The 50,774-nt window shown below is 48.0% G+C and overlaps 1 protein-coding gene, 1 long non-coding RNA gene and 2 pseudogenes across 2 annotated transcripts; 2 read left to right on the top strand and 2 right to left on the bottom strand.

Moving 5' to 3' along the window:
• The first annotated feature begins 3,477 nt into the window (after positions 1-3,477).
• LOC117056686 lies at positions 3,478-4,544 on the top strand. The gene is made up of 2 exons (XR_004427751.1): positions 3,478-3,951; positions 3,989-4,544. It is a non-coding gene; the product is annotated as an uncharacterized LOC117056686 (long non-coding RNA).
• A 491-nt stretch (positions 4,545-5,035) lies between these two features.
• On the bottom strand, positions 5,036-7,634 carry LOC117056298 (annotated as a pseudogene).
• A 10,915-nt stretch (positions 7,635-18,549) lies between these two features.
• LFNG (LFNG O-fucosylpeptide 3-beta-N-acetylglucosaminyltransferase) lies at positions 18,550-50,420 on the bottom strand. Its single transcript, XM_033167030.1, has 8 exons — positions 49,808-50,420; positions 26,678-26,726; positions 25,405-25,504; positions 23,313-23,466; positions 22,609-22,694; positions 21,126-21,291; positions 20,063-20,148; positions 18,550-19,145 (listed from the first exon to the last, which is right to left on the bottom strand). Exons 1-8 carry the CDS (start codon positions 50,234-50,236, stop codon positions 19,079-19,081), a joined length of 1,137 nt encoding a protein of 378 aa, XP_033022921.1. The 5' UTR covers positions 50,237-50,420; the 3' UTR covers positions 18,550-19,078.
• On the top strand, positions 35,239-35,807 carry LOC117056556 (annotated as a pseudogene).
• Positions 50,421-50,774: the final 354 nt, after the last annotated feature.

Genomic DNA, 50,774 nt, shown 5'->3' with positions numbered 1-50,774 from the left:
GCTTGGTTTTTAATTGAACCTCTTTTTTAAAAAACAAAAAGAACAACACCGATATGGATTCCTGAGTGACACCAACAGCATGTGGGGATTTTCCAAGGCTAGTTTAAGTGGACCTACTTCTGAAAAGAAGCTTGCGTGTGGGGGCATTTGCACTGGCACGAGGAGAAATGCACACAGCGGTGACCTGCAAGTGAGGTGACTCTGTGCAGTCTCTTGTGGAACCCCAAACCATCTGTGGTTGCAGCATGTCTGTGGAATCGGCTTCTCAGGAGTTCTCTGCGTCATTTGTTCCACCCCCCCCCCACCCTCCCCCGTCCTCCAGGCCAGCTTCTAAACAGACTAATTCCAAATTGCTGACTGGCCGGTTTTATCTTTTAGCTGGCTTTGGTGCCTGTTGGGGCTCTTAAATATCTTTGGTATAGCAAGTGAAACCACAAAAAACTTTACTTTTTCTCTGTCCTAATTTGTATGAGTTTTTAAGTAATGTGATTTTTTTTTGGGGGGGGGGGAACAATCTCAAGACCATATTGCTTGGAATGTGTCCTGGCTGATTTCCTCAGCGACTCTCAAATCATTTCAGAACCATCGCCCTAACTTTGATTTAGTTTCTGAAATTCTGGAGAAGAAGGAAGACTAATGCCTAGTACTGCCTGATCAGAATCTAAATGAGACATCGGAATGGGAAACTGGAGTGGGAAAGATTCTCCTTTTGATTCTCCCCCCCCCCCCCGGTGCATTTGTGACCATCTGCTTGTCTGCTTTATTTGGTCATGTTCCTCCCCTTCTCCCCCCCCCCCCGAAAAACCCCATGGCATTTTCACAGCACTTTTTTATTAAAAAAACAAACAACAATTGTGAACCAAGAACCTTGTCAAGCACACAAACATCTCCACAATGTGAAATGTATATAGCATGTTGGACTCTCTGCGTCCAGTGTTCAAGACTGCATTGTAATCGTTTAAAAAAAAAAAAGGAAATTGAATCAAGACTTGGCTGTGAATTTATTTTTTCGTGTGTGTGCTGTCCTGGAAATAAGTGTAGTGTTTTGTATCCTGTATGTTAATGTTAGCTGACTCCATTTTGAGTTCATTTTTGCTTATTAAAAGAAAAAAGAAGGGTTCAGTGTACGAACTTGGCGTTCATCCACGTATGCCGATCTGAGGAGTTCGATTCTCCCCCGTTGTCCCCTATTCCTTGTTAAATACCACTGGAAACATATTTTGATTTAGTGCCTCGGGTGTGACCAGCTTAGCAGTGATGGAAGGAGAGGGAGGCCCAGAAGTTCCCAAGCCACAGATTGCATGTTCATGGAAAGGTGTGTGTGTGTGTGTGTGTGCGCGCTCAGGGTACAATTTCCAAGAATAATTAGAGCTTCCACATTACTGCTTAGCTCAGACACTCGGTGGCACCCAGATGCATCTGGGCCATACAGCTTGTGACGTACCAAGCCAAACAGCACTCAACAAGCCGCCTGGTTTTGTTTTTGCTGCCTGCCTGGTAGTGCAGAAATGGCAGTGTTGAAACTCCTGGCGGGCTACTTACTGTAAGCAGATGGGGAGCAAGTTTCTTCACTTGGCTTGAATTTGTGCATGCCTTGAAATTCTTGGTGCTAAACGCTATTTAGAAAGCCTGTGCCACCTCTGCTCTTTATCCCCTGTTAGGATGAGCATTGTGTGTGACCATAAAGGGGAAGAATACTACCTACATTTTGCAGTAATCAATGTCGCAGTGGCTGACCCAGCCACAAGAAAGAAGTTGAGCTGCTCCTTTTGACACAGCTTTAGCCTGCAGTTTTAAGTTCCTTCTTCAGCACGAAAGGTTGAAAGTCATAGGACCATTTCACTTAATGCTGTGTGTCAGATTGTAACAGAGATGCTGTGGGATAGTTTTGGTTGTGTGAAATGTGTCCCATGCATAAAGTTTCGTGTGGTACTCATGAATTGGAGGCAAGCGTATGTGATTCACATGCTAAAAACACTTCTTAAAAGGCCACACGGATACAAGCCAGTGTTAACTTACGCTGTTCTTGCCTGCTCTCAGCCAGTGTTTCAGGAGAGCGTACAGACACTCTGCCATCCTTAGCAAGGTGGGAGGCTTTGAATATCAGGCAAGATCTTTCTTTTCCAGGACCAGCCTCCCATGAGGATTAATAGCTAGGAGGCTTGGATTTCAACTCCTTATGCCATACAAACATTTATCTCATACATTTCCTGAATTTTCAGCTATAATTCATTGTGCTGTCTTTGAATTGCCTGCAATATTAAATCAGTTGGGTTCCCGGGTTCCCCTTTTCTTCACCTTAGATATTTCCTATTTCTGTTACTCATGTTTAATCTGTAACTTGGGTTGTTGGACTCCAACTCCCATTAGCCCCAGCCAATGGTTCTAATCGTCATGGATGATGGGAACTGTAATTCAGCAACATTTGGAGGGCTTTCCCCACCCTGTTGTAACTAATGGCTGGCCAGGACCCCAAAAAACCTTTAAGTCTAACCCAGTGTGTACCTTTGAATTTTGTGTCTTGAGGAGCAGGCCCCAAGCCACATGGGAGCTTGCTGTTTGAAAGGAGTCATGTGAGAGCCCTTGGAAACCTCTGGAGCAGGCTTCCTCAAACACTGCCCTCCAGATGTTTTTGGCCTACAACTCCCATGATCCCTAGCTAGCAGAACCAGTGGTCAGGGATTATGGGAATTGTAGTATCAAAACATCTGGAGGGCCGAGTTTGAGGAAGCCTGCTCTAGAGTAGCTTTTTGGATCTTAGCCATTTATGTGTGTGAGAGAGAGAAATTGCTATGCACAGCTAGTTGCAGGACTGCAGAGTTTGATTCCTGGAATGCTCTCTGCTAAAACAAGAAAGAATCTCAGCTGCTAATCTTTATTTTTGAGCTTGCCCAAGAGAAAGAAGATGCAGGGACACACTTTGCTTTTCCAAGGGATCCGATTAAATAATGACCCAGTAGAACTAATCTCAGCCTTGAGAAGTCCACAGTGCTGAAAAGGAAGTGGGAGAGAGCCACTCTTCCAACTTCCTGTTTCAGCTCTATGTACAGTACTTTTAATCACCCTTATTGCCTAATGATCAAGGGGGGCAGCAAGTGGGGAGGCTCAGAGGCTCTGTGGGTGCCAGGGGGAGATCTCAAGGGCACTGCATTGGCAACCCATTGCTTAAGCTCCCATAACCTCTAAAGTGTGGGGTGGTTGATTAAAGGAGTCACTGTATCAGGAATGGGAAACTTGATGGGACCATCCAAGTGAGAGCTGGGATCCCTAGACTTTTTTCATTCTTGATTGACATGCAGTTGTCAGATGAGAGTTTAGGGGTGGGGTTGGGGAAATGGCTTCACTAGATTTCAGTTTTCCTTTGTAAACTAGGCGACTCTCCTCTCGCCCAACTGGGTGAAGTTTTGCTTTGACATCCTGCATAGGGAGATGCTGAGGTGTGGGTTTTTATTTATTTACAGCAAAAAAAACCTGCCCCTTCTGGGTGCATTTGGACCAAAAAAGAAGAAAAGGCCAGTTTTTAAGCAGGCAGCTATGAGGAAAGCAAAGTGTTATTCCTTTCAATATTTAAAGAGGGGTTGCTCTACTCCCTCAGGATCATTCTAGGTGCTGAGTGTCTTCAACAACAACAACACTGTCCTCTCTATGCAATGTTGGTTTTTTTCTATTTTATGTTCCCAACCCTTAGGATTCTTATAGTCTGAATTTCTCCACCACAAGGGCTCCCATCTCCAGAGAGCATTGAAGTAATTGGCAAGAATGTTGCCACTTTATACACACACACACACACACACACACACACACTGCATCAGGTGTTTGGGTGCTGTTAAATTTGCTTCTAGGATTTGCCAACTAGGATGAGCCAGCTATGATAGCTGTGCTTTTCATTAGCAGACCAATGGCAGCCACAATTGGGAGATGACTCTGTGTGTGTCCCCATGCTGTAAAAAGGTTCTTCTGCTATCTGGGCACTGATCTGCAAGGAAAGGCACAAGAATAGGCCAGGCTGCTTTTCCTGGTCAGTTGGCAACCCTAGCTGTAACATCAGTCCTGGGAATTGCCTGCGGACTTCTCTCTTGTGGCTTCTCTCCCTCACCTTTTGACTTGCTGTCACAGAAACATACCAGTGAAGACAAAACGGACATTTTCTCTCTCTCCTAACTTGGTTTTGTTTAAAACCACAATGGCTGTACTGTATATCATGCCACTTTATACATATATAAAGATACACATGTATATGTGTGTGATTTTTTTAAAGCCTTTGAACATGACTAGTTGCTTTCAAGTGTTCTGCACTTACCCCAAATGTTTTGAAATTTTGTGGGGGTATAAACTGAGGAGTGAGCCTGTTTTTGTATCCTTCCCTTTCCTCTCATTAGTTTTATTAAATTGTACTGTAGCCATTTTTTAATTTTTTTACTGGTTTGGGTTTTCTCCCCCCCCCCCTTGTTCAGCAAATGCTAAACAAAAAGTTCTAAATGTAATTTCTGTGGTTTCTATTCAGCTTCAGTTTAATGTTTTAAAATAAACTTTGAAAACGCATAGCCCTGGAGTTACTTGTCTTTATTTTAAATCACCGCCATTGTTCCTTGCGGCTTTTGTTTTATATTTAACTAAGTTTGGGCATAGTCTGTTAGCATTGGGGACTGTGTTTTATGGATTTGTGCACACACAGAGAGAAAAATGCAATTGGTTGCTTAGATTCTGCAATTAAAGGTAAAGGACCCCTGGATGGTTAAGTCCAGTCAAAGGCGACTATGGGGTTGCGGCGCTCATCTCACTTTCAGACTGAGGGAGCCGGTGTTTGCCCACAGACAGCTTTCTGGGTCATGTTGCCAGCATGACTAAACCGCTTCTGGCACAACAGGACACTGTGACAAGCCAGAGCTGCAGCGGTATCTGTTTATCTACTTGCACTGGTGTGCATTCGAACTGCTAGGTTGGCAGGAGCTGGGACAGAGCAACAGGAGCTCACCCTGTTGTGGGGATTCGAACTGCCGACCTTCCGATCGGCAAGCTCAAGAGGCTCGGTGGTTTAGACCACAGCGCCACCCACTCCCTTACTATTCTGCAGTAAGAGAGGATGAAAGGAGGAGGCATAGCTTACCAGCACTGGTTGTAGACGTGCCCCCTTCTCCAGTCCTTGGCATCGTCCATGGCATCCTTCCCTGACCTGGTGCAATCCAGATGTTTTTGGACTACAGCTCCCATCCACTGTAGATGGCATATTCCTTGGCAAAGGCTGCCCTGCTGTAACTGAGTGTAAGGGGGGTTACTGAAGTAGCTGCCTGTTGCTTCCCTGTATATAAAATGGGTGGCTCACCTTTCTTAGCCTGTGCACTGCAGTGCTGGATGTTTTCTCCCACTCTGGAGGGTAGGACTCGAACCAATGGCTTCAAGTTACAAAAAAAGGAGATTCCAACTAAACATCAGGAAGAACTTTCTGACACAGCTGTTTGGCAGTGGAACAAACTCCCTCAGGAGGTGGTGGACTCTCCTTCAATGGAGGTTTCAAAGCCGAGGTTGGATGGCCCTCTGTTTTGGATGCTTTAGCTGAGATTCCTGCATTGCAGGGGGTTGGACTAGATGACCCTTGGTGTCACTTCCAACTCAACTATTCTATGTGGGCATGGGGAAGTGTGCCCTGATGCACAGCATGTCAAAGCTCGTGATTTCGTGGGGAGGCTTCTCCCAAGTTATAGTGCCACGAAAACCTTCCCTGATGCAATGGCTGCAAATGTTGTACCTTATAACTCTTGTTAAAAACCATTGTGGGCTCAGTTGCCACAAAGGTGTGTAACGATGACCCATCATTTGTATGGAAAGCCATATTGATCGGGTTTTGTTTACCGTATTGACAGTGAAAGTTAAATCAACCACCTTACCTGTTCAGGATGGTTAAAATTTCTCTCATCTGCATTCAAAAGATGCCTGGATCAGTTCTCTCCCCTCCCCCCATTTGTTCTCCCCCCCAAAAAAAATATTTATTGGTGCAAATGCGTGCCACACAGAATCTGAGCTTCTGGGGAGAAAAACCACTTGATCTTGCCTGTCTTTTATCTCCTCAAATTTCACTTTGGCCTTCCGCCGGGCTTTACATTTCAGCGCAGGGTCCCTGACAACAGTCTTGTCAAGGGGAATATCAGCGGAGTACGTGGTAATAATAATAATAATAATAATATTTATTATTTGTACCCCGCCCATCTGGCTGGATTTCCCCAGCCACTCTGGGCGGCTTCCAACAGAAATCAAATACAAAAATATCAAACATTAAAAACTTCCCTAAAAAGGGCTGCCTTCAGGTTTTTTCTGAATGTCAGGTAGTTGTTTATTTCCCTGACCTGTGATGGGAGGGCGTTCCACAGGGCGGGCGCCACTACCGAGAAGGCCCTCTGCCTGGTTCCCTGTAGTTTTGCTTCTCGCAGTGAGGGAACCGACAGAAGGCCCTCGGCGCTGGATCTCAGTGTCCGGGCTGAATGATGGGGGTGGAGACGCTCCTTCAGGTATACAGGACCGAGGCCGTTTAGGGCTTTAAAGGTCAGCACCAACACTTTGAATTGTGCTCGGAAACGTACTGGGAGCCAATGCAGATCTCTCAGGACCGGTGTTATGTGGTCCCGGCGGCCACTCCCAGTCACCAGTCTAGCTGCCGCATTTTGGATTAATTGCAGTTTCCGGGTCACCTTCAAAGGTAGCCCCACATAGAGCGCATTGCAGTAGTCCAAGCGGGAGATAACCAGAGCATGCACCACCTTGGTGAGACAGTCCGCGGGCAGGTAGGGTCTCAGCCTGCGTACCAGGTGGAGCTGGTAGACAGCTGCCCTGGATACAGAATTAACCTGCGCTTCCATGGACAGCTGTGAGTCCAAAATGACTCCCAGGCTGCGCACCTGGTCCTTCAGGGGCACAGTTACCCCATTCAGGACCAGGGAATCCTCCACACCTGCCCTCCTCCTGTCCCCCAAAAACAGTACTTCTGTCTTGTCAGGATTCAACCTCAATCTGTTAGCCGCCATCCATCCTCCAACCGCCTCCAGGCACTCACACAGGACCTTCACGGCCTTCACTGGTTCTGATTTGAAAGAGAGGTAGAGCTGGGTATCATCTGCATACTGATGAACACCCAGCCCAAACCCCCTGATGATCTCTCCCAGCGGCTTCATATAGATATTAAAAAGCATGGGGGAGAGGACAGAACCCTGAGGCACCCCACAAGTGAGAGCCCAGGGGTCTGAACACTCATCCCCCACCACCACTTTCTGAACACGGCCCAGGAGGAAGGAGCGGAACCACTGTATAACAGTGCCTCCAGCTCCCAACCCCTCTAGCCGGTCTAGAAGGATGTTATGGTCGATGGTGTCAAAGGTAGGCATCAAGAGCTGTAATTGTAGATCTTCACAAAGGACTTGATCTTGGAACGCCTTGGCAATCTTCTTGCCCATGCTTGCTGTCACTTTGCATGGGTAGCGATTGATGCCGGCCACCAGAGCGTGGCTTTAGGGACGGTCAGAGGTGGCATCAACAATATTCTTAACAATAACAGCTTTGTGTCTGGAATAATGCCCAGCGAGGACAAGGACAACTTTCCCTGGTTTCATAAACTTGTCCATCTTGGAGCTGCGGCAGCGATGGCACCCACACCCTATTGTGGGACCCTGACCCAGTCAAGGTGCCCAGGGTGCAGTGATGTTGTTTCTGGGTATGGAATATCCAGAATATCTGCATAGCTGTCCCAGTCTGCCCCTCGTGCTGCAGGCAGCCTTCACCAATTGTGCTTAGTTGGGGCTGATGGAGTCGGAGGACATCAGGTTAGCCAAAACTGAAATAGCCACTCTGGGACTAGAAAATAATGCAGGGTTTTTTGTAAAGACGGAAACAAGGAACAAGTGGGATAGCGAGTAGATTAACTTGTTTCTGTGAAAGGAGTCCATCTCTGCTTCTTCCAGTTGCTATTTGCATTCGGCATCAATCCTGACTTGTTTCCACAGCTTTCAGCTGCAGACCATAATGCTATCTCTGCTTACTCACATTTCAAGTGTTCGTGTCACACCGCTTCCACCAGGTGGCAGCAGCACCCTGTGTGTTCCCTGTAAAATTTTAAGCTCCTCCAGGAAAAAAAACGAGAGCGCCTTGAAGCAAAGACTAAGGAATTCATGTTACAGGTGGGTAGCCGTGTTGGTCTGCCATAGTCAAAACAAAATAAAAAGATTCTTTCCAGTAGCACCTTAGAGACCAACTAAGTTTGTTCTTGGTATGAGCTTTCGTGTCTGAAGTAGTGTGCATGCACACGAAAGCTCATACCAAGAACAAACTTAGTTGGTCTCTAAGGTGCTACTGGAAAGAATTTTTTATTTTGTTTTGACTAAGGAATTCATGATAGCAAAATATGTTCTCAGCTACAATCCACTCTGTCCGATGCATGAATTGTTATACTGAGTTGGTGTAGTAGAGAGAGACACACAGAGAGATTGCATGGGTGGGGAAGGGGTGAATTGTAAGCTGTGACATTGGAAGGGAAGGAAATGTAGAAAGGTACAGGTGTTATATTCACACACACAGCCAGTTATGTTGATGATCCAGACATCCTGCCATTTGTAAGTCAGTTAACACCTGCAGCGTGATAAAAATCCACTGCATTCAACCACTCTTTTGAGGCGATGCAAGAGTAATTCTAACTTTTGCAGCAGCAGAAAAAAAACCCTGGAAAATAACATTGCAAAAGGAAGGAGCTGTACCAGAACTTGGTTATTTCTCTTTGTAGTTGCAGGCAGGTTTATTTTCTTGATGTGAGAGAGCATTTCCCACACTACTCTGACAGGTATAGTCTACTCATTTTGCTGTGTATGTAAATGATATCTTAATTTCTACTTGGGAAGGGAGACTAAAGGAACTGCAACGCCAAATGCCCTTACTTGAGATTAAGGCCCATATCATTCACTGAAACTCACAGTCTAAGTAAGAATTTGAACCGGTGTAATACTTCTGCACTTTTATCAAGCATATTCCCCCCCCCCCCGTGATGTGCTTCCAAATATCTGGCCCACACCCTCTGCTCCCAAAATACACACACAAATTCAATTGAGTTTTCCCAGAGAACTGGACAGGGGAGCTCCTATGAAGGAGTTTTGGCACATTCTGTGTTTACGAAAGACCTGGCCAAAGGGCTCTGTCATTGGAGGGGAAGTGGCGAAAGAGTGCTTTGCATCTTAGCTCATGAATGGGAGTGAGTTGATGGGTGAAGTCAATGCTTCAAGCTTTGCTCAGCTGAAAACATTTACTCCTTGCCCACAACACACAAATTTGGTTCTGGTTAGTGGTTTTTTCTCCTACGCTCCAGCGTTCGGCCAGGGCCACAGGCTTGGTCACAGATCATTCTTCATCTTCAATGGAGATGGACACAAAACAGCTGGATGGGATGCGTGGGATGGCTTCTTCGTGCACGGTGCTCCAACTGTGGGACGGTGAATAGATTACTAGACATGATCCACCCACCAAGGAGTAGAACGTGAGAACCACAGCACTGTGACCTTTGCTGCTTCTCCATTCAGCTGCCTCTTCTACTGCCTTTCGTTTTCCTTCCAGCAAGATGGGAGGATTTCACCCATGTCACTCTGCTTCTCTCATTGCCATTTCCAGGCTCTGCTTTTACCCACTTTCGAGACAGAGGAAGCTGCCTTATATTGAGTCAGTCCATTGCTGCAACCGGCTCAGCACAGTCCGCACTGCCTGACAGTGGCTCGTCAGCGTTCCTGGTTCTTCCTGGAAATGTCGAAGATCGAACCTAGGACACAAGCTTAACATGAGTCAACAGTGTGACGCAGTAGCAAAAAAGGCTAGGCTGCATCAACAGAAGTCTAGTTTCCCAATCAAGGGAAGTAATAGTACCGCTCTATTCCAGGTGAGATCACACCTGGAATACTGTGTCCAGTTCTGGGCACTACAATTTAAGAAGGATATTGATAAGCTGGCATGGGTACAGAGGGGGAGGACCAAGATAATCAATGGTCTGGAAACCAAGTCTGTTGAGGGAACTGGGTATGTTTAGCCTGAAAAAGAGTAGACTGGATGGCCATCTGTTATGGGTACTTTAGTTGAGATTCCTACAATGGACTAGATCACCCTTGGGCTTCCTTCCAACTCTACGATTCTACGACCTCCTTGTCCCTGTAAAAGAATGCAATGGGGGGGGGACATAGTTTCTGCCCCCTGCTTGCAGAACTTGTGTGAACTATGTTTGTTGTGACATGTCTTTTCTGACAACTAAAAGCAATACTTGAAATTGGTGCTTTGTTTAGATATATATTCTGCCTTGCTTCCAACATGTGTCCAGTTCTGGGCACCACAGTTCAAGAAGGATACTGACAAGCTGGAACGTGTCCAGAGGAGGGCAACCAAAATGGTCCAAGGCCTGGAAATGATGCCTTATGAGGAACGGCTTAGGGAGCTGGGTATGTTTAGCCTGGAGAAGAGAAGGTTAAGAGGTGAGATGATAGCCATGTTCAAATATATAAAAGGATGTCATATAGAGGAGGGAGAAAGGTTGTTTTCTGCTGCTCCAGAGAAGCGGACACGGAGCAATGGATTCAAACTACAAGAAAGAAGATTCCACCTAAACATTAGGAAGAACTTCCTGACAGTGAGAGCTGTTCGGCAGTGGCATTTGCTGCCAAGGAGTGTGGTGGAGTCTCCTTCTTTGGAGGTCTTTAAGTGGAGGCTTGACAGCCATCTGTCAGGAATGCTTTGATGGTGTTTCCTGCTTGGCAGGGGGTTGGACTGGATGGCCCTAGTGGTCTCTTCCAACTCTATGATTCTATGGAACTCAGGGCAGCATACATGTGACCCCTAGGAGTGCTGCATGGTTGATGCCCAGCCTTCTTATTCCAACTTAATTTTAAGTCCCTTCTGAATGCCATACTTCCGTTGCCATGTTGCAATTCTATAGCATTGATTCATCATTCCATAAGCAGCCATGGCCACCATTTTCTTTTTCTTAATAGAACCTTTTCTGCGTCCATCTTCTACTTTGGTATCTATGTCGCATGCTCTTTTTTTTTTTTTAAAGCTTCAATTTAAAAATTAAATTAAATTAAAGGCTTTCATCTTGCAGCTCTTTTCTTGGACAGGACATCCTGTTTACTTGCAGTGGCTCCATACAGACAAAGATTTTGTTTCTACTTCATAATAAGACCCCTTTGGGCCTTTCCTTTGTAACAGAAATAAACATGCAACTTGAAGTATTGTCCAAAACATCTATAGAATTGTTTTGCAGAGATACCCATAGGGGGCAGGGTCTGCTTGTTCCACCAGTGCATGGATGGTTAAACAGGACTGGCTCCTTCTGACAGCTGGGTGTCAGGATCTCAGTAAGTAGACCAACAAAACTTTGGCTACAGCTCAGCCAAAGCTAAGCTGATTTCAATGAAATCAAGGCAAACTATATGTGCTCAGTAGGGAGAAATTTGATTTTGATTGCATTTTAAGTATAAACTACCTCTGGTCCATGGGGTCATGAAGAGTCGGACACGACTGAACGACTGAACAACAACAACAACCTAAGTTGCAAATCGCAAACCAAGCTGCAAACCAAAGTACAGCTATGCTTCGGAATTTGCACTGCTCCAAATTTTGCAGAGGGCGCCTCCACCCAAACGATATGTATGAAAATGCATCAGGAGAAATTGTTTGTAGAAAATGTGTGTTTTAGTCAATGTGTTTATTGGGGCAGATTTGCAGCAAAATGCTGGCAAATATTCTGAAGGATTTCTTTTTTTTACAATTGTAGATTTTGATGGCAATGTGGAAAACTAGTTTCAAGATGGGGGAAAAACTGGATTATAAAAGAAACCAAAATTGGTAGTCGCCCACCCTGCCTCCTACTGCATGATGGTCATGTATCGGTGCAACTTCCCTGTTTTTCTTGTAGGGGACACTAAGGCAGGGCATGGAGCACCTGTGGCCTTCTGGTTTCTACTCAGCTGCAACTCTCCTCATCCCTGATCCCTGGCCAGGCTGGCGGGAGTCTCCCCAGCAACACCTGGAGGGCCATCGGCTCCCACACACCTCATAGCTCTTTTTAGGCATTTTCAGTACCTTGCACAGCAATTTCATTTGCACTACTTTCAAGTGTAAACTGTGTTGCACCTCAACTTGATGCTGTGACTGGGGATCAAACCATAACTGCATCCTCGGGGATGTGGAAGCTTGATACATGCATTTATTTATTCCCTTCTGTTTGTTTTCTACCTTTCTTCTGGAGTGGAAACCAAGGCAGAGTCCATGAGCTTCCAAGCATTGGCCAGGCCTGGACCTGCTTAGCTTCAGCAAGATGATGGAAATCATGTGCTGCCAGACTGTACCCTTTGGGGTATAAGAGCTCTGCTGGGTCATTCCAAAGGCCCATTTATTGCAGAGGCCAACCAGATGCCCACCTTGAAGCAGGACCTAAAAGCAATACTATGCATGTCAGTCCTCAAATATAATAATAATAATAATAATAATAATAATAATAATAATAATAAAAATAATAATAAAAATAAAATTATTTATACCCCGCCCATCTGGCTAGGCCTCCCCAGCCACTCTGGGCGGCTTCCAACACAATACTAAAATACAATAATTTATCAGATATTAAAAGCTTCTCTAAACAGGGCTGCCTTAAAATGTCTTCTAAAAGTCTGGTAGTAGTTGTTGTTCTCTTTGACACCTGGTGGGAGCGTTCCTCAGGGCGGGTGCTACTACCGAGAAGGCCCTCTGTCTGGTTCCCTGAAGGTCAGCACCAACACTTTGAATTGTGCTTGGAAACGTACTGGGAGCCAATGTAGATCTTGTGGTCTCGGCGGCTGTTCCCAGTCCCCAGTCTAGCTGCCGCATTCTGGATTAATTGCAGTTTCTGGATCACCTTCAAAGATAGCCCCACGTAGAGCACATTGCAGTAGTCCAAGCGGGAGATAACCAGAGCCTGCACCACTCACCTGGAGGTTCTATATAGCCATCATGACCAATTGCCGTTGATAGAGCTGTTCTGCATAGCTGCAAGTATTAGTTTAGGGGTTAACTCATGGGTATTTGTATCATAAAGGGTTAGAGGAAGTTGGAGGTTGAGTGGCACTGGAAGGCCGCAGCACAAATCCCAATCCAGCTGCCTGGCAGGATGGCTTAAATCTCGCTCAAGCGGTTTGCTCTTTTGCTCTCTGTAGATTAATGCTTACTGCCTCTTGAATTCATTGCGAGGTCTATTTCTAACATGAGCCGAAGGTAGATTTTTCCAGGATATACTGCTGTTCTGATAACACTGCTGGCTAGCTATCAAATCTGACTCGCTATGGGACAGAAGATTTATTCCAGAGGCTGCAGCCGCTGGCCAGACGGTGATGAAAAACGGCTTCCTCCGGTGGCAAGCACCCAACCCTCACTGTTGGACCGTGGAGAGCCAGCCCAGCCGTTATCATGGCTGTTCTGGGTTGCTGAACCATTACAAAGCAAACAACAGGAGCTGGCTTTTCCCAGCCAGAGTCCATATATCACCCCCCACACGGAGACCATTCCACTGACATGCGAGAATGAAAGTTTGCTTTGCAGCATAATGCAAATAGTTCCTTATGGGTGCGATTTTTTACTTTTAAAGGCATTGCAGAGCGTCTCAAGTTTTAAGGAAACATACATTTGCTACTGCCAACCCATACACCCAGAATGGGTGTCTGAAATGAGCTCACCGTGTTTGTGGCTGTGTGGGCGTATTGTTGTTTTCTACCAGCCTTTAGCTGAGAAATGAGAGCAGAGGTGGAATGGGGGGTTGGGGGGACGGCACCAGAGTTTTGCCCCAACTCACAGAAGTTTGTAGGACACAGCATGGAGAATACAGATTTTTCTGTGTGTGTCATAATAGTAGAACTTGCAGGCATCCCATGAAGCTCAACGTTGGACGAGTCGGGATGGATAAAGCAAAACACTTCTTCACACAGGGCATATAGTTAAACTGTGGAACTCATTCCTGCAGGAACCAGTGATGGCCACCAACTAGGATGGCTTTGAAGAGGATTATATGTATTGGTGGAGAGAGCTAGCCATAGCCACTAGTTGTGATGGCTCTGCTCTGCCCCCACAATTGGAACAAAATAAAATAAAAAAATCATTCCAGTGGCACCTTAGAGACCAACTAAGTTTGTTCTTGGTATGAGCTTTCGTGTGCATGCACACTTCTTCAGATACACTGAGACGGTAGTCATCAAACCCTTAAATACAGTGAGGGAGTGGGGAGGGGTATTACTCGGAAGGGTGGTGGGAATGGGTGATCAGCCGATAGGTGTGGAAAAGCTGCAATTGGTCTTACAGGGAAAGGCAAGGGGTGAGATGGCTAAAGATAGCTTTGTCATGTATGAGATAAGAATCCAATGTCTTTGTTCAGACCAGGTTTCTCCATGGTTTTTAGTTTGGTGATTAGTTGCAATTCAGCCACTTCTCTTTCCAGTCTATTTCTGAAATTCCTTTGTATTAAGACAGCTACTTTGAGATCTTTTATAGAATGTCCTGGGAGATTGAAGTGTTCTCCTACTGGTTTCTCTGTCTTGGAATCAGCGATATTTCTGAATACCAGTTGCAGGAAATCACAGGAAGGGAGAGGGCTTTTGTACTCCCTGGCTCCCGGTACATTTCTGAGCACAATTCAGAGTGTTGGTGCTGACCTTTAAAGCCCTAAACAGCTTCGGACCAGTATACCTGAAGGAGTGTCTCCACCCCCATCGTTCTGCCCGGACACTAAGGTACAGTGCTGAGGGCCTTCTGGTGGTTCCCTCGCTACAAGAAACCAAGTTACAGGGAACCAGGCAGAGGGCCTTCTCGGTAGTGGCACCCGCCCTGTGGAACGCCCTCCCACTAGATGTCAAAGAGAAAAACTACCAGACTTTTAGAAGACATCTGAAGGCAGCTCTGTTTAGGGAAGCTTTTAATGTTCAATATATTATTGCATTTTAATATTCTGTTGGAAGCCACCCAGAGTGGCTGGGGAAACCCAGCCGTATGGGCGGGGTATAAATAAATAAAATAATAATAATAATAATAATAATAATAATAATAATAATAATAATAATAATAATAATAATGAAAATATGGTATTATCCTGAAAATGTAACCATGAAAGTAGCTGCGTGTGCACCATTTATTGGGAGGAGATGGTGGTCCGTGTGGTGTAGCAATCTCTGGCTGGGGTATCAACTGAGGATGGTTGGGCTACAAATGTGGACATATCAGTCAGGCCCATTCAGAACTAGCAGGCTGTAAGGCAATTGTGTCAGATTCTCAGTGGCACCACTAGGTCAAGATCCCTGGACGTGGTGAGGACACGTGGAGGACGAAGACAAGGAGTCCCAACTTCTTCCTGATCAGTCAAAGAAAAAGAGACCCATTCTCCACCCCTTCGTATAGGGCAGTAAACATGGAGCAGGAGCTAATGGCTCCCTTTTCCTTTCGCCCACCAGGAAAAAAGGCACTCGTTCCCTCTTACCTGCTGCCACCCCGGCTACTTCTGACCAGGTCTGTTAAGCACAGGAAGATGGTTCGCACCTTACCTGAGACCCCCTGAAACCTAGCACCACCTTTGCTTATTGCAGCTTATTTAATGTAAAGAGATAAAACGCAGGAAAGGCTCTTGCCAGGTAAATGAGTAAGTACAGGCATGTCCAACAGGTAGATTGTGATCTACTGGTAGATCGCTGGGTGTCTGCGGAGATCACTGGTAGATCATTAGCTGAACAACTGTGGCTCCCCTAAAAAAAGCCCAACATTTTACCTCCTCCCTGAAAAAACTCAACAACTTTGACCTCAACCCCCAAAAGGGGGGGGGTAGATCACTGCTGCTTTTTTTAAACTCTGAGTGGATCGCTGTCTCTTGGGAGTTGGCCACCCCTGCTAGGCTTACAATAGCGTCAGATATTTCTCCTGCAGGTGAAATATCTGCTGCAGTCCTCCAACCACTAACCCCCTCCCCTCAAATGTTCCTTCTCTCCCTCACCACTGGGTGGCTGGCTGGCTGGGAGGGACCCTGAAAGGCAGTACTGCAACACTGTGTTGCAGCTCCTGTTGTTTGGCCACTACTCCTGCTACATCTCGCAGCAAAGGATGTGTGATCTTATTCCCCGCGTGCGCCACACACAAAACACCGCAGTCAAACGACATTAACCAGCCAAAAAAAACTGCTTTATTAACAGCAAAGAAAGGATGGCTACCACAGTTTCCATGGTAACAATCAGGTTTAATTCCCTGAGAACATTTGTCCTTGTTATTTCCCCCCCCCCCTCCATTTCCCTCATTTAAAAACACGCACAACATACATACTCACACCCCAAACAAACTCCCAGATACTGGGACATATAAATTAAGGATAAGTGATAGTCACATAAGACCCCCTGGCCCTCCCCATTTCATTTTTTTAAAAACAGATTTTATAAAAGTATTTTTTTTTCTGATCCACAGGAAAAAAATTATTTAATAAAAAATCCACAATTTACAAAAGCGGCACAAAAAAGGGCACAGTAAATAACACTGTTGCAATAAGATATTTACAAACACTACCCAGTGTGGGCCAATTCTTATTCCTTCCCATTTGGAATGGAAGCTTACATTTTTCTGAATCTGCCCAAGGATCCAGGAAGCAAAACATACACGCCCTGGTTTTTGCACAAGAGGCAGGACACTTGCGTACGAGATTGTGACCTCTTGTCGAGTGCTTGGGCTAGAGCAGCAGTCTCCGCATCAACTGGAGAGACAACCAGGCAAGGTGTGTTTTTTTTAATCACCCCAGAGGAAACGACAGGTGGGAAAAAGATGTTGCACTGAAGGAAGAGAGAAGGCGAAGGCAGGTGACTGTCCTTGCTAAGCGGAAGTCACACAAAACCAGGCCGCCAAAAGGTTTTTCATCGCATGGCAGAAAAACAGTAATTCATGCCACTTCTCATTAAACCGTAAAGGAAAACCTTGCCCGCTGGGTAAACTTAAGTCACTTGTATGGGATTCACAATCCTACACCTCCCTACCTGGGACTAAGTCCCTATCAACAGCCCCAGACTTCCTTCCAAGTAAACGTGTATAAAGTTGCGCTGCTAAACATTACAGTGCTTCAATAAAGCTACCGTATTTTTCCGCTCCATAGGGCGCACCGGACCATAGGGCGCAACTTGTTTTTAGAGGAGAAAACAAGAAAAACAAATATCTTTCTGGTTTTCCTCCTCTAAAAGCCCTGTGTTTTTTTTAGGATCAGCTAAAATTTTTGCAGCTTTTTTTGCAAAGGGAAAAGCCCTGGTTTTTTGAGGATCAGCTAAAAGTTTTGCAGCTTTTTTTGCAAAGGGGGAAAAGCAAAGAGGAAAAGCCCCGTTTTTTATGGGGTTCAACTCACATTTCTGCAGCTTCTGAAGGAAAGGGAGCCATTTCTACAGTTTCCAGACAGATAATCTAATCAGCCTGTCACATGTTGCTGGGGAAACAAACAACCTCCCTCTGCAGCACATTCAACAATGGAGGGTGGGGCTGAAAGGGAGCCGGGGACTCTTATCTCTCTCCAATCTCTTGCTGATCAGCTGCTGAGCGGGGTCCTTTCAACACCCCTTTCTATCTTTGTAAAACAAAAAGGCAATATCTGCTTTTGGCCCCTGGGCAATTCGGCTCCAGGGGCTACCATTCGCTCCATAAGACGCACAGACATTTCCCCTTAATTTTTAGGTGGAAAAAGTGTGTCTTATGGAGCGAAAAATACGGTAACTCAGTGTTTCTCTAACTTGGGTCCCCAGCAGTTGTTGGACTACAACTCCCATCCCCTATTTACTTGGTCCAGCTCACAAAGGATGATGGGAGTTGTAGTCCAACAACAACTGCGGACCCAGGTTTGAGAAACACTGAATCCTACACCTATTTACTTCCAAGGAAGTCCCCGCCATGTTCAGTGGAGCATAAATCCTCGTACAATTGAGCTGCGGGCAAGGAAGTAGAGTTTGCCAAGAGGCTGAGTCCAGACTTTCTCCCTTCAGTGCAACCATAAAAGCTGGGAGTCTAACCAGCTCTAGAAGCAACATTTAAAAAAACCGAGCAGTCATTACATGTATAAAATACAGAACACACTCACTCACTCACTCACTCACTATGAAGAGGGGGGAGGAATTCCAAAAAAGGAGCATCTTTTTAAAAAATTACAAACTTTAGTTTGTAAACCTTCATCTGAAATGTTATCCGGAGCCTAATAAGCAGGGAGGAACACTTAAAGGATCGTTTAGGAATCCAGGATGGACAGGGGAAGGCAGTGAAAGGTTTGAGGCAGGTGCAGGGAACCCACGGAGCCCCAGATGTTGCTGAACTACAACTCCCATCGTCACTGGCTATGCTTGCTGACCGAGAGTTGTAGTTCAGCAACATCTTGGCGGGCTGCAGATTCCCTGCACCTGGTTTAAGGCAACGGGTGGCTAGCCTGTGGTCCTACAGATGTTGCTAGATTCAGTTCCCCAAGAAGCTGGGCTTCTTGGTTGGGAGCTCAAGCACATGAAGTCCATAGGTTTTGATTTTTTTTCCTTTAGTGCTTTAACTCTGGGCTGAATTGTACCCTGTGTTTTTGTTCATTCATTCCAACACTGCTTTTACAAATTCAGCAGCAAGGGAGCGGGGGGAGGGGGACGGGGGGACCCAGCAGTAACCCTACAAGAACACTGCAAAGCAATATTCAGAAATGCCCAGGCTAGTTGTTCAAGGTGCGGGTTTTCGGTCATTTTACACCTGTACAAACAGCCAGAACCACTCACCTAAAAAATGAGGGTTGTTAAGGGCAGTTCCTTCTGCCCAGAGTAAAACCCGCTTGCCCCATCAATAGGGGCAAATAGCAGGGGGAGCCCAAAAATATCTCAGCATCTCAGGGCCGGATGAGAGAAGAAGGGGCCGCACAGCAGCCTATAAAACACACGCACACTGTGAATTAACCACAGTAATTAAGCGCCAACAGCCTCACAGCAAAGGAAACACACACACACACAAATGCACAGGTCCCACGAGCTCTTCGGATACCGGGAAAACTCGGGACGAGGTTACGAAGGGGACACCTTGTCTCTTAGTAAACTGCATTGCGAGGGCACCAAGGAGTGTCCGGATACAGCATACAGTGGACAGTACGGAACCTGCAAGAGAGAGGAGGAGACATCCCAACATCAGCGACATCCCAAAAATTATAATTACGATCATCAGTGGCACAGTATTGATTAGGGCTGTAACGTTTAGCCAGGGGGTGGTTGAAACAGGTTTAAAACCTGCTCCCTGGTGAAAATCAGGGGCATCTTTCTAATTATAGAGCAAGTTACCTATAGCTTTTAGATCCAGTATTTCCCCTTTAAAGAGCTCGTAGTTCTTTGTCTCTCTCCCCTGCCCTGTTTTATTCCTGATGATCACCTTTTGAGGTAGGTTAGGCTAAGAGATTTGGCTGCATTCACACCCTACACCAGGCATAGGCAAACTCTGGCCCTCCAGATGTTTGGGACTACAATTCCCATCATCCCTAGCTAACAGGACCAGTGGTCAGGGATGATGGGAATTGTAGTCCCAAAAATCTGGAGGGCCGGAGTTTGCCTATGCCTGCCCTACATTTAAGGCACTATGATACCACTCCAAGCAGCCATGGCTTCCCCCCAAAGAATTCTGGGAGCTGTAGTTTGTTAAGGGTGCTGAGGGTTGTTAGGAGGCCCCAATCTCTTCCCAGAGCTGTTTAACAATAATTCCTCTCCCTAAGGAACTGTAGATCTGGGAGGGGAATAGGAGCCTCCTAGCAACTCTCAGCACCCTTGATAAACTACAACTCCCAGAATTCTTTTGGGGGAAGCCACAGTTGCTCAAAGTGATATTGTAGTGCTTTAAAAGTGGGGTGTGAATATGGCCCATCTCTCAGCCAAGTGGAGATGTGAAGCTCTTCCCTCCCTGTCCCTTTCCCTGTGTGTCGTGCATATTTTCAGATTGCAAACCTGTGGACAGGGACTGTTTCAACTGATCCACATCTCTAAACAATTAACTAGTATGCACGAGGGGAGGGACACATGCTGCTCACCTGGACGGATCCTCCTCCACTGAGAAAGCTCCCTTGATATGGATGGAGTTCCTCTTGTTTTCAAACATTCCATAGCTCAGGGTCACCTGGGCAGGGGAGAGAGAGAGCACACAAAGATTGACTTGATGAAAGGAGGAAGGGGCTCCTCAGACCACTTGGTTGAATTAAGATTGAATCAGTGTCTTTGAACAGTTGGATTAAGATCTTTCTCTCAAGACTTAAGGTTCCCGACATGTTGGGGGCAAAGAGAGGACACACCTGGAAATCTGAGGAGCTTTAAATATAAAGAGATATATATATTTAAAGCTCCTCAGATTTCCTGATGTGTCTGTCATTCATTCATTCATTCACACACACACACCCATTTCACAGAAGGAAAAACTGATAGGAAGCTCCTCCCCCAAACAGGCAAAACAGCTGCGCCAGCCACAAAATGTAACACAGACAAATAGCCCCTCCAGCCCCTGACAACCAAACAAGAGCCAAAAGAGCTTACTTTTTAAAAAGTAATGAGCAAGGGGGCTTGGGGGACATCATGGGGGAGGGGGTCTGAGGGTACAACGGTGCCCACAGTTGCCATGTTGGGGAATCCCAGTTTTTAGGCACTGGACCCGGTGCCCCTGTGATTTAAAGCAGCATCACTGAAAACTTCTGTTTGAGGATAATCCTGGCACGAGCAGTGCACAAAGATGTGTGCACATGCCATACCCACAACCTGTGCTCACAGTTCCCATGTAACAAGACAACTGGAATGGGCAGGAAGGAGCATAGATATTGTAGAGCACCGTGGCACACAGATTACCATTTTATTTTAATATGTCTCAGGCATCTTCAGGGGCAGATGTATGCCTAAGTGTTTCACGGCTGATTTTTGTTATTTTACTTTGCCATAGCTCCTCCCCCCCCCCCCCCGCCGCCCTACAGAAAACAATAGCATTATTGAAACTGCCCTCAAATTATCTTCACCTGGGAAGGGACACGCTGGCAAGACGAAAACACTCAAAAGGGGTACACAATCACGCTAAAGTTTTGGAAACGCTGGTCTATTAAGAGGTTTTTTTACCTGAACGTGAATCTCTGTCTTGGGCACCTGGTGGAGGTTCTCTAAATGGGAATGGAAGAGATTACTCCGGATCAGCTTCACCCCCAGCACAGATTCTATGATGTAGCCGATGGTGCAGTCGTCCGGGAGACGGATCTTTTCTGCGGTGCTCATGAAGTGTCCTCCGCTGTAGAGGATTGTGGAAGAAGCAAGACTTTGGTATGGTGGGGACTTATAGTAGTAATAATAATAATAATAATAATTTTATTATTTGTACCCCACCCAGGTCCCCCCAGCCACTCTGGGAGGCTTCCAACAAATATTAAAATACATTAAAATTTCACAGATTAAAAACTTCCCTAAACAGGGCTGCCTTCAGGTATTTTCTGAATGTCAAGTAGTTGCTTATCTCCTTGACCTCTGATGGGAGGGCGTTCTACAGGGTGGGCGCCACCACCGAGAAGGCCCTCTGCCTGGTTTCCTTCTCACAGTGAGGGAACCGCCAGAAGGCCCTCGGAGCTGGATCTCAGTGTCCCGGCTGAACGATGGGGGTGGAGACGCTCCTCCCTAACAATGGGCAAGGCTCCCTAACGAAGGTAGGAGGATAATTGCTTTCCCACACCCCAATTTACCAAAACCTTATTTTTTTAGATATGAAAAATAACAAAAAAGCCCTCATTATTACATACGGCTATTTTAAAAGAAACATCTACAGGCACCTCCCTGTGCACATGCATGACTGCCATTGGGCACATTGTTTTCTGGCACCACAAGGGGTTAAAGGACTTGCACGGGAACCCAGAACTGAACCCTCACATAAGCGGGGAATTCCCCTGTGCAGTCATACCTCCGATCTCAAACGCATTGGCTCCCGAATGATCAAAACCCAGAAGTGAGTGTCCCGGTTTCCGAACGGTTTTCGGAAGCCGAACTTCCAGCCAATCGGAAGCCACGCTTTGGTTTCCAAGCGTTTTGGAAGTCAAACGGACTTCCGGAACAGATTCCGTTCGACTTCCGAGGCACGACTGTGCAAGATTCATTACACGTACAGCACTTAAGAAAATATTAGGTGCTTTATGGGAGTTAATTAATAACAAAAATAATTATAACAACTGCAATAAAAAGGAAAGGGGTGGGATGCCCTCTTTCTTAGGTGGCCCCCCCCCAAAAAATATCCCCTGATCCACCAATGTGTTTTACATTTGCAAGGTGGGGAACGAGCACTCATGTTCATGACCAGCTGAGGCAGGGGTGTCCAAACTTTTTTTTCAAAGAGGGCCAGATTTGATGAAGTGAACATGCGCGAGGGCCAACCAAAGTTGTTGGGCTTTCTTAAAGGTTTTTACCCCAGGAAATGAACTGCTACACAGGATTAAACCGACCAGCAGGCCAGCTTAGGCCCCCCAGAACGGACTTTGGACATGCCTGAGCTAAGGCATAAATAGTAGTGATCCGAGAGCTCAGGACAGCAAACACAGCGCCCTCCAAATGTCCCATCACTCACCTCGCCCAAGGGCTCATCTTTAGCGCCAGTCCACGGCTGATGCAGAAACCAGCGCCGCCTGTGGCAAACCAGAAGTGGACCGGATGCTGGGGGGGGGGGGAGAGAAAAGAGTCAAGAGTCAAAACCAATCCAGAAGATTGAAAACAATACTGGTCTAGAGAAAGTGGAATGTGTTGAGTGTTGTCTTGGATTGGATGCTTTGAATCATTTTCTATACAGGTGAAACTCGAAAAATTAGAATATCGTGGAAAGGTTCATTTCTTTCAGTAATTCAACTTAAAAGGTGAAACTAATATGTGCGATAGACTCATGACATGCAAAGCGAGATATGCCAAGCCTTTATTTGTTATCATTGTGATGATTATGGCGTACAGCTGATGAGAACCCCAAATTAACAATCTCAACTTTGGGGTTTTCATCAGCTGTGCACCGTATTCATCACAATCATAACAAGCAGAGGCTTGACGTATCTCACTTTGCATGTCATGAGCCTATCTCATATATTAAACTCCAGTAGCTAATGAAAACAATTGCTTACATAAATGGACTTTTCCACGATATTCTAATTTTTCGAGTTTCACCTGTAGACACCTGACAGACGAAGAATCAACTGTATAAAAGTGGTATCATAGTGCTTTAAATGTATGGGGTAAGTGAATGTGGTCTAAGTGAAACAGCCTTTTATTTTTCTCCTGTCCGCTTACCATCTTGTTCTCGCTAATCCTCTCCGTGGCCTGGATGGGTCTATCCAGGCTTGGTTTTCCAATGTAGATGTCTTGCGTGTGGGGGTAACTGGAGAGCAGTTTGATCAGCGCTCGAACATTGACATAGTTGTCATCGTCCATGTGGCAAAACCACCTAATGCGTCAAACGACAATGAGAGGTGAGCGGGTTAGGAGGGGGCCAAACAAAATCAACTTCGGTTTTGTCTTGAGTTGCCCAGGATTCCTAGCCAAAAGGCATTTTCAAACTTTAGTGCAAAACAGGAGTGTCTTAGCTTTATTTGTTTTTATTGCTGTGATTAAATGCATTCCAAGAACGAATCATAAAAGACAAAAGAACAGAAATTACAGACATTTTATTTCAGATCTGTAAGCAAATTTGGGGACACTCCTTTATCACATGCTTAAACATCAGCCTTAAGAACCAAAATGAATTGTTTCCTTTTGCATGTTTAACACCACGAGTCTTAATGAATTCACAATCGATTCCAATTGCTATATTTTCCTGGGTTGGTATCTATGAAGCTCTCTCTAACTATTTATAGGTATTTATATATACAAACAGTTTTTATCTAAACAGGAACTGTTTGTTCTGCCTATGAAGAGGCAGCTTCATGGGGCAAAAAAAGTCTCTCACTGCTCAGCTGTGAAAGCATTCTGGCATAGCTAGAGATCCATGCTAGATTTTCCCATTTGTGGGCTAATCAACTCCTTAAAACAGGCTCCCTCAAACTTGGCCCTCCAGATGTTTTTAGCCTACAACTCCCATGATCCCTAGCTAGCAGGACCAGTGGTCAGGGATGATGGGAACTGTAGTCTCAAAACACCTGGAGGGAGAGTTTTGAGGAAGCCTGCCTTAAAAGGACCCTTTCCTCACCTGGTTAACGATGGCAGCCCTTATCTATGGTTGCATATATTTTTTTAATGCTTTTACTGGTGGTTTTAATTCTGAACATCACTTAGGACAACTAACTGGGAAAAGGAACTATCAAGGACGCAATAAAATTTTGCTACAACCGAGGCCGTGATCCACCTACCCGAAAAAGCTTACACATTACATTCAAAACAAAATCAAAAATCAAAAAATCCTTCCAGTAGCACCTTAGAGACCAACTAAGTTTGTTCTTGGTATGAGTTCATACCAAGAACAAACTTAGTTGGTCTCTAAGGCAGTGTTTTTCAACCACTGTTCCGTGGCACACTAGTGTGCCGCGAGATGTTGCCTGGTGTGCCGTGGGAAAAATTGAAAAATTACTTTATATATAGTCAATATAGGCACAGAGTTAATTTTTTTAACATTTTCTAATGGTGGTGTGCCTCGTGATTTTTTTCATGAAACAAGTGTGCCTTTGCCCCAAAAAGGTTGAAAAACACTGCTCTAAGGTGCTACTGGAAGGATTTTTTGATTTTTTAAAAAAATTTATATTTTGTTTTGACTATGGCAGACCAACACGGCTACCTACCAGTACATTCAGTTGGCCAATTTCAGAAAGAATTAGCACCTTAGGAAACTGCCTTATTCAGAGCCAGACCACTGGTCCATCTGGCTCAGGACTGTCCAGTCTTCCCAAAATCTGGTGTCCCTCCAAAGGTTCTAGCCTACAACTCCCATAATCCCATTGGGCCATGCTGGTTGGCTTGGAGCTTATGGAAGTTGAGCTCCAGAACATCTGGAGGGCAACAGGATGAGGAATAACTCCATTAGTAGAGCATGAGGCTCTTCAGTCACAAGGTCATGGGTTCAAGCCCCACACCGGGCAAAAAAAAATTACAGCATTGCAGAGGGTTGGACTAAGATGACCCTCGTGGTCCCTTCCTACTTTAAAATTCTATAATTCAAGCCGAGACGTAGGAAGCTGCCTTACACAGAGCCTGCAGAGAGGACAATTCTCATTCTCATCTGGAGATGTTGGAGTTTAAACCCGGGACCTGCTGCTCTGCCCCTGAGCTATAGACCCTTCCTGTCTAAGTTGGAGATGCCCCACCAGCCTGCAGATCACACCCTCTACATTGCCCCTCCTTACACTGGCTTAAAGTGGCGGCCTTTCCCCCACGGCCCACTCCCTGCCCTTACTTTCTCCCAGATTCGATGAACTTGTCATATTCCACGGCCATCTTGCAGGACAGGGCTTGGCGGCTGTGGGCGGCGGAGCAATTGGTGTTGATGACGTTCCCTGGAGGAGAGAGGAGGAGGAGGAGGAATGAATGGAAGGACATGGCTCTCCTGACAAGTTTGTGCCTTGCTTGGAAATATAAGCATATCAACAAAATGCATCTCAGGAACACAACCACAACCCTTCTAACATATAAAGCTGTTTTCTGCTGCTGAATCTAACCGCTGGTTCATTGCCGGCTCTGCCCTGTTACCGGACCCATTTTAACTAGGTGTGCTGGGGACTGAACCTTCTGCATGCCAAGCATTTTGCTGCTTTTTCAGGTACTGTACCAGATGCTGGGCTCATTTCATATTCCTGCATTGCAGGGGGTTGGACTAGATGACCCTCAGGGTCCCTTCCAATTCTGTGATGCAAAACATGGGCCTCCACGTGAGAAAACAAGCAGCTTTTAAAACCTTCTCCCCACATACTTCCCACCCCAGCAGGTCGTTAGAAGAACCTGCAACTCGGAACTTGAGTTTGTTTATCTCCTCCTCCCTCCGGTCCACTTTCTTTTTGTGCCATGCCTTTTATTTTTTAAAAAAAGACTGGAAGTCTGCCTTTCTTCTCTCTCTCTCTCTCTCTCTCTCTCTCTCTCTCTCTCTCTCTCTCTCTCTCTCTCTCTCTCTCTCTCTTCCCCCCCCCCCCGCCCCCCTTTCCCTTTTAGTAATTTGTACATTGCTCTGGAGGCCTTTTTTCTGGCTGAATAGCAGGATAAAAAATTCTTTAGATAAACAAATGTCAGGGAGGAAGGGATTACTGGCTGCATCTAAAGGCTGCTAGCTGTTTGACTCCACTGAGTGTTAACTCAGAGAGGGGGGAGAAAGCCTTCCATGCAAACTGGACCCTGTTGGGCTGGGGAAATGCTAAGGAGAGGCTCTCATCTGCCTATTCAGCCAGCGTTTTTTTCCCATCAGCTGCCACCTGTTACTCTCTGGGATGTCTTGAATCATGAATAGAGGCATTAGCATAAGAATAGACTGATCTGATCCAATCTCCCAAGGGCAGGGGAAGGGCAGCTTAATAAATAGCTGAGTAAGTCCCCCCCCCTCCCCACAACTCCAGAGAGTTAATGAGCAGGAGTTTTATCTTTATTCCTCTTCCTTCACCCTCCCAGGAACAGCCTCCAGAGGAAGCAGATATTTAAGAAGCTCCCTTCCCCATCTGCCAAAATGCATTCAACCAGCTCACCTGTCCTCTTCTTCAGTTCTTCGTCCTCACCATCCGTGAAGATAAATGTCTAAAAGGGAAAGGAAGATTTTTTTTCATTTTTAAAAAAAAGTTTTATCTGAACCGCTATAACTTTTGAATGCCCCCAAACCTTCCTACCTAACATTGTGCAAACAAAACAAAATAAAAAAATAAGAAAATTCCTTCCAGTAGCACCTTAGAGACCAACTAAGTTTGTTCTTGGTATGAGCTTGCAGCAGACCAGCATGGCTACCTACCTGTAACTAGAATTGTGCCAACAACTATGTCCCACCTTCCTAGAAATTGGTACGGCCCAGGTGGCGCTGTGGGTTAAACCACAGAGTCTAGGGCTTGCTGATCAGAAGGTCAGGGGTTCGAATCCCCGCATCGGGGTGAGCTCCTGTTGTTCAGTCCCTGCTCCTGCCCACCTAGCAGTTCGAAAGCACATCATAGTGCTAGTAGATAAATAGGGACCGCTCTGGCGGGAAGGTAAACGGCGTTTCCGTCTTTGTCATGCTGGCCACATGACCCAAAAGCTGTCTGCGGACAAACACCAGCTCCCTCGGCCTAGAGAGCAAGATGAGTGCCGCAACCCCAGAGTCGGACACGACTGGACCTGATGGTCAGGGGTCCCTTTGCCTTTAATCTAATCTGCAAAACACCAACATGCAATTTTGCAGCGAGGTTGGATTTTATTAACTAGAAATAAAAAGATTACTCTGTCCACTCATCGTCCCAGAGACCAAGCACTGGATTTGGATGTGATGAATGCACCCAGATTTTCTAACATCTACCCAGGCTATGAAAATGCAGTTCAGGCAAGAGAAATATTTGCCTGAGCTCACTTCCCCCTTTTGTGTAGGGCGTTGGTTGCCCCGAGGTTTCAAGACAATGGCAATCAACTTTTTGGAATTTTCTCATTCCTGCCGGTGGCTTGGGGTGGGGAGAGAGAAATCACTGCACTATAAGGAGGGGAAATGGGGGTAAGTGATCTTAAATGTAACAGAGGGCAATGCAAACACCACACCCGCCCCCAGCCTCCAACAATTTTCAGGAAGTGCCCTTGAGTAGACGTTTCAGTCTTGTGTCTCTCGCACACAACCTGTTGAGCATTGCTCCTCCAACCACCACCTCCTGCGCCCTTCAGGACAGAGGAACCACCTCTGAATCAGGCCAGTGACCCATCTAGTCCAGCATCCTGTTCTCATAGTGGCCGACCAGATCCCTGCGCAAGCACAAGACAAGAGCATTCTTGCCTCCTGCAGCTCTGAGCAGCTGGTATCCACAGAATTGTAGAGTTGGAAGGGACCACAAGAGTCAGTCTAGTCCAACCCCTGCAATGCAGGAATCTTTTGCCCAGGGTGGGGCTTGAACCCACAACCTTGAAATGAAGAATCTCGTGCTCTACTAACTGAGCTATCCCAAAAACATTCTCAATTAATACATCTGCATACTAAGAGCACCTGCCGCAATAGCAGAGTCCAAGCCAGGGGTAGGCAACCTAAGGCCCGGGGGCCGGATCTGGCCCAATTGCCTTCAAAATCTGGCCCACAGACGGTCTGGGAATCAGCATGTTTTTACATAAGTAGAATGTGTCCTTTTATTTAAAATACATGTCTGGGTTATTTGTGGGGCAGAGGAATTCATTCATTATTATTTTTTCAAAATATAGTCTGGCCCCCCACATGGTATGAGGGACGGTGGATCGGCCCACAGCTGAAAAAGGTTGCTGACCCCTGGTCCAAGCCTTCCGCAAGCCTACAGCACTTTCCTGCTCTGGCCTCGCTTCCCGTGCCAGAAATTGAACTCGCCACCACGAACCCGGCTGCGCTAGATCACCAACCTGAGAACCGCTCATCACACTGGCTGTGCCATCCTTGGGCAATCTTAAGACTTGAGAGGCTTTTGTTTGGGGATGGGCGCCCTAAGGGTGCATTTTGGAAGTGGGAAATTTTGTGCCAGTTTTCCCGGTTATAATGCCAGCGCTTCTGTCCCGCTTCCTAGAGCTCTTTTCGCACTGCAAAACTCCCACAATATCCTTCTGGCTTTCCAGAAGCAGCTTTCACGCTGTGCTAAAGCTCAGACACGGTGCACACAGCCTGGGTAGGAGAATGTGCATTCTTTCACCCCTCAAAATGTGCCGCATTTATGAGGCTGGCAGGCTGCTCATTCTACCAAGAGGGTCGCAGGCCCCTGCCCCCAAAGTCCTGCCCAGATCAGAGCTGTCAACCTTCCTTTTTTTCTTTTTTGCATTGGGAAACAACCATAGCTGTCAACTTTCCCTTATTCTGCAATGGTAAACGGCACCAGAATAAGGGAATTTCCCACAAAAAAGCGGAATGTTGACAGCTATGCCAGATGGCCCTCTCCATACTGCGAGGCTTCGCCACACCTGCCCGTCCCCCAGCATGATGGAGAACAAGAACCACAAAACAGCCCCCCTCCTCGCCTGCAACCGATTCACCTCCAACTGCCAGGTGAACCTGAGCCAAGGGAGCAGGCTCTGCCCCCCCCCCCCCGCCTCCTGAGCCCTGCCACCTGCCTGGCTGCACTTCCTTATTGACACAGGTAATTCCTGGCATCTGTTGCCTGTCTGTGTGTGCTGCCTGTTGGGAGGGGCGGCGGGGAGGGGGGGAATCTCAAATAATTCAAACAAAGGACAGAAAAGGGAGGAAGGGAGGGAAGGAAGAAACAGCAGCCAGATGCACCCCTCCACACACACACAAAAATAGTTAAAAGCACAAAGGGGGAGGCACACAAAAGGAGATGGGGAGGGGGGAGGGGAGTACAATCTGAGCTGTCAGCCTGAGCCCAAACATCATTCACTCCAGCTTGCTTTGTGGTCTCTCTCTGTCTCTCTCTCTCTCTCTCCCCCCCCCCCATTGAAGAATGTAGCCGGCAGGGGGTAGGGGAAGCAATGGGCTGGTTAACAATAGATTCCTGCAGCCAACTTAATGCAAGCTGGAGGCTGAAATGGTGTTTGCTCTCTATTAGCATACAGCTGGGCTGGTTAACAGGGATGGGCTGGGAGGGGGGGAGGAGAGGCAGCATTCAAGCAACTTGGTTTCATCAGGAGAGTAGGAAGAGAGCAGACACTCCCCACCCCCACCCCAGACATGGAGAGGGGGGGGGTTGCAAATGGGCCAGAGCCAGACAGAATTCAGCACCCGGACCATTGCAACTGTCAGTTCTATTTCCTTTTAAAAGCAACATTCTAGTCCTTATGAGTACACACTCAATGGGGTATGGTGGGACTTGTTGGTGAAGGTAAAAGCGACTTCCAAGGAACAGATCCACATATCAGGAAGATAGGATGGCGCTTTTTTCATCCTACTTGGAAACCAGTAGCTTATCTGCAGGAGTGGCATGTATCAATTCTTGTGTGTCCCGCAGGAGTGGAATTTGGTAATTGTGGGTGCAGAATTTGCCCTCCTGTCTCAATTCTAAATACTCTTCCTTTCCTCTTTTCTTTTCAAACTAAGGTTCTAGTCCTTATTGGCTACAGGACCTAGTAATATCTCAGGAGCCGATTTTGCTGGGGGGCAACGCAGACTCTGCTTTCCGCATTGGTACCAGGTGGAGGGGGGAGAAGACCCTTTGAAACCTGGCTGGGCTCTTCTCCCCCCCCCAAAAAAAAAAACCCCACAGAAGCATGTGGGAAGGGTAAGACGTGGCACCTGAGGCCCACTGAATGTGTGGGTTAGTGGCAAAGCAGGGCTAGGCAGCAGAGGCACGACCACTCGTCCAGCACATTCTTTCAACATGGGGTTTGTGGAACATGGGTGGGGAAAGCGGAAACAGCAGCAGGGAAGAGGAGATCAGAGATCGGCATCAGCTTGGAGCTTTTACTGGGAACTCCATTGAAAAAACAGGGAAATGTTTACATGGTTAGATCAGGCATGTGCCGTCTCCAGCGACTGTGTCTTCGTTAGCCTGCTCCCAAAATAGCCCCTTAGCTAATCCTCGTGCTGCTATAAAAAGACCAGGAGGAGATTATTATTTTTTTGCCTTTTTTTTTTACTGGACTGCTTCAGAACAGTCCATCCTGAACATGCCAGCAGCAGCAGCAGCAGCGAACTTGCACCCTGGGAGAGTCCAGTGGGGCAATGCAGCCAGCCTCCCGGGAAGCAGAGGACCCTCTGTCGAGTTCTTGCAACAGGAACAGACCCTGCAAGGCTTTGGAAGCTGCAGCAGCCTCCCTGCTTGGCTCCCCCGCTGCCTGGACAGGAAGGGTATAGCCTGTCCACAACCCTCAGTGTCACCTCTGAGAACAATCTTGTCTCTGCAGGCTCCCTGCCTCCCACCCTCTCCGATCCAGCCCCTTCCTGCCGCTCAGTAGGAACCCAGCCAGGAAATCCAATTAAAATCTGAACAATTGCTCTTTCTCTCTCTGTGTCTCTCTCAATGTCACCCACTCTTTTACACGTCATTTACTTGTGTTTCTTACAGCTGAGCCATTACACACAGGCAGGTAGAATGCAGGCGACCCTGAAGGCCACAGGTAAAACTAAACTGGCCTCCTTTGTTGTCCCGAAGATGGGGAGATGACAACATTGTGCAATTGGACTGAAATGCAAGAGGCAGCCAGCCCTGGCATGTTTACGAGAGCCTTTATGAAGCGACAAATCCAGCGAGGGGTTGGGTGCAGCCAATCCAAGCACTCGAACAAATATACCTGGATGATGCACGTGCATTTTTAAGCATGCACTTAAAAGGACACAGGATACTGCCTGGGTTCTTGGTCCATCCAGCTCAGTATTGCCAGCAGTGGCTGGCAGCGGTTGTCCAGGGTGTCAGGCAGGGGACTGTCCCCAGGAATTGAACCTGGAACCTCCTTCTTGCAGAGCAAATGCTCTACCACTGAGCTAAAGCCTCCCCACCAAATAAAAAGTTAAATTCGAGTTTCTTTAAAGCATATTTCTATCCAGCTCCCATCAATGAATCCAAGCAAAGCCCACTGAAATTAATGGGGTAAAGATAAAGGTAAAGGGACCCCTGACCATTAGGTCCAGTCATGGACGACTCTGGGGTTGTGGCGCTCATCTTGCTTTATTGCCAAGGGAGCTGGCATACAGCTTCCAGGTCATGTGACCAGCATGACAAAGCCGCTTCTGCCAAACCAGATCAGCGCACGGAAACGCCATTTACCTTCCTGCAAGAGCGGTACCTATTTATCTACTTGCACTTTGATGTGCTTTTGAACTGCTAGGTGGGCAGGAGCTGGGACTAAGAAACGGGAGCTCACCCCGTTGCAGGGATTCGAACCGCCGACCTTCTGATCAGCAAGCCCTAGGCTCTGTGGTTTAACCCACAGCGCCACCCGCGTCCCATGACTTAAGTCCCATGCAACTGTCCCTGCTCTGGATCTGACACAATGCGTGGGGGAGGTTTCAGGCAGCCTTTTCAGCTTCCCAACTGGGAAGCACCCTTTAAACTGGAGGCCAGGGCTCTCCCCTCCCCATCCCAAGCGAGCTTTTAAAGCTTAAGAAAAAGGGTTTCTCTTTCCTCTCTGGTGCTTACTCAGTGGGCGGCATTGTCTGAGGACCCTGGCCTGGGGACACGCAGGAAACTTCATTGTTTCTGAAGGCTGCAATTTAAAGAAACACAGGATGCAAAAAAAAGAAAAGAGCCCGAGGAACAATAGCAGACACCCACAAGAAGAAAGCCCAGGACAATGCTGCTCTGGGGCAGCAGACCTTAAGGGAGATGCCAGCCTCCACAGACCCTTCGCTCTCTTAAAGCAGCACAAAACCTTCAGCTTTTTGTTCCTTTGCTCCAACCTCTGCTTTGAGCTTTTTCCACCACCAAGCATTATATAAAATTTATAAAATACAACACGGTGGTCCATCCCTGGCTGGGTAAAGCGACAGGCCTCTTTTACATGCTCTGAACACCCACGTCCCCATGCCAAAGAAATCCACCTCCGCTGCTGTCCATGCAAAAAGTTCCTCTCTGCCTAGATCTTCTCTGCAACCGGAGGGAGCGTCCCAGGAAGGGGGAACCTTCCTTCAGCCCAAGGGCTGTGTTTTGCTTGTGGGGCAACTCTTTGGGGGGGCTGTGTGCCAGTTGTGGGCAAGACCTGAAGCAAAACTGGCAGAGCAATGGATGCATCTCTGACTTTGATGCAGCAGCCATGCAAAAATCACAAATGTTTCTACTCTCTCTCTCTCTCCATCCAGGCAAACAAGAGGCATTAGTTCAAGAACATATTCCAGCCAGGCAAAAGAACTGAAAGAGAGCACAGAGCAGGGCCAGAAAGAGGCAAAGACAACACTTCACCCCTTCTCCCATATGGTGTGCTAGATCATACACCACGGTTGTATTAAGGCTTGCCTGCTGAAATGGCAGGCTATAGTCCTCACAGTGCACTGATGTGCCTCCATTGGGTGCACGGATCTGCATGAACAGGGCCAGAAGCATCCACACTCTCTGCTCAAGAGGGAACATCCACTTGCCAGTTTATCCTGGACTTGGGGGCTTCTCATGCAGGCACATTTTCTTGCAAATGTCACCGGCATCAAAGTGCCTTTATTTCCCCATTTAATCCAGATTTGTCATTTCTGCAGAAAAACCAGTAAGTTAACACCCCCAACCCCCACCCCAACACACACACACACACACACACACACACACACACACACACACACACGAGAAATAGTAGATCCATACTGAAAGTGGGCAGGGAGAAGAGAATGGCATTTTGGTGGGGGGCGACAACTTATAGATGCTGCCCTTAATCAACTGCCGTACAGAAGTGTCCTTTGTTAACCCCGGGAAAAGGTTGGTTGGATGATCAACCAGTCCTTTACTTATAATAATAATTTATTATTTATACCCCGCCCATCTGGTTGGGTTTCCCCAGCAACTTTGGGCGTTTCCCAACCGAGTATTAAAAACACAATAAAACATCAAACATTGAAAACTTCCCTAAACAGGGCTGCCTTCAGATGACTTCTGAAAGTCAGATAGCTGTTTATTTCCTTGACATCTGGTGGGAGGGTGGGAGCCACAACCGAGAAGGCCCTCTGCCTGTTTCCCTGTAGCTTCGCTTCTTGCAGTGAGGGAACTGCCAGAAGGCCCTCGGAGCTGGACCTCAGTGCCCGGGCTGAACGATGGGAGTGGAGACGCTCCTTCAGGTATACTCGGGACTGCCTCAGTTGTCTCTGGCAGACAGCAGCTGCAGGTCCACAGCTCTACCAGCTCTGCCACGAGGTAAGCAGGAGAATGACTTAGGCCCAGCTGAGCAATGAGAGCCTGTTTCTCTCCCTCTCCTCCTGCCCTCGTACTGGTCCCATTTCTCTTTTGGTTTGTGATTCATTTCCCCTTCCTGGCAGAGGCAAAGGCCAAGAAGCTGCAAGTAGAGAAAAGGTCCCCCAAGCGGATTGGCAAAGGGCACCCCCACCCCTCCTAGCAGGGAGCAGCGAGGCCCCAGGGAGGCGGCAGCGGATGGGTACAAGGGAGGGATTTTTCCTCTTCTTGCCATTTGCGGTCACATTTCACAGCAGCCAACGAAAGTGTCTACAGGAAGGTGGAACAGGCACGCAAGATTTATCAAGCCATGTGACAAGCTGGCGACTGCAGAAATCTTTCCCCTCGTCGCCCACTTCTGCAGAGGCAGCAATCTCAGTTTAAGGAACTGAAGCAATTTAGTGTGATGAAATTAACCCCATGACCTGCCTTTCCGCAGAATTGCATTACGCATAGTCTCTCTCGCGTACTCCATTTTGATCTCTGGAGGAGGAGAACGTGCTCCCAGCTAGATCTATTGAACCCCCGGGGGCTCAAAATTGCCTGCTGTCTTTACTCTGTAGATCTGCGGTGTCTGTGCTCGAGGTCTGAGAAGAACCATTTTCCTGATGCGATGCTTGAAACAAATTTGGACAGCGTCTGGCAAAGGACTTGTCTCTCGGAGAATCTGCTTTGGTTTTTAAAGGACAAAAGTTTCTAGACCTCATGGTTGTGGGGGGGAAAGAATCAGCCTTGAGTGCTCACTAGAAGGACAGATCCTGAAGTTGAGGCTCCAGTACTTCGGCCACCTCATGAGAAGAGAAGACTCCCTAGAAAAGACCCTGATGTTGGGAAAGATGGAGGGCACAAGGAGAAGGGGACGACAGAGGATGAGATGGTTGGACAGTGTTCTCGAAGCTACTAACTTGAGTTTGGCCAAACTGCGAGAGGCAGTGAAGGATAGGCGTGCCTGGCGTGCTCTGGTCCATGGGGTCACGAAGAGTCAGACACTACTGAACAACTGAACAACAACAAGACCCAGCTGCAGAAATTGTAATGGGTCTTTGACCTCCCACGACCTCAGACCAAGGCACCCCCCCACTAACTCCCTCAGTTGTGTACCCCACAATTACCCACACATGCCTGAAAGCAGCTTTTCCACCAGTGAAATTGGTTCCACAATAACCACTTTAATAACAAAAATGAAGCAAGATAGGATATTCTGATTTGTGCAGTCCTGCATAAAAGGAAAGTCTGGACTTCCCCCAGAATTATCCTTTCCAAAGATTATCCCCACCTCTGCTAACACCTTTAGCAATAATCATGGGGGGGGGGCATATGCGACCATGGCGAGCGATTTCTATTTGCGTTATTACGTTGGGCACAAGGGGAAGTTCGGCCACGAGTTTCTCGAGTTCGAGTTCCGCCCTGACGGGAAACTGAGATATGCAAACAACAGCAATTATAAAAATGATGTCATGATCAGAAAAGAAGCCTACGTACACAAAAGTGTGATGGAAGAGCTAAAGAGGATAATCGACGACAGCGAAATCACAAAAGATGATGATGCATTATGGCCGCCTCCTGACAGAGTTGGCCGGCAGGAGCTTGAAATTGTAATTGGTGATGAACTTTTACCACATCAAAAATTGGTTCTCTTATTGATGTAAATCAGTCCAAGGATCCAGAGGGTCTTAGAGTGTTTTACTACCTTGTCCAGGACCTCAAGTGTCTCATCTTCAGTCTCATTGGATTACACTTCAAGATTAAGCCAATTTAAATTGTATGGATTTAAATTTGTACTGTAAAGTTTCTTTCGGTGGGGTCACTTTCCATTCCTTATCTCTCATTGGTTTTATGTGTGTCAGATTTTTTACAGAGTGAATTTAATAAATGCTAAAAAAAAAAAGAATTATCCTTTCCAAAGATTATCCCCACCCCTGCTAACACCTTTAAGCACTAATCATGAGTGGGGGGGAGGCTGCAGATTTAAGCCCCAAATGGCTCCAAGCAGATATTTCTACAAGAATGCCTGCACTTTTGAAATTCCCACTGGATGGGCGGACCAGTCGGGCTGGATAGTTCTATTCCCTTTTGCAGTCTCTCTCCCGGACAGCTGGAAAAGTCCCTGGTGCCAAGAAAAGCGGTGGGGGGGAGGAGGAGGAAGGCATCAGCAGCTGGAGGAACAAAGCTTCTGCGTGGCGCATTGTTTACTGAAAAGACAGAACTCGAACCCAGCCCTTGTGTACAAAACAGGCTGACGCAGACATCCGTTTTGGAGCAGCCCCAGTTTCTCTTTGCAAAATGCAAAACCCTTTTGCAACCCCTGTCAGGCCCTTGGAGGGGGGGGCTCAGGATTTGATCTTGAGCCATGGGGCTGTGCAAGGCATTGCTAAAGAGACACAGGTGCCCCTGATCCTCGCCTCCCTCTCTTTCTGCTCCTCTGCTCTTGAGAAGCTGGAAGACCCTCTAATTTTAAGTGCTATTATGTTTAATAACCCCCCCCCCACAATGCAGGACAATGAAGGGCCTTGTGCAATTACCAGATGCCCACACATCTTCCCCCCCCCCCACCCACACCAACCACAGATGCCTCTCCAGCACTTTGGTTTCAAGAGCTATTATGGAGCCTTGAATGGAAATGCCACATTGCCTGGGGCAGCCGATTCGCAGCGCTGACACTCTGCACATATCAAACCCTCCCCCCCGCCACCCCACTCTATGGCAAAGCATGAAGGCAATGGGAGAACTGGGCGAGGAAGCCAGCCTGGAAGGGGAGACTCTGGTAAGCCAACCACGCTGAACAAACTGCAGCTTAGCAGTCCAGCACCTGCTCTGCACATGCAAAATGTCCCGGGTTCAATACCCAGGTAGGGACTTCCTGAAACCCTGGAGAGCTGCTGCCAGTCCGTGTAGGCAACACTGAACTATAGCTTGGCCACTGGAAATGTGGCCAGTAGCCACTGGTAGCCTTCTCTCCCATGGATGCGTCTTAACCCCTCCACTATGAAACAAAATATTTTATTGAAGTAAAACCAACCAATTAACACAACAGAAACAGAAAAGCTACAGAAAAGCAGTGCAGTATAACTGAGAGAGTCTTAATATTTGGTTGGCAAAGGACTTGAGACCATTGGGTAAGCCAAATTTTACATTGTGCCGTGGGGAGGGAGTCCTCCTATGTGTCTATTTGCTGCATGTAAAATTAAATCCCAGAATTATTTTTTTCCAGGTCCTCCGAGCTTTTGGCAACATGTCATTTATGAGTTGTTGTTGTTGTTGTTGTTGTTGTTGTTGTTGTCTTTCAGCTAGTGCTAAACTCCACGTATTTTCACAACAAAGCAAAAGTTGCAAATCCAGGAAGCTTTTCCCTTTGGGGGCAACTGAGATTCTGGCAGCTGCCAGCATCCTTGTCAACAGTTCCCGAGGGCTCAAAGCTTTCAGCTGATCATGCCCCACAGACCTACTAAAGAAATCCATTTGCCACGGGTGCTCTAGTTGAGATTCCTGCATTGCAGGGGGTTGGACTAGATGACCTTTGGGGTGCCTCCCAACTCTACAGTTCTATGAAGTTGGACTGGGAGGCTTGAGCATTTTGCTTATTTCCTGACAAACTATAGTCCGGAATTTGAATACTGGTGGTGGGCAGTTCAACCACAGGTGGGAAAAGGTTCACTCCTTTTTTTTTTTTTTAGTTGTCCAAGCTGTTGGCCGTTGTTACATCTTCGAGCAGAGAACTCCACAGGGTAAACTCTGCGCTGTGCAAAGAAGCCCTCCCCTTGGCCTGCCCAGATCTCCTATCTCTCTCCCCCCCCCCCACCTCAGCTTTAAGCAGGCCAGTTTTGGCGCTGTGCAAAAGCAAGGTGCAATCTATGCAAAGACTCCATTATCCTGGAATGAGGGTGGGGGGCGCGGCCCCGGGGAATCTCCCACTCCTAAATTTAGCTGGTATCGCTGGCACTCAGCTCCCCCCGCCCCGTCCCCCAGGCCTAGGACCGTAGAGAGACAGGACCTGGGCTCCCACTGAAAAGTCCTTCCCACTCAGCGGCAGCAAAGTGGCCAGAACTGGTTGGGAGCGCCGGGTCACTGGATCCGGTCGGGCAGGGCCCACACCTGTGTTTGGAGTGTAAACAGTAAACACAGCCCTGTTTCTTCTATACACAGAAGCGCACCGGGCTTTGTGGGGCATGTGCGGAGCGCATGGCACGCACCCTAGCTAGCTATTAACCCCCAGGGCAGGGACTCCAGCCAAGGCGCTGTGAAAATTTGGGAGCCGCAGCTGCTTAGGAATGCGCTGTCCCGAAGGCAAATGTATGGCTTGCGGAGAGAGGAAAGTCAAGAGAGGGCAAGGCAGTTGTTTAACTGTTCTGCAAAAGAGAATATGGAGCAGGTCAGTCATGATGGGCAAGTGTGCACACACGTGTGTGTGTGTCTACACACTTGTATTCCATCATGCATCTGGGTGAGCATAGGATGTGGGACTGAATAACTCAATGCACACAAAAGCAAAATTTCAAGCTCTCGTGGCTTCTAAAGGCTACTCTTGCACCCCAAAGGATGAACCAAGGGCCCACCAATCTCAGTTGTGACCACACTGGCTGGCAGCCAGGGTTTCAGGCAGGAGACATTCCCAACCCTGTATAGGAGATGCCACGGGTTTCCTGCATGCAAATCCGATGCTCTACCCCTAAGCTATGGGCCCTTCTTTATAGGAACCAATAAGGCTGCCTTATGCTGGATCAGACAGCTGGCGCATCTATAGCTCAGCATTGCCAACACTGACCGGCAGCAGCTCTCCAGGATTTCAGGTGGGGAGTCTTCCGCAGCCCTAGATGCTGGAGATTGAACCATTCAAAGCAAGTGGTTCTTCTCTCTGAGCTACAGTTAAAGTGATCATTTTAGGATTAAGGAGCGCAAATGTGTTTTGGGGGTGGCAGCAGGGGTCCCCTGCAGGCCTGACTCTTGGCAGCTCCTTTTAAAGAAGATGAAGCAGCAAGGCACGGGGTCAGCCAGGGAGAAACTAGTCCCCCCCCCAAAAAATGCTGCTTAAAGCTCAAGCAGTATCCCATTCCAGAGACCAAGTCTTATGGCAGGAGGGCTTTGCCAGCTTTGTTTCCACAACACTGGACCCGGGGCAGCCCCATATCTGCAGCTGGGGCTGCCTGAAAGTGGCAGAAAACCCAGACCACCCGCTTCTCTTCTTCGGCTCTGCACACTAAGACGATTTCTTGTGTGATCCTGTTAAGGCAAATCCTTCGACTCAGCAGGAATTTGCTAAGTTTGGATTAGCTTGCATCTGTATTTGCCTCCCACCCTCCCTCCCCCCCAACTGCTCCCTGGCATTGCAGTCCTCTCGCCTCTCCATTGGCTTCCCAAGTATTTCCACACTGAATCAGCCACAATTCTTAAGAACCCACTTCCAAAAAAACAACAGCAGCCCAAAACCACAGACTGGACTCTCTCCTCGGAGCTAGATAGTCTGAAGAGCTTCTGCTGGGGTTTATAGTGGGATGCAGAAGAGAGGATAGGAAGGGGAGAAAATGTGAGTCCTCATTGCCAACCTGGCGCCCTCCAGAGATGTTCTGGACTATGACTGCCGTCGGCCCCAGCCAGCTTCGATGGACACACTGCAAAACAGTGTTCCCCAAACTTGGTGTTTTCCAGCTGCTTTTGGACTACTTTTCCCATCATCCCTGGCCACTGGTCTTGCTAGGTATTGATGATGGGAGTTGTAGTCCAAAAACAGCTGGGGACCCAAGTGGGAACACTGGCGTAGCCAAAACATCACAAGGTTGGAGATAGGCTCACAGTGGTAAAGTTGGAAATTATGGCTGGTGTGTGTTGCAGAAATGGGAGTTAAGTATTCCAGCTGTTGTAAGTCTGGGTGCAACTCACCTTAGAGCATATGGTTTTTCTCATGGGTTTAAACCGATGGGGTGAGGGACAGATATCTTTAACCTCTTGAGATGACCCCTCTCCCTCCCTCTCTGATATGAGACTGATATTCTCAGGTTGCACCCTGCTCCCAACTTCCTCCTCCTCCTCCTCCTCCTCCTCTTTCTCAGTCTTCAGAGAGCGAAGGAGGAGGAGGAGTTTGGATTTGATATCCCGCTTTATCACTACCCGAAGGAGTCTCAAAGCAGCTAACATTCTCCCTTCCCTTCCTCCCCCACAACAAACACTCTGTGAGGTGAGTGGGGCTGAGAGACTTCAGAGAAGTGTGACTAGCCCAAGGTCACCCAGCAGCTGCATGTAGAGGAGCAGGGACGCAAACCCAGTTCACCAGATTACGAGTCCACTGCTCTTAACCACTACACCACACTGGCTGTGGAGCAAGCATGGCTGTCTTGTTCTTCTCTAGACCAGCTGGTGAGACCAGAACCGCAAACTCTTTTCTACAAGTTATGCATTTCCTACAATGGACAACTTTATTGCTTTCTTACCTACGAGCATCTCTGAGTGTTCGTTTGCCATAAGCAGAGTCTGCTCTTTAACAAAGCTTCACTCGTTTAAGGGCTGCTCACTCTTGAAAAGGTTGCAATGGGTAACTGATCCTGCTATCCCATTACTAGAAGCGCGAGATCTTTGTTTAGGGGCAGAGCAGGAAACTGATATGTGTGGGGTCAGAAAGTTGCTTTGTGCACAAAACAAGGGACAGGATCCAATCGCGCAGAGTGTTAACCGCTCGTCCCTGTGCATGCATTGTATCAGATGCAACGGCCTCCACTCCACATATACAGTAATTCTTTATGGGTTCTCATCTGAAACAAAGTTATTCTAACTTCGGTGGTTGACCACTGGCGGTGCCTGCTGAGAGTTGCTAGAAACATCACCAAGCCCTCAAGTTATTAGCAGCTTTTGGTGTCTGGGGTGGTATTTCCGTAAGCAGTTTACATGGCAGCAAACCCCAGCAGGGTGGTGGTAAAAGGGGAACCATACACACAGCCAGAGCTGATTTACTGGAACTAAACAGTTGCCCTCCGGCTATATATTTGGGCGGTTGTTGCAAGACACTGTGGGAAGTACAGTAAGCTCTCAACTGGTGTGGGGGTTACGATCTGGGGGTCGCGCCTAAAGCCCAAATTGTAAAACAGATTGCGTGCAATGGTGGGTGGGTTTGCTGAAATCGTTTTCCCAGCTGCCCACCCCCTTTATTTTATTTTTTTAAATTTATTGCCTAGTGCATAAAGCTAAACGGATGGCGCTGTGGTCTAATCCACTGAGCCTAGGGCTTGCTGATCGGAAGGTTGGCAGTTCGAATCCCCGGCTGCTCGGTCCCAGCCCCTGCCCACCTAGCAGATCGAAAGCATGTCAAAAGTGCAAGTAGATAAATAGGTACCGCTCTGGTGGGAAGGTTTCTGTGCGCTGGGAAAACTGTCTGCAGACAAACGTCGGCTCCCTCAGCCAGTAAAGCGAGATGAGCGCCACAACCCCAGAGTGGTTCGCGACTGGACTTAACTGTCAGGGGTCCTTTATCTTTAGTGCATAAAGCTAAACGTAAGTTGCAAGCTTACTGCAAAGGCCTCCACCATCTCCTGGTCATACGAACATAAAAATATCCACAACTGTCTTTTCTACTGTTAACTGAAATTACCTAATTGGTTTTACCAGTAACTGTTTTTATCTATGATTTTCATATTTCTTGTAAACCATCGTGGTTTTATAACAATCAAGCAGTATACAAATTTCATCAAATAAATACAAATGCACTGAGCATCTGCAGGAAATAGCTATTGGTATTTGGCCAAAGTAGGAACCTCTTGTGAAGCTGCCTAGTCGCCCAGAGGAGATTCTTACTCACCATGCAGGTGATCAGGCTAGTCACCACTTACAAGATTGAAACAAAGTTCATTGCAATACTTCCCCCCCACACACACACACAACAGGACCAAGGTCACAAAGTTCCCCTGTCCAGGCCTGCTCAGTGATGGTGACAACCAACAGGGGACCAAGAGGTCATTCTCCTGACCTACCTATGTGTGCACAATTAAAAAAAAAAAAATCCTGTGAACCAGCATCCCCAAAAGGCTCGTTTAGGAAGTCCTTCTCGTGATGTGGGGAATTAAGTGGTTCTTAGGAATGCCAGGTCAAATGGAGAGAGAGGACTCATTTGCCAAATTATACATTTTGCTCATTCTGCATGAATAGGGTAAGTCAGCTGCACGCGGCTCGTTTGTGGGTTCTGAAACATAGCTAAGAGCTGAACACGCTGCCCACTCTCTGCATTAAAACTACAGGAAGGAAGGATGTTCGGTTTTAGATCTTAACATCTCACAACCACTTTTGCAAACAGCCTGAATGCAGCTAAAAGAGGAAGGATAAGTGTTAGGGAGATGTTTAATAAATGGCAGGTTGATTTGGGGGGGGGCAGCAAGACCTTGTGCTTTAGATAAACCTCTTAGACAGACGTCCCCCACCTTCTGCTCCGGGTGTGGTTACTTGGAAAACAAACATGCAGTTTTCCCTCAAACCTTTGTGAATGACTTTTTCCACGTCAAAACAAAATAAAATAAAAAATTCCTTCCAGTAGCACCTTAGAGACCAACTAAGTTCGTTCTTGGTATGAGCTTTCGTGCGCATGTAGTGTATCTGAAGAAGTGTGCATGCACACGAAAGCTCATACCAAGAACAAACTTAGTTGGTCTCTAAGGTGCTACTGGAATTTATTTTGTCAGAACTGGAACACATGGCAATAGTTTGAAAGCAAGACAGTGTAGGAACTTCAGTGAAGTTGACACGATTTCCCCCCTGGCCTTGCCAAGTCCAACCCGGCTGGTTGGCTTCACTAAAGAGGAGGCAATGCGGAAAGGGCCATGCCAGGATGCCACCCAACACACCATGGAAGGGCAGTGTGCCAGTGTAGCTGAAGAACAGTATTAGTCAGCAGCTGGGACAGGCCAGGGGAAAAGCTGTTTCATCGACACAATCTTCATGGAGAGATTTCCCTGTGAAGAAAGGTTGCAGCGCTTGGAACTCTCTTGTTGAAAGAAACAGCAAGCAAGAAGCAACAACAACAACATGGGTGGGAGTTTATAGATGTACACATGGCATGGAGGAAGTGGACAGAGAAACACTTCCGAGCGCAATTCAAAGTGTTGGTGTTGACCTTTAAAGCCCTAAACGGCCTCGGTCCTGTATACCTGAAGGAGCGTCTCCAGCCCCATCGTTCTGCCCGGACACTGAGATCCAGCTCCGAGGGCCTTCTGGCGGTTCCCTCACTGTGAGACGCAAAGCTACAGGGAACCAGGCAGAGGGCCTTCTCGGTAGTGGCACCCGCCCTGTGGAAAGCCCTCCCATCAGGGGTCAGAGAGATAAACAACTACCTGTCATTTAGAAAATACCTGAAGGCAGCCCTGTTTAGGGAAGTTTTTAATTTGTGACTTTGTATTGTATTTTGGTATTTGTTGGAGGCCGCCCAGAGTGGCTGGGGAGACCCGGCCAGATGGGCGGGGTATAAATAATAAATTATTATTATTATTATTATTATTATTATTATTATTATTATTATTATTATTATTATTCTCTTGAACTCCAAATTGTGGGCATCCATTGAAGCTGGAAGCTGGAAGATCCAGGAGGAGAGAGATTCTTTCTTCATGCCCAGTTAGACTGTGGAACTCATTCCCACATGAGGCAACGGCGGTCACCAAATTGGATAACTTTAGAATAGGACAGAGCAAACTCAAGAGGCGGAAGGCTATCAATGGCTACTAGACTAGGCTCTGCCCTCTCCCGTCTCACACAGTAAGGGAGCTTCCCTTTCTTCCTCCACCCTGGGAGATCTTCCCTTCCCTGCCTCGCACAGGGGGCCTTTTGCCAGCCATTCCCTCCATGTTCTGAAGTAGATCTTCACTCACCCCACCATCCCTGGAGGGAAAGGGGCTGCCATTCTGTGGTTCGCCTCAGATACCGAAATGTCTTGGGACTGCCCTGCTCTGAATCCCAGTTCCTGGAAGTGACAGGAAGGGAGAGTGGCTCAGGTCTGGCTTGCTAGTGTCACACAGGCACCTGGTTGTCCACTGTGAGAACAGAGTGCTGGGCTTGATGGACCCTCTTCTTACGGTCTTATGATGGCAGTGTTGACTTTTGAAGCAGAATGTGTGTACAATGGCCACACGCATGAACTGAAGCGTGTCTTGAGTGCAGGGGAGATATCCCTCATCATTACGGAACATGAAAAGGGATTTCACCCACATATCATTTGCAAGATGCGGTTGTGGCAGTTCCCGAGGAATTCCCCGCTCTGCTTGAAGCCTGCAAAAGCCTCCATGCCACAGAGAAGCTGTGCGAATGGGGAACAGAGAAGGCAAGGAGGAGGAAATGGTGTCTCGAGAAGAGAGGCCCCACTGCTACAGTCAACTATCAATTTCCAATCCCCCCTAAGAAACATCATGATTAGCAAGAGATCAACTGTTAAAAGGTTGTAGGAAGAGTTTGGCTGCTGGATCCAGCCTAAGGCCCACGTAGCCCTGCTTCCTGTTCTCCCGGGGGCCGACCAGGGGCCTCTTGGAAGCCCACAAGTGAGACCAATGTCTCCAGGCAGGATGCAATCATGGCCAATGGCCACTGATTATTCTTCATGAATTGCTCTAATCCTCTTTTTCAAAGCCATCCCATGTGGGCGGGCACCCCTACATGTGGTGTTGGCAGCTTCCATAGCGTTCTGTGAAGAAGAACTTCCTTTGGTCTGTGCTGAATCTCCCAGCGTTCAGAGGTTGTCTTCCAATGCAGAGCTTTTCCTGATCCACTTTCACCACGACGCGCCTCATTCTACACACCTCTGCCACCATCCTCCCTTATTCAGCTCCTTTCCCCCCAGCAACCAGGAAACCCAAAATGTTGTAACCCTTCCCCACAGCGGAGTTTGCTCCCCAACCTGATTCATTTGGCTTTCCCTTTTCTGAACCTCTTCCAGGAAAGAGGAGGAAGGAGAGCCTGTGAGCCTGGCCACTTGTCTGATCCAGTTCACAATGCTCGAGTTTTAGATACATCCGCAAAGGACCATCACCTGCTACTGTTGCGGCACATCAGCACTGTTCCGGAAGTGTGGCAGCCCCGATCCACTTAAAAACAGAACAGATATTGGGGGCGCAGAGAGAAAAGACTGTTGCAAACTTAGGCTACCTCCGAGCAAAGAGTCAGCTCCTATGTACGCTACAAATCAGTGGAGCTTACAGGCTAGTTTAAACTGTAAGGGTTTATTCCAAAGAATGCCGGGCATTTCGGCAAGGCAGCCAGCTGATCATTCTATTAGAGGTCCCTAGCTCTGGTTCCCCACACTGCACAAAACTATGGTGCCAATCACCCCTAAACTAGTTGTGCAAATCTGCACTGTAGCAAGGCCAAGATTTGCTGACCCTTCACAACCCAGCGCCATCCATCAAAGGAGTTCCTTTGAACAAAGCTTTGGCTTACAGCACTTTCCTCATCCTGGTGCCCTACAGATATTTTGGATATTTTGGTCGTGCCGCCTGGGGCTAATGGGAGCTGTAGCCTAAAAAATAATCTGGAGGGTGGGCAAAGAGAGTTTACAGTCTTCCCCAGAGGCCACCGTATTATGCAAAACTTTCAGGATTCTGAACTTTCAGCATTTGAACCTGAGAATGCAAATCTCCAATTCCCCTCCTGCTCAAAGCTCTCTCTGCTGTGACGCAAGACGGGCTTTGGGAAATTCAGTTTGCCTACACCTCAAGCACTGGAGGAGAGAGGTGTCACTCAGCCACCCCTCCAAGAGGAGGCAATCTGGATTTTTGCCCCACTTCCCCCTGACACCCCCACCCCACCCCACAACATCTCTAGGCAACCTGACCTGGCCGCTGTGAGCTCCGGCGAGCTCCTGCACTCCGTTCCCACGGAAAAGCACCACACAAGCGGCTGCAGAGTCCTTTCTCAGCCCCCGGGAGAAAAGGGGCTTTGTTAGCTTGCCTGGGGAGACAGCGTGAGAGCAGAGCCGCTAGGCTCTGGGAAGGCCGAGAGGACAAACAAGGCGGAACAAAAAAAAAAACCAGAAGAAAGACTGAATCCGTGAAGGGGGGAAAGGGGCCAGCCTTTCCCAGGATTGTCGGTAGGTGTTGGGGGCATTGCCCACCTCCGGGCTTCCACAACCACGCTGGAGCGTCTCTGCTGGGTGGCAAAGATGCAAAGCGACCATGAGAAATGGCCTATGAGAGAGATGGAAGGATGCTCTAAAGACCCAGGTACCCAGCTGGGCCACCAATGGCTCATCAGTAGCAAGGCACTGCTGCCACAGGCTAATGGAGTTATCACTAGGGATGCTTGAACCACTAGGGATGTTTTGCTCGTTCCTCAGTTTGGAGCAAACAGACCCAATTCCTTCTCCCTGCACAAAGGCACAAGGAGTGCCCTGCCAGATCACAGCAAATGCCCATTGCGACTCATGAGGGGAAAAATACTGCAACACCATCAAGGCCAGCATCCTGTTCTCAAAGTAGCTAATCAGGTGCCTGTGGGAAGCCAGAAAGAAGGACCAACGGCCCTCTGCTTCCGCTCACCTGGGATTCCCAGCCTCCAACAGCAGAGGGAGATCATAGATACTGTGGATTGTCATGAATGATAGCTGCTTTCTCCACGTGGAGCAGAAAGCAGCTGTCCTTTGGATTTTGCACTCCTCTTGAGTTTGGAGAAAACTGTAAAACTGGGGGCTTACAAAGTGCTGCGCAAGAGACTGCCTCCATGTCTCTTTTGGACCAGGTTGTTGTTTTTTTAAAAAAATTAGGGTAGCAGTAAGATTTTTATGGAGTTGTGGCAGACATATGCAAGCTACCAAGTAGTTTACATGCACACTTCAGGTTCCCAGGCTATCATATGTATAGATGCAACATCAGGCACTAATCTGATACACAGGACAAAAGTGGATCAAACCAGTGATAAAATTCACCGTCAGCAATGGGCTTAGTCATTCTCTCTGTCCTGCCTTAGTTTCTCCACCTGCGCTGGTGCACAGGGGCAGAATGAAAAAAGAACCCGCATTTTGAGAATTAAGAGGGATGTATAAATGATTTTTGAGAACCGCTAGCATTTTAATGCTATTTTTTTTAAAGCCACAAAACTTTCCAATTCTTCATCTCCAATTGCTTTGGGGACATCCAGGAATTCCTGTCACAGTTGGGGAAAGGGGGGCACTTGGTTTTGAAGACATCCCCCCTCCCCCTTGGCTCTAAAACAAGCCTGAGAATTCTTTTTTCCTCCTCCCTCCCTCCCTCCCCTTTTTCTTTATGCAAATGAGCCTGGTCTTAAGTCTCTGCTTTACATCTGACAAAAGCCCAGTCCAGCGACACAAATTGCATTTCATGCTCCTCAGTCTCCAATCTTCCTGAGAGAGAGAGAACACAGAGAAGAGAAAGGGGGGGGGGAAGAGAGATTTGGGGAGGAGGGAATAAACAGGCACCAGAGCCTGAGAAGAGGGAATCGTTAAAGCCTGCTGTGGAAAAGCCCATCGGTTTGTTAGGGAGCAGATTTGAATAATGAAGCAGCTCTCCCCGGCAGCCACACCAAGGGGGATATTTGCAAAGAACCCTTGCAGAGATGCTATATATCAGGCATGTCCAACAGGTAGATCATGATCTACCAGTAGATCACTGGACGTCTGTGGTAGATCACTGGTAGATCGCTGGATCCCCCCAAAGAAGCTCAACATCTTTGGCTCCCCTAAGAAAAGCTCAACAACTCTGACCTGAACCCCAAAAGGGGAGTAGATCACTGCCAGTTTTTAACTCTGTGAGTAGATCGCAGTCTCTTGGGAGTTGGCCACCCCTGCTATATATGACAGGCTTTGCCAACCTGGCCTTTTCCAGATGTTTTGGCTGAGTGGTGCTGATGGGAGCTGTGGCCCAAAACATCTGGACGGCACCACCACGTTGCAAAACGTGCACTAAGGGGCAAGAGGCCAGCTCCACATAACCCAACAGTCACAGGAATGCTCAGCTACACAAGCCAATGTGATAAATAAATAAATAACCCTCTACTCTCCACTTTGTAAGCTGGTCTGACACCAGATTCAAACTGTTAATCATTCCCCTTAGAATTGCCATTTCATGCTGAGAAGCCTTTTTTTCAGACTGCCTTAAGCCTTTTGACAGAACGAGAGACAGGCCCCTAGAATTCCCTTAATCAAGCCTGAAAGTGGTTTTAAAAAATGTAGCAGAAACCAGGGCTGACCCACCCATGAGACAAGTTAGGTGACCACCTCAGGTGGCAGGATCCACAGGGACAGCAGATTCCGATGTAGATCTTCCCTCACCCCCTTCTTCTCTGGTGGGGAGGGGGGAGGAGCCAGTTTGGGGTCCACCTCAGATGCCAAAATATCTTGGACTGGCCCTGGCAGAGACACACACCATCTCTAAAGTGCTATTATCACGTCTGGTCTGTACTTGGACAGGGGACACTGCTGCATTCACAGCCACAGTGGCAGGAAGAGTGTATAAGGCTCAGGTTGCATGCACATTTGCATTCGCATTTGCTTGCAGTGGTGTGGTGCAATGCTTTCTTGCTGGGAGAACAGCCTTCTTCTATTCAAAACCTTGCATGCCTGTCTGCCCCAACAGGTATCCAATATGGGTGTTTGTGCGCACACACACATCCCCCTTGACCAACTTTGTGGCAACTGCCCTAGAGCAAAGTAGACTCTGGAGGGAGAGCAAGGCTTCTCTCACCCCATCCAACACCCTTTTCAATTTATCAGAGAATCTCAACTGATATCATGTTGCCGCTTTGCCTCTATTTGCAGGAGAAAATGCATTTAGAGTAACTGACAGAGCGTCCACACTGGAATGCAGAAGGTCCCCTGGTATCAATCCCCAGTGTCTGCAAGCAAGGCTAAGGAACATCTCTCTTCTGAAACCCATCCCCAAGCAGAGATGGACCAACTGTCTGGCTCTGGGGTCAGGAAGCTTCTCCTGTTCTTGTTTAGGCAGCCTAGGGGTGAAAGCTTACTTTGCACGAGGCACCTGATTTTCAGCAGACTCTGAAAAGGGTTCGTCAGGGAGGAAGTGGACTGCTTGAGCATGTGCAGAGTGCCTTTCTCTCATCATTGAGTCAACCACAGAACAGTTCTGCCCATTTCAGAGTAGGGATTGCACGTCAAGTTTCAGATAGACAACTCTCTTTATAAGCAAGCACTATTGCCCTGCTGCAACCCGTAAAAACAATGAAAACCACAAAACGAAAACCTGTGTGTGTGTATATGCACTCAAGCAAGCGAAATAAGCCTCCCTTGACTGAAACCATTTATAGGAGGGCAGCAAAAGAGGGAGAGAGGGAGGGAGGGAGGGAGGGAGGGAGGAAGGCTGTGTGGGCTTGTGGCTGAGGAGCGTGCCTCACTTTCCCTCCCTGGGGGGCAAGGGCGGAGACGGCACAGATCAAGGCGCTGGGCTTGCAGTTACTCGCCAGCCTGCATCCTTCCTGCTCATTAGCACGCCGTTGGCACGGGCTGGCACCGTGCAGCAGCCGCCCACTCGCTGCAGGCACCCCGCGCTTTCTGGGTGGGTGCTAGTAGCGATCTGAGGGGCCTCTGCGCGCGCGGAAGCGGGTTCCCCGGGGGCTTCCTTGCCACCAAAAACTCGTTTCCAGGTCAAGACTCAGCCTGGAAGATACGCTGCCCGGGAACACAGCACCCCCAAAAGAGGGAGTTTCCACAGCACAACCCCTAAACCTATTTCCCGTCCGAAAGCTCAGCTTTGGCACCGCCAGCAATGCTCGAAGCCGAGGGTACCCTTGAGCATGCACAGAGTGCATTCATCCAACAGCACCACAAGTCCTCCAGCAACAGGGGATCGGGCTTTTGTGGGTTTTTTTTGGCAGTCATCTTATCTAAAAATAAATGCACAGCATCCATCCCATAACTGGGAGGTGGGAAGACACACACCCGCGGCCCCATCTCCTTACCATATCCTTGTTGCGCGAGATCCACGTATCCAGCAGCAGTTCCAGCCTCGACTTGTGGAACTTCTTGGTGGTCTTGACGGCGATGAAGACATCCTGGGGCGAAATGTTCTCCAGCTGCGGCCTGGCCGCCTTCCCTTCCTCCGGGCCGCCTCCCACCGCCGAGGCAGCATCCGCCTTCCCCCGAGCAAGCTTCGAGAAGTACGCGCTGAAGCTCCGCACATCGCGGTGGCTCTGCCCCGCGGGCAATGCAGCTCGCAAGCCCGGCGCGTCGCCGCGGGAGCCCTCGAAGGGCTGCAGGAGGAGGCCGGCGCCGCCGCCCCCCAGGCTCAGCACCTGCCCCTTCTGCTGGTCCACCACCAGCACCAAGAAGCAGGTGAGCATGGAGCCCACCAGGGACACAAGAAGCTTCTTCCCGCAGCTTTTCAGCATCGCGGATTTCGGAGGTTCTGCAGTTTTAAGTGCAAATGGCGGGGGGGGGGGGACACACAACCGCTGCCCAGGTGCGCGCGAGGCACAACAGCCCTGCAAAGACTTCCCCTGCCTTGCTCCAGCAGAAACAGCAGCAGCACCAGCCACCCCGCCCCGGGTCTCCCCTTCCTCCGAGCGCGCCGAGTTCAGCGCCGATCGCTTCGCTGCAGCGCCTCAGCCGCGATTTAAAAACTCCTCTCTCCGCGGCCCCGCCCCTTGGCTCTGAGTGGCTCGCTTAGGCCGCGCCCACCCAGAGAGGGGGCGGGCTCAGAACGTTGCAACATTGCAGGACGCGGGGCCCCCGGGCTGTAAGGTAGCGGCGGCGGGTCTCCCACGTGGCTTATCTTGGGAAAGCGGGGCGGGGGGGACGGAGGCTATTAAAGTGAGGGAGGGTCTCCCTTGTCGTAAAGCTCGCTTGCAACGAGGCAAAACGACGCGGTGGGATTTTACGCGGAAGGCGACCAGACCACGCTTTGAGATAAACCGGGCTTTTTTTAAA

This window comes from Lacerta agilis, chromosome 13, assembly GCF_009819535.1.
Source record: "Lacerta agilis isolate rLacAgi1 chromosome 13, rLacAgi1.pri, whole genome shotgun sequence".
Taxonomy (NCBI): domain Eukaryota; kingdom Metazoa; phylum Chordata; class Lepidosauria; order Squamata; family Lacertidae; genus Lacerta; species Lacerta agilis.
This window is presented reverse-complemented; position numbering and strand designations above follow the sequence as displayed.

Bases quoted from the DNA above. Each gene is read 5' to 3' on its own strand.
- LFNG (XM_033167030.1), bottom strand. From the start codon at position 50,236: ATGCTGAAAAGCTGCGGGAAGAAGCTTCTTGTGTCCCTGGTGGGCTCC. The intron at 22,695-23,312 runs GTAAGCGGACAG...CCCCCCCCCCAG, and splicing joins GGATTAGCGAGAACAAGATG to CATCCGGTCCACTTCTGGTT. The intron at 19,146-20,062 runs GTGAGCAGCATG...TCTCTCTTGCAG, and splicing joins GTGGAGGAGGATCCGTCCAG to GTTCCGTACTGTCCACTGTA.